At 39.4% G+C, this 72,089-nt stretch overlaps 1 protein-coding gene across 2 annotated transcripts; it reads right to left on the minus strand.

Moving 5' to 3' along the window:
* Positions 1–12,727: 12,727 nt before the first annotated feature.
* Positions 12,728–56,514, minus strand: Phf6 (PHD finger protein 6). 2 transcript variants are annotated; one of them, XM_060375659.1, is made up of 11 exons: positions 56,329–56,514; positions 52,494–52,677; positions 52,168–52,269; positions 39,655–39,788; positions 39,359–39,402; positions 29,000–29,166; positions 28,710–28,853; positions 26,697–26,801; positions 23,155–23,288; positions 16,122–16,248; positions 12,728–14,235 (listed from the first exon to the last, which is right to left on the minus strand). In XM_060375659.1, exons 2-10 carry the CDS (start codon positions 52,629–52,631, stop codon positions 16,122–16,124), a joined length of 1,095 nt encoding a protein of 364 aa, XP_060231642.1. In that variant the 5' UTR covers positions 52,632–52,677; positions 56,329–56,514; the 3' UTR covers positions 12,728–14,235. The 2 variants fall into 2 exon arrangements, with proteins under 2 accessions (XP_060231642.1, XP_021515784.1); XM_021660109.2 differs by having other exon boundaries at positions 12,728–15,804; positions 56,329–56,513.
* Between the last annotated feature and the right edge of the window lie 15,575 nt (positions 56,515–72,089).

Genomic DNA, 72,089 nt, shown 5'->3' on the forward strand with positions numbered 1-72,089 from the left:
ACATACATACACACAAAGAGACAGACATACAGAGTGAGAGAACACAAGAGAGCAGGACAGCACATGTGACAGAAAGAGACAGACAAAGAGAGAGCATAGCACAGTGCATGCATGGAGGCCAGAAGTCAGCTTTATCCTTCTACTATGTCGGTTTTAAGAATCAAACTTGGGCAGTCAAACTTGGCAGCAAGCCCCTTTGCTTGCTTAGTTGTCTTGCTAACCCCAATATTTTTAATTTTTACTGCCAGAGATGGATCCCAAAGTTTATCAATGCTAGGCAAGCATTCTACTACTTAGCTACATCCCCAGACCAAGGACACCCTCTTATATAACTACAGACCAATTAAGAAACTAACTTTGACACAGTATTACACAATATTCATTCCATATTTACCCTCAGCCTATACTTCCTTAAAATGTCCTTACAGTGAAAAGGCTAATTTTTTTAATTGGAGGATTCAGGATTCAGTATTCCATTTTTTGTTGTTGTTGTTATTTTTGTTTGTTTGGACACAAGGTTTTCTCTGTGTAGCCCTGCCTGTCCTGGAACTCACTATGTAGACCAGGCTGGCTCAAACTCACAGAGATCAAGATGGCTGAGAGCAGCGGAAATATAATACTGCCCATCTTCTAACTGGCAACACTCAAATTCAGTTCTAGGCTTTTTGGGTCATAAAACTTTTCTTTTTTATTTTTTATATTTACCTTACTGATTCTTTACCTGGGTAATTGTCTGAGTCCTTCCTCTATGGGGTGGAGGAAGAACAGGAGGTACAGTTTTCTTGCTCAGGTATGTACCACAGGTGGATTTCTGCTTTGACTGACAGGCTTGTTAGATCATGTAAGCCTTTGCTCCTAGTAACTGTTCCTATGGTGCATGTGATTTTACTCATATGCACACCCAATTATGCATAGGTACAAGCTGGTAAAAAATTTCTTCTCTAAAATTTCATTCTAGGACAGTTTACCTTACTGTGCATGCACCCCCAAAACAGTTCAGGTTAGCTCTGTCTCTCAGGCTCAAATAAATCTCAAAACACACTGGAGTAGGAACTGACTGCAAAGGGGGTATTTCAGCAGATAGTTAGAGGAGGAGAAACGAATTCCACTGTTTGGTGTATGCTGTACCTGCAGCTTGATGAAGGTGGGCATCTTGGGTTGCTAAAGAAGAGGTGTGGGTATAGGCCAAGTGCAGCCCCAGGGTGGGAAGCTACCGACCACCCTGTGAGTTTTGCCTACCGCTCAAGGGCTTCAGTTTTGCTCTCTGCTTGCTTTTGAGTCAGGGTTTCACACTGTAGCCACAGTGGGCTGGCACTAACTATATATTCCAGGCTGGCCTCAAACCCATGACAATCCCCTCAGCTTCCTCAGTGTTGGGATTATGGGCAGGAGCCACCTCACCTGGCTTCAAGTTTTGAGCTGGCTTTACCATGCAGCGTTTTCCATAAGTGAATCAGTTTTTTTAAAACCTCCATTTCTCCTGAAACACCTTGCTTCAGCTTCCATTACTCGCCCTTTTCTCCTGCCCCTTCATCTCCTTCATGCCTGTAGTTTGCCCACCCTTATATCTGGGCAGGGTTGCCTTTTCTTTGCCAACAAACTACCGAGATTAAATCTCTGCCAGCAAGCAACAGGTTAGGCCAAGAGTCTGTGTAGAATCACAGGCTTTTCTATCTCAGTGCTACCGTCTAACATAGGACTTCTGTTTTTGGGTTATTTGCAAAAGCAGTTTGATTAAAGCTTGTTTGCCAGGTAGCAGTATTGGGAGGCTGTGGAACCTTTGGGAGGCATGGCCTAGTGAGAGAACTTTAGGTTACTGAGGTGTGTCATTGTGTGAGATTGTGGAGAGCTAGTCTCATCCATATTGCTTCCTACCTGAGAAAAGCAGTTTTGCTCTGCTCTGTGCTCCTGTCGTGGAGAACCTTATTACAGATCCAAAGGAATGTGACACTCATCTTACCCTGGAATTTTCAAACCTGAGAGCACAAATAATTCCCTTTCCTTGGTGTGTGTTGGGGGCAGGAGGTACACATGCACCCATATATGTTCATGTATGTGCATGACGGGGCCAAAGGTCAATGTTGGGTGTCTTCCTCTATCACTCTCCAGCTTGTTTCTGGAAACATGTTCTCACACGGAGCATGGAGCTTATTGATTCAACTAGACTGCCTCGCCAGCAAACCCTAGAGATTTGTCTTGCTTTTCTGGAGCTGAGATTACCATACCTAGCTTTTTAAGTGGGTGCTGGAAAAACAAACAAACAAACATCTCAGACCCTCATGTTTACAGAAGCAGCACTTCTTCCCACCCCCTTTTTTTATGTGTGTTTGCATAGGTGTTTCTGTGTGCACTTAATCGTGCATTTGTTTGTGGAGTCTAGAGATCAATAAATGTCTGGTGTCTCTACTCTATTTCTCTCCAACTTATCTGAGACAAGGTTGCTGACTGAGCCTGCAGTTCTTTGCTTCAGCTAAACTGGCTGGCCAGCAACCCCCATGGATACTCTGTCTCTGTTCAGCATTAGGATTATCTGCATGTATCTTACACATGCATGCTGGGAATTGGAACTTAAGTCTTTAGTCTTACACATCATCCACTTTGCCCACTTACCTCCCCAGACTCCCTCCTTATATAAAGGGTTATATAGCCCAGGTTGACCTCCAACCCACTATGGAGCTGAGAATGACCTTGAGCCCCTGATTCTCTTCCCTCCAACTTCCAACACTTGGCAAATGCTAAGACTTACAAGTGTGCACTATTGTGCCAAGCTAAGCAGTGTCTCATAGTGGCAGAAGACTGAATAATACAACCGAGGGACATTAGCTTAGGGGTAAGGGACCAAAGTCAGAAAAGGAGTGGAATTAAAGGAGTGAAAATCAAAGTGAGAGTTCCCAGGAAAGACTTGAATAAATGAATAACATGTGACTATATCAGGTTTTGTGTTGATCTTTCCAGGAGGTGGCCTATGAGTTCTCAGTTACATTTTCAGTTCCTGGACTGGAATGACCCTGTTATTGAAGTGTTCCAAAGTCCACAGCACTAGTTGTCTGCAGACTCATTCTCCTAGCTGCCTCTTCCTAAGGGAGAAAGAAAGGAGTTATACTGAGCCTTCTTCCTAAGCAACAAGCTAAAAAAATTGTTTTTATCTTATGTGTGCATATGCCTGCTTGTCTGTTTGTGTACCATGTCTGTGCAGATGCCCACAGTGGACAGTAGAGGGGGACGGCTGCTCCCCTGGATCCCGAGTTACAGGTGGTGGTGCTGAGCTGCTTAATGTAGATTTTGGAACTGAATTCAGGTCCTCTGAAAGAGCATCAAATGATTTTACAGTCCTCTCTCCAGCCCCCAGCAACACGTTTCATTTAAAAAACTGTTTGTGAAGCCTGGCAGTAGTGGCACTTGCCTTAATCTCAGCACTGGGTGGATCTCTGCGTTTGAGGACAGCCTGGTCTACAAAGCAAGCTCAAGGATGGCCAGGGCTAAACTGAGAAACCCAGTCTCAATAAAAACAAAAACAACCAAGCAACCAACACAAACAAACAAACACAACTATTTTTGAGGCCACTTGCCATCACAGTCACTATAGCAGAGGATAATTTTGAACTTTTGATCTTCCTGCAATCGCCTTCTCAGTGCTGGGATTATGGGCACATAGTACCATGCCTGGTTTATGCAGTGCTGGGAATGAAACCTGAGACTTCATGCATGATAGGCAAGTACCCTACCAAATTAGCTATATCACCAGTTTCAAGTGTTAGCCGTTTTGTTCAGTGTTTTTGCATTTTATCCTTACATGCACAACATTCCGGATAGCTCCCCTAAGTCACTGGAGGTACATAGACTAGGTTGAAATGTTTAAGAACAATTCTTTTAAGACACACATAGGAAAAAAATGTTGTACTCAAAAATAACGTTAAGCCACAGGGTGCTGGTCACAAAGGCCTTTAATCCCAGCACTTGGGAGGCAGAGGCAGGTGGATCTCTGAGTTTGATGCCAGCCTGGTCTACACAGAGAGTCCAGGACAGCCAAGGATACACAGAGAAACCCCATCCTGAGAAACTTAAAGAAACAAACAAATAAATGAAAAAAGTTAAGTCTGTTTTGGGGATCCATGCCTTTAATTCCAGCTCTTAGAGAGGCAGAAGGAAGCAGATCTCTGAAAGTTTGAGACCAGCCTTCTCACAGGCAAAAAGCTATTTTCAAATGTTATTCCTATCTTTTGAATATCCCTCATTAGAAGCCCTAGACACTCGTGTCTTTATTTTCAGAAGGTTCAATTGAGTCATTACTCTATCTAAACGACATTGTCCTGGGAAAATCACCTCCTTTATTATGTAGGTTTCCCAGAGAGGCGATAATTATATCAAGCTAAATACAAGGAGAACACAATGGCACCAACCATGAGAAGCCCTAGCAGCTGGCACTCTAGGAACAATTGCCCCAGATCTTTGCCTCTCCGAGGTACACTCATAAGAGCCATGCTAACTGGTGAGCCATACTCCATAAGTGCCAGTGCTGGCTGCAGTTCCTCTGGCCTAGATACTGTCAACATTAGCAAGTTCCAGGACAGCCAGGACTACAGAGTGACACTTTGTCCCACTCCCCACCCCCCAAAAAAAAGGATGTTAAAATTCCAGTTTGGGGGCCCTAGGGAATTGCACAGTGGATAAAACACTTGGGTACAAGCACAAGGGCCAAAGTTCGAATTCCAGGAAGATAAAAACCCAGGATCACATGCTGCAATTCCAGTGCTCCAATGGTGAAATATGAAGTAAGGACAGGGGAGACCCTGCAAGCTCACAGGCCACCTATCCCGGTGTAAGCAGCAGCAAACAAGGTACAAGGTTAGGAATGACATCCAAGGTTGTCCTCTGACCTCCAGATATGTTGTCTTAGACAGCATGAATCCCTCCAACCAGACAGGACTCCTAGTGGAGAGAGGGGAACACCAACCCACCCACAAAACTTTAACCCAAAATTTACCCTCCTACAAGATGTGCAGAAATAAAGATAGAGCAGATACTGAGCAATGTCCAGCCAATGCCTGGCCCACCCTGAGACCCACCCCATGGGAGACAGCCAACCCCTGACACTATTAATGACACTCTGCTATGCTTGCTGATGAAAGCCTAGCATAGCTTTCTTCTGAGAGGCTCCACCCAGCAACAGATACAAACAGATGCTGAGACCCACAGGCAAACACTAGGTGGAGCTTGGGGAGGCTTAGGGAAGACTGAGAGGAAGGATAGAAAGACCAGGAGGAGACCAGAACTCCACAGGAAGACCAACAGAGCCAACTAACCTGGGACTGAGGGGTCTTACAGAGACTGAAGCACCAACCAAAGAGCTTGCATGGACTGGACCCAGGCCCCCTACACATATGTAGCTGATGGGCAGGTGTAAGGGGAGTGGGGTTGGGGGCTGTCTCTGACAAGGAGGACTCTGTTGCCTGCTTTTTGATCACTTCCCCCTGATGGGACTGCTTTACCAAACCACTGTGGAAGAGGTTGTGCTCAGTCCTGATGCGACTTGATGTGCTTGTGTGGGTTGTTGTTGGTGGGGCTCCCATTTTCTGAGGAATAGGGGAGGAGGGATGAAGGGAAGAGGGTGGGACCGGGAGGAGAGGATGGAGGGGGTATGAGTGGGATATAAAGTGAAGAATTAATTAATTAATTAAAAATGAAATAAAAAAGAAAGCATGAACCTATATGTGCCAGTGCGCACACATGCACGTGTGTGCACTCACACATACACGCAAACACTACTAATTCTCTCACACACACACACTTTTCTAAATCATGTATCTTCTGTGCTTGGTCTCTAACGAAAAACACATGAAACCAGGTTCCAAAGAATCATTGCTTCCAGGTGCAACTAAATCAATATGAAATACAGAACATAACCCTATTGGAGCTTAAGGATCAGGAGTATTTGAAAATATGCCTATGTAGTCAGTTGTCTAACCTACTTCTGAAAGGTAAATGACTTAAATGACTGTAGCCCTCATGACTATTGAAGCTGTATGCTACAAAAAGTGCTTTCATTAAGTCACTCTATTTTGTTGCCCCTACGTAATTATTTAACAAACTGATAAGGACCAAATAAATAGAAACATGATCAAAGGCTGGGTTAATAGTAAAACATCAAAACTTATTTGTGTAATGTTTAACATTTGGAAAAAAATGCTTAAATGTTAAAATACCAATTAGCATAAAATGTAATTTGGGGAATTTGAAAAAATTTCATGTGTTTATTCACCCTTGACTGCATTCATTTAGATACTTTCACGCTGACTAGTCCCTGTTCATTTGGTTTTTTTTTTAACTAATAATTTCTTTTCAGACATGTAGACATTGCTAAATTGAAATTGCACAGGAAAGGATCATTTTTAGCAAATTAAACAAAAGCTCATTTCCTGCTGAGTCTTAGGCTGTATTTATGCAAAGCCAAAACAAACAGCTGAAAAGTTAGTTCAAATGATGCTTTCCTTTTTCACAAAAGCGACCAGCTGTTAGACACAGTTATAACTGGAGCTAAGAGAAATCACACAGCAGAAAAAAGGCTCTGGGAGTTTTTCAGTAACATAGTATGACCTTGTCAAGTGCATGGAAGTGAAACAACATGATCCTGGATGTAGAGAAGCAAGCCTATCTGGAATTGCTAGACAATGATACCAAATCAGTTATTCCTCAGAAGTCAAGAGGCAAGAAAATGACTGGCCACTACCTCTGTTATATGTTAGTAAAACATATAAAATGAAACTGTGTGTTGGGGCTTCGGGGTAGTGGGGACAAGGTCTGGTGGTAGCCCAGGCTGGCCTTGAACAAACTATGTAGCTGAGAATGACCATAAACTCCTGATTCCCCTTGCTTCAGATTCCCAAATGCCCAGCCAAAATGAAGCCTTTTACATCCTTTGTGAATTAAACACTGTGCCTGGTTTCCCAAGATATAGTCTCTTTGGCTTCATGGCAAAATCCAAAACCCACATAATGTATTTTTGGAAAAAGAACCATACTATTCTTCTCCCCCTCTCAACCCCCAAAACTAATTTTAGCATTTTTTTTTTATACAGGGTCTTACATTATAGTCATGGCTGGCTGACTCAGGAGGTAACCCAGGCTAGCTTGACACTGATGACAATCCTCCTGTCTCAGCCTCCTAAGTGCTGGGATGAAATTATAGTTAGGTGTGAGCCGTCATGGCTGCCGGTACCCTTCTAAAGTGGAGAAGCAGACAAATTAACTTTCAAGTGGCATAACATTTTTGGGTGGGGATTCTTATTACAGCTTAAAACATACATAACCCCAAACACACACACACACGGGGGTGGGAGGCAACACAGTGTATTTTACATATGCATGAAAGCATGTACAAGGATAGATATGCAACACTTTGGGGGACCGGCTTGAGGAGAAGGAGATTTCACATTCTGCTTCATGTAAATTTCTATATTTTAAATCTGTGTAATGACTACATATTAGGTTAGTTTTCTTTTTGTTTTGTGTATTTGAGAGAAAGAGGGGGTTGGTTCATGTACCGTAGTTGTCCTCAAGCTCACTACGTAGTTGAGGATGATCCTGAAATTCCTAATCATCCTACTTCTTGAGGCCTGGGCTTACAGACAAGTGCTAGGGATTACAGACAGGTGACACCATTCCCAGCTTTAGTTTTGTAAAACGCTGAGGTAAAACTCACAACATGAAGTACTTTCTTTTTTAAAGTGTGTATTGGTATAATGTTCTTGTGGAATGTATACAATTTAACCTTGTTCATTCACATGCTGATTTCTCTACCCCACTATCTGGTTTCAATTCGGACATCACATAGTGATGCTTATTCTAAGCATTGCCTGTCTCAAGTTTGGGTAAAGATGCTAATATTTGTTTTCTGTATTGCCAATAAAAACAACTAGCCAATGCTGAGCAATGGAGAAAACAGGGTGGGACAACCTAGTCCCAAGGGGAGGAGAAAGAATCGAGTGGGAGGAAAGGCTGGAGACAGATCTGAGGGGAGAGGACCAGGAAACATCAGGAGAAATGAACTGGACCTAAGATATGACTAAAAAGCAAGTATAATGTGGGAAATCTGAATGGGAGGAAGCTATGCAGGATTGGAGTCTTAGGATGGAGTAGTAATTGCCCAGCATTGTGCTCTAGGTAATTAAATAAGTCCTAGTCTCTGTGTGGTAATTTGGGTTTATAGCTGGTTTAAGAATAGCTGCTGTTTAACTAAAAGATAAATCAGTATTAAATATTAATAATCGTCAACAAGTGTGTTAATTCATTCACAACTAAAGGTTCAGAGATCAGTTCAGAAGTGGGGGTGGAAAGATTCTAAGAGCCAAAGGATCAAGGAGTGTGAGACTGTGAGACTGTGTCTTCCTCTAGAAATGATACACCACACACACAAAGTTTCACCAACATAAGATGAGCTGAACAAGAACAAAAATAGACATGCTAACATGGAGAAGGGAAAGCCCATGAAGCTTCAACCCTACACAAAGAACCATAGGCAAATGAGGAATCTGATAGCAGGAGAAAGTCTTCCAAGGGAAAAACATATCAATCAGTTATCCTATACCAGATGGTCAACCCTGAAAACATACATACAATTAACATTATACAGACTGAATAGGTACATTAGGAGTATATATGTATACACATAATTCCATGTAACAACAATTAATGAAAAAAAAGAGGCCACGAGTTTGAAAGGAAGCAAGGTTACATAGGAAGGAAAGCAAAAGGGGAAATGATGCAATTATTACAATCTCAAAAAATAAAAAGTAATTTTAAAACATAAAGTGTGCAATTTCTAACTCCAGTATATTTGTATGATCATAAAACCACCAAATATTATCTTACTCCAGACACTTCTTCATTCGCAAAAGATAACCATACACCTACTGCTAGTCCTTCAGTACTTCATCTCTGTAGCCACTGATAACAAATAATCTGCCCCCTCTTTTTTACCTTTGACTCTCTGGGAATTTCATGCATATTGAGCCATACCATTCATGACCTATTGTGTCTGGTTTCTTTTCAAGGTTCATCACTACTACAGCACATATTGAGAATTTGCTCCATTTAAAGGCTATAGATTATTGTTTGTTTTTAATGATGTGTCTGCTTGTATGCATTCTTGTGTTTGTGGATGACTGCAGAGGTCAGACGAGGCCATCCAATTCCCTAGGACTGTATTTACAGGCAGTTGTGAGCCACATGATGTGGGTTCTGGGAACTGACCTGAGTTTGTCTGTAAGCCTCCTCTCCAGACCTAAATTACTTTAAAAAAAATATGTGTATGTGGGTATGTGCATGGGTGGGTACAAGTGCCTGTGGAGTCCCAAAGAGGACTGAAATTACCTTGAGCTCAACTTATAGGTGGTTGTGAGCTACCCAACATGGGTGCTGGGAACTGAACTCAGGTCCTCTGCAAGGGCAGCAAGCATTGACTCCTAAGCCATTTCTCTATCCCCCTACAGATTACTTTTATAAAAGCTCTATTTCTATTTTTAATTATATGGATATGTGTACATCTATATGTGGGTATGCATACATGAGTACAGATGCCCAAGGGGTCCAGAGCTCCTAGAACTAGAATTAGAGGTGGTCTTTACCTGCTCAGTGTACAGACTCAATTCCTGAGCCATCTCTTCACCCCCTAGATTACTTTTATAACTACAGAAAAAAAATCCTTAAATGGTTCTGATTTCTAAAATGTGCAGAAACACTTCACCCTTCTGTATAAATCACTTTATAGAAACCTAAAGAGAACATCTTGAAAACCAGCATCCATTTATAATACTATTTTTTTGCTTCAATAATACTCTATTTAGGTATGTATATGAGTGCTCTATCAGAATGTACACCTTCATGCCAGAAGAGGGCATCAGATCCCAGTGTAGATAGTTGTGAGCCACCATGTAGTTTCCAGGAATTGAACTCAGGACCTCTTGAAGAGCAGACAGTACTCTTAACTGCTGAGCCATCTCTCCAGCCCTATCAATAACAGTCTCAATATTTAGTAAGAGGTCTTGTTTCTAAGATTAACCCCCCCACACTCTAAACTTCTTTTTTCTTTCTTTTTTCATAATTTTTTATTTTATGTGCATTGGTGTCTTGCCTGCGTGTATAGTCTGTGTGAGGATCTCAGATTCCCTGTAACTGGAGTTGCAGACAGTTGTGAGCTGCTGTGTGGGTGCTGGGAATCAAATCCAGCTCCTCTGGAAGAATAGCCAGTGCTGTTAACCCCTGAGCCATCTTTCTTTCTTTCTTTTTCTTTCTTTCTTTCTTTCTTTCTTTCTTTCTTTCTTTCTTTCTTTCTTTCTTTCTCTCTCTCTCTCTCTCTCTCTCTCTCTCCTTCCTTCCTTCCTTCCTTCCTTCCTTCCTTCCTTCCTTCCTTCCTTCCTTCCTTCCTTCCTTCCTTTCTCTCAAGGACAGGTTCTAACAGGCTTCCAAAACATTACTTTTGTTTTCACATCGTTTTATTTAAGTATTGTCATTTATACAGTACACCTAGTTAGGGCCTTGTCCATCTGGCTTTTATTTTCCCTATCTCTCCACTAGCATCTTAAAAGAAACAGCCTCAGGGAGGTAGAGGCACGTCTTGAACCTACTAGGTAGGTGGTCTTAAACTAATCCCCCCAATGCTGGGATTACCGGAGTGCATGACTTTTGAGTGGGTCTCACCAGGTAGCCCAAAGTTGGCTTTAAATATGTGGTCCTCCTGCCTCTGTCTCCTGAGTGCTGGGAGTACTGTTATGAGCCACTTTGTCCCGGCCTCTCTCCCTCTCCTTCTCTACAGGTTACATCTCACTGTGTAGCTCTGTAGACTAGGCTGGCCTTGAACTCACAAAGAGGTCCACCTGTGTCTGCTTCCCAAGTGCTGGGATTAAAGGTGTTCTTCACCATGCCTTGTTCTCTGCTATCTTTTGGCAAAAAGTCAGGTATAATTGACTTCACCACACCGACCTCATGGACAACATGTCTTCCATAGTAACATTTTCAAGTGTAACTTTGCCTGTAATGATATCTGATAGTTTTCATCCTCTGAGTAAAGTCAACTGTTATGTTTTTGTTGGTGTTAACGCCCACTAGAATCCTCATCTAAACAGGTGAAGATAGTGGAACATAAACTAGCACTTTGCCTGCACAACTGAAGACAACAGACAAATGGGAGTTTTTTGTTTTGATATCTTTAAATCGTAGACCTAGAAGCCAGGCACAGTGGCGCACACCTGTATTCCCAGCACTCAGAAAGGCAGAGGCAGGCAGATCTCTGGGAGTTTGAGGTCAGCCTGGTGGCCTACACAGTGAGTCCAGTACAGCCAAAGCTATACAGAGAAACCTCGTCTCAAAAAAAGGTGTGTGTGGGGGGAGGTAGACCTGGGGCTCAGTGGTTTAGTTTGTTGCTTTTGCAGAGGACCCAAGAACGTATGTCAGGTGGCTCATTACATGTACCAGCAGTTCCAGGAGCTCTGAGAACTTCTGGCCTCCTTGGGAACTAGAACATTCTCTTGCTCTCTCCCTGTCACACACCCACACACTTCATTGTTGTGTTTTTTTTTTTCTTTCTTTTCTTTTTTTTTTAAGAAAGACCTGCTAAGTAAACTTGGCATGGCTGTGCAAACCTGTAATAGCAGCACCTAGGAAGAGGAGACAGAATCAGGAGACTATGGTCAATACTTGACTATGGCCTGTGCTAAATGACACCTTATCTCTAAATAAATAGCATAGGAGTAGGGCTTTGGTATATCTGGTAATTTTGCTAGGAAACAATAAAGCTCTGGTATGAATCTTAGCAACTGCTATGGACTGAAGATAGAAACAATAAGTGCCTGGGGTCCCGCCCTGGGTGAGGACATGGCCTGATGAATGGTGGATGCAAGAGTACGTTGTAATTAGCTAAAAAAAAACCTATATAACTCATTCCATATATTTACAGTTATTTGGTTGATACTTAATCATAAATCTCATATACATACACATATGTATCAGACAGCAGTCGTAGCATGTGTAGGAGAGCACACTACTGGATGTTCTAGCCATCTCTCCATAAGAATGCAGGGTTAGAAAATATGTATGGCTACGGACAGTACATGAATCAAAATGTTGGATTTCTGACCTGGGTAGGATCAAGCTTAACACAAGAGCAAAGTCCCAGCAGCAAGCAGTCTGTGGAAGAGGTGGTAACCTAAGTCTACGAGGTGGAATAGCTGAATGACCTGTTACCTGTCAGATAATCTGTACTAGGCATTTTGATGTATTCATTTTCAGAGTTATATACCGATTTGGTGTCAATGGACTTGATTTAAGGTGTGGGGATCTGAACCGTGTTTTAGAAAGACCAAGATACAAGGCAACTCTACTGCTTTTAAAAGGTTGTCATTTCTTTCTATGATGACATCTTTAAATTGTGAAACTCTGAACTGATCATATTCATTTTTGTTCAACCAGACCCCTCCAGTCCATCTGCATTTTGAGTATGTGCTTTGTTTTGTCAAACCAGGGGACTAATCACAGGGCTAAGAGTATGCTGGTCAATACATATACCTGAACCTGTCTGTCTAGCCTGTCTCCCGTATTTGTTTACTGTCAAGCTAGTAAACATAGCATGTATTTGTTTTTCACCTTGAAGTACAGCAGGAGTGAAAGGAACGCAGAGCTATTTCTGTTACCAAATAAACCCGATACATGCTTTTACAAAAAAAGACACACAGATCTGAAATTCAGAACTCATTTATTGAACGAATAGTATATGCAAGAATACCATTAAAAGGAAACTAATACTACAAACTACAGTTTTGAAAATAAAGCCAATATAACAGGAACAAAATATACATAATGTGAGGAATGTTTGATTTTTGACCCATGACGCATTCCTTATCTTTACAATTAACTTAAATGTCTGTTAAAACAAAACTGTGCCTTGGTCTAACTTCAGTGCTTTTTCAAAAAGCAACAACACTCTACAACACTTATGCTTTGAGATATTTGAGATTCACACATTTGTTCAAGTACATAGATTCGATCCAATAGCAGATCTCCAGGTCATGTTACTCCGTTAGTATCTTGAGTAGTGTACACTAAGCAAGTACCACCTCGAGTTTGAAAACTGCTGATCCTTGAAATGAAAATTATTTCAGCTGTGGGTTTTTAAAACAATGAGATGAAAGTAAAACTCCCCCCTCCCCCCAGGAACAAAGAGCTCTTATTAAAGTATAGAAACTCAAGTCTACCCTTCTACTCTACAGAACATTTCTTACTAACATTTCTAGTAAGGCAAGAAATGTTCCAGAATGATCTTCAATATATGCTTGCAAAGATTACATGGTTTAATATTAATAATGACAAAAAGGAACAAAACAATTAAAGAAAAAAAAAACAAGAAAAAAGACAAATCAAAATTTCAGGCTAAAATACGCAGTAGACAGTAATGGCAGTATTTTTGGAAATGATGTAAATGCCATATATTTTCCAAATAATATCATGCTTATTAAAACTACAGTTAAGGACTTAAGAGATGTACAGTAAATACACTACTGAGGTCCATTTATCTAAATATTAATACCACAATGTGATTACTAGCCAGATGATGAAGATGCTACGTGGGAATGTAAGTACTGTACAATTTTTACATTGTAAGGCACTTTTACTCAGCGTAGAATGAAAACAGGAACAAAGAATCAAAATATTGGAAGTTTACACCTAAACATGAGTTCTTAATGTGACTTCAGTTTACACTTCAACTTTAAATGGTTATTTAGCCAATCACACCACAGTAAGAAAAACAGGTAGTCAGCCACTTATCTAACCAACCGAAAGGTAAAGTGCTTTTCTGGTTGCTAGTGGCAGAGAAAGGGCTGAAGAAACCCATACAAAGTCACGCATTTACAACAATATCAAATCCATCAATTGACAACTATAGTATTTGAAGTCCTTTATATAATTATTGACTGGCCATAATTACCCCTGGCACCTTCCATTTTTCTTAAAAAAAAAAAAAAAAATCGTTACAGTAGTTGTCCAAAAATGAAGGAGCTCTATTTCTCCGTAGGTAAGTTCTATGGCACACAATGTAAAAATTACCTAGACATTAAGTGATTTAAAGATTTAAAAAATAATGTTTTTCAAGCGGTTATAAGGAAATAAAGTACAGATACTTTGGAAAAAGTCACATCGCTTGGTAAACAAACTGAGATCTGTCCTTGCACTTCAAGTCATGGTGAACCTTGAAAATGAAATCACATACACATCATGGCATATTAAGAGCAAAAGGAGAAGACGTACAAGGCAATCCACTACTAAAGCTAGTTTCCTTCTAAAATAACAATTAAAATGGTTAAACTAAATCAAGCATTGAGTCCCTCGATTTAAGGAAATGTGTAAATACACACCTTAACAAACATGATCTTAAGGGACTAGTAGTTTAAAAACCCAGTCAATAAGCACAGTGTAATTTTCCACCTGTTACATTTAAAACTGCTGTTCTACCAGCTGCAGAGTAGATCAATGTTCAGTCAAAAGTTAGTATGTTAATTCTTGCAAATATGATTAATTGTGGTAGGTTAACTAATAATTCAGAACTCAGAATCTCTACCTTTCATACTGAGGCAGACCACAACTAAATTTTTTGGTTTTACCATAAAGAAATATATAAATGTGCTTCAGCAGGTAAGAAGAAGTGTGTCACTAGCAAGAGATGCCTGCCAGTGGAAATCCTTTCTAAAAATCTGGTGATTAAGAAAACACTTTTGAGCCCTAGAAGAAAGCAGGGCACAAAAACCTATTCAATATGTAAGCAAACTGATGACTGAAATCATTAAATAAAGTTTCTAAAATAGTGGTCACAAAATCAAAAATAAATACTGTTTTACACAAAGATGGTTTCTTAAAAAAAAAAAAAAACTCTGTTAGCACATAAGACCTTCTTAAATATATTGGGCCAATATGTGAAGCATTCCTCACCACAGGGCACTTGAGAGAAACTGGTTTCAGACATGAGGTCCAAAGTCCTTAGCTCGTTGGTAACCTCTTTAATCTCAAAAGAGTTGAATCTGATGTTGCCAAAGGTTATTTTGATCTTGATAGGATTCCATTATTTTGCCAGAAGTTCTTTGTACAGCACAGAAATGTGTACTGTCAAGAGAATTTTGGCAGATTCACTGGAGCTCAGAGCTTGTCATCACCAGTTGCCTAGAGTCCAGGCTGGTCAGTGAAAACAACGCTAAAAAGGACCAAAAGATGGCTTCAGCACACTTCTTGGAAAAAAAATGTTTAAGATGTGCTGTTGAAGCCAAGATAAAAAGGTTCTCTTCATTTTTAATTTCCATTGCTTGATTGAATACAGGAAAAAAAAAAAGCCCACAAATTACCAGGTGTTGCCACCAGGGGCGTGATTGCATGGTGAAGTAAAACTTGCTTCCGGTTTCCTTTGAGCATGGATCCACTACATAAACTTAAAACACTCTAAACAGTAGAACTTTGTTCAGTCCAGCAATACAGTTTACTTCATTCAAGGTCTGCTTTAACTGCTGACAGTATACACAAGGTTAATAGTGTTTCGATTGCTTCCCAGAAACTAGACACTACAGCTACGTACTATCAATATGTCAAATTCAGCCGTCTGGTGAAGGCTCAGAAAACAAACAGGGTGTTTTTAGGCAGTTCAATGAAGGATCTAAGAGTCGGGCAGTAAAAAGTTACAAACCCTTTTTATTTGAGAAAAGAGTGGAAAAAAAAGCATGGGAGTTTTAGATGTTCTTATTCTCAGTTCTCTAACTGTCTCTGTCCCACGAACCTGTTTAAAAGATGATAAAAAAAAAACATAAAATATGAAGCATAAGGTGATATAATCAACATAACATTATTGAAAAACAGGGATATCTTATTGATTCCACATTCTAACTATATTTACTGATGAAGTAGATAGCTTGTTTTTATGGCTCTAAAACTGACCAGCTAAAGAAAAACAAATACAACTGTGACAGTCCTCAGCATTCTGGCACTACACTCGTAACTCAATACAATAGGATTAAAATTCTTGCTGAATGTTGTCATTCTGTTTCAGCGTGCATGGTATTCTGACAACAGAACTCATTAAATCAACTTCCATACCTAGTTTCCATTAAGCTGCTGCTGGGTTAGTTGCTGATCAATCATTACTCTTCCTCGGCTCTTATTCTCTCGTTCCTCATCTTCTTCATCTCGTTCATCATTTCCACTATGGTTTTTACAATACAGTCTACAATGATGAAAGACAAGCATCTCAAAATCTTTCTTTCTAATGTTGATGAGAATATAATTACATTATCATTAGCAGAGGAGGTTGGTTTCCTTATAGGACATGGGTTTCTTCATTCAGACTTAGTACCATGAGGTAGAGCATCTGGTAAAGGCACCTGATAATAAGCTCACATGGTGGAAGGAGACAACAGACGCCCAAAAGTTGTCCTCAGATCTCTACTTGTACGCTGTGTCACACATGTGCCCCGGCTCAGCAAATAAAATTTCTTTAAAAATCAATTTTTATAGACAAGTTTTATACACAAGTTTAAGGCCAGCCTGGGCTCCAGAGTGATACTGTATCTTAAAATAATACAAAACAAAATCTAAAAATCAACTTTCAGGTAAACAAATAAGCTAATCAAATGTCACAAATTTACTTCATGTACATAATTTGCAATTATTCTTTGAGAAATACGGTTTTTAAAATATTTACTTTGTATTTGTGTGTGTGTGTGTGTGTGTGTGTGTGTGTATGTACACCCAGAAAATGGCCCTGGATCTCCTCAAAGTGTAAAAAGTGTTCTTAACCACTGAGCCATCTCTGGCCAAAGAATATATTAAAGGTGCTTGCCACCAACCCCAATGGTCTGTGTTCAACACCCAGGACCTACATGATAGAAGAACACAAACAAACAAATAAATGAACACACACACACAGAGAAGGACAGAGAGATCTGTTCTCTATACATTGTTACTTTCTGCTTGTATTTTATGACACAGCCTTCCTCAATCTCTTCAGATGATTTTGCATCATGAGCTTCCTTGCCTTCCAATTTCTTCATGAATCGGTTGCTTTCCCTGCATTGCATTTGGTTGTATCTCTCTTCCTCTATACTGGTCCTTCCAATTTCCTTTCATCATATAACATTTACCTTCTAAAGATGGGACTGAAACAGACAGCTTATCAGCTGCACCATACTGTGGATTTGTCTAGGTCCATTTCATTTGATTCTCTCTTATTCCATTTCATATAAAATGGGCAACCAAATTAGAGTTTGGTCAGCCTCAGGTCCAGCTTTAGTCTACCAATCAGGACACTCTGTAACTGCCTTTTGAAGGCTTTCCAATTTCCAATTTCCCCTATCAATGATGCTATACTTAAATCACATTAAGGTAGCAGCAACCAAGGTAGAGTTCTTCCTTATATATGTAGGTGCCTCCTTAAATACAAGCAAGTGGTTGCCAGAGTCAAGTTTTTTTTTTTTTTTTTCAAATTGTGCTGTTCCAACAAATTTTTATTTGGGCAGATATACTGTCTATTTGAAATTCATAAAGTTTTTAAGATAAAATGATGTAGGCGGAATTCACGAAGTTTTAAAGGCCTGACTAGAAAACCTAGTGAGACCCTGGCTCAAAAAAAAAAAAAAAAAGTAAGTCAGTCCCAGTGGCCCACCCCTTTAATCCCAGCACCCAGGGAAACAGAGGCAGGTGGATCTCTGTGAGTTCCAGGCCAGCCTGGTCTATAAAGTGAGTCCCGAACGGCTAAGACTACATAGAGAAACCCTGTCTCAGAAAACAAAACAACAACGAAATGTGTGCAGTGATGCCCTGTCTTTTGCTGGGTGATGGTAGCACAGTTCTGTAATCCCAAAATTTGGGAAGAAGAGGCAGGCAGACAGACCTCTGTGAGTTCAAGGCCAGCCTGGTTTACAAAGCGAGTACAGGAGAACCAGGGCTACATAGAAAAACCCTATTAAAAAAAAAAAAAAACCCAAAACACTAAAACCAAACAAAACCAAAACAAGCAAACAAAAACAACCCAAAAGGATTATTAAGAATGGGGAATAGGGGAACAGAAGAAAGTAACAGGGCTGAGAATGATTGAAGTACGTTATTTTTATGCATACAGTAACAAAACCCCTTTATACAGTTAGTATACAGTAACAAGAAGAAAGAAAAAGAGAAAGGAAGGAAGGAAGGAAGGAAGGAAGGAAGGAAGGAAGAAAGAAAGAAAGAAAGAAAGAAAGAAAGAAAGAAAGAAAGAAAGAAAGAAAGAAAGAAAGAAAGAAAGAAAGAAAGAGAAAAAGATAAAGTTGATAAATCAAAACTAGTTTTCAGTAATTTTTACACTAGACAAAGATGGAACAGTACCCTACTGTGGTCAGTAGTGAATAAAAATATGCATTTATTTCTCACAAGGTTTACAACCACCATTTGAGAAAAACAGACGGCAAGGATGGGCTTGAGTATGATAATAACTGAATACAAGTTTTGTGGGGTTTTTGTTTTGTTTTTAAGAAAAGGTCTTATGAAGACAATGAGAACAGGCAGTCCTAGAGGCAGACCTAGAACTCATAATGGAGCCTAGTTAACACTCAAATTTATGGTACAAGTGACACCAATGAGCTACGTCTCCTGCCATCCTTAATTGAGGACCTTTTTTATTCTGTTTCACTGAGACAGTCTTATACAGCCAAGGCTGGCGTCAAACTCACTTGTAACTAAGGTTGACTTTCAACTCCCAGTCCTCCAGCCTCTGTGTCCTAAGTGCTGGGGTTACAAGCATGCACCAACCCATCTTGCCTGGATTTTCAATCTACTGTTGTTCATTATTTTCCTTATGTTGTAAAATATTTAACAGCTTTATGAAGAATCCGTACTCTGCAAATACTGCACATCAGGACTGCATCATGCATCTTAATCATTTTTACACCATGAGTTCATATATCAAGAGTGAGCACTCTAGGCAGTGCCATCACCTGCTACGCACCTTCTCCCAAACATAGCCCCAGTCTAACTTAAACCTTTGAACCAACCTAAAGTTTACAGGAAAGGTGGACCGAGAAGAGGAAACATAAGTAATGAGAATCAGGACAGCAAACATACAAGTCTAGAACTAGGGATTTTTGCAAGGCAGCTTACAAGGGTCTTTAGGTAGGAAGGAGAGGTGAAAGTGAAGTGGGGGAGGGGTTGCCTTGATTGTTAACTGTTCTAAGTAAGAATCATTCTGTCATTTCCCTTCAGCAGGGTCTCAGCCCCTCCTCCCATGCCCACCCAGGGCATTTACTACCATGTGCACCCATTTGGCTATTCTTCTCTGTAATCTGCATTCCCAAAGACCCTCATGTGAATTCCTATCTGCAACCGGCATTTCAGGGAGTTAAGAAGGACATTTCACGGTGAGAAGTACAAAGAATGACTTAAATCATCATGGCCAAGTTTTTTTTAGAGACGGCCACTGACACATGATTTTCTATCTTTGCTCTTTTGAGATAACGAGCTCTCATATGACCTCGGACTGTTAAACTCCTATCTCTACACCCGAGTGCTATATACCTGTTTATATATGCTATGACAGGGGTTGAACTTGGGGCTTCATGCATGCTAGGCAGTGTCTCCACTGACTAAGCCAAACCCGGCCTTGAAATATGATTTTTCTGACAGCTAAAAAGTAAATCTAAATGTCTAAAACAGAAACAAATAAAAGTTATTAACCTATACAACAGACAACCACACAACCATTAAAATAGAAGTATTAAATGTTCTAGATACAACACATACAAAACAGATTGTAACCAAACTGCCTCCCACATCTGACATCTTTCTTGTGAGCCTTTTAGATGAGGAACAACTCTTGATGTTGTTTAATCTGGGATTTTTCCCTGTTATGTAAGTTACACCAAATCATTACAGACAGAAATTATGCTGATTAACACTTAGATAAAATTGTTAACATTTTTTTATTTGCTTAACATTATATTGGTTTTTTATATTAATCTTATGATTAGGTAGCTTTTAATGGTAAGTCCTTCCATTGAGGAATACAATATACTTTACTTGAGTGCTTATCAAAATACAATTGTGATTTATTTATTATTTATATATTATTCTGCCTGCATGTAAGTCAGCAGGCCAGAAGAGGGCACCAAATCTCATTATAGATGGTTATGAGCCACCATGTCTTCAGGACCTTTGAAAGAACAGCCAGCCAGTGCTCTTAACCTCTGAGCCATCTTTCCAGCCCTGCAATTGTTTTTAAAGTTAGATGAAGTGTATGTCCATGTATAGGGAGAAGGGAAAGAAACATTTTTCCTTTACATTTTCTTTGTTTGTTTGCTTGCTTGTTTGTTTTGTTTTTCGAGGCAGGCTTTCTCTGTGTATCATCTTTGGCTATTCTGGACAGCCAGGCTGGCCTGGAACTCAGAGAGATATACTTGGGATGAAAGGCATATTTCCACCACCACCCCCCTTTACTTTTTTTTTTTTTTTTCAAGACAAGGTTTCACTGTGTAGCTTGGGCTGTCCTGGAACTCACTCTGTAGATCAGGCTGGCCTTGAACTCAGAGATCTACGAAGATCTCTCCTGAGACTACAGGCACCACTACCGCCCAGCTGCTCCTTTACATTTTCATACCAACTATTATTGGAATGGCCTTTTAAAAGGTATCTCATTGTATGTTAGTGTATTTTCATTAATTTTCCAGTTTAGACTTGATTCCTTTCTATTTCCTTGTTAGACAATATCAGTCACAAGTAACCATTGTATTTATTATATATTTGCCTTTCTTTTTTGTGGTTCCGGGAATGAACCTTGGGGCCTCTTGAATGTTCTAGTACCTCTTTCTCTTCAAGCTAACCCTTCAGAGCATGTCAAAGATAATGCTGGTTGTTGGCACCTCTGTCTTGCTCCTAATCAGAATGTGTGCTCAGTCTAATTGTTCTATTACGGATGAGCATGAGCATCACATGAAGTTTGACCCTCACTGCAGAGCTACTGAACTGAAACAACTGTGGTAGGACACAGGCATGGACCATCCAAAAAGGCCCAGTCTAATTCTGGTGATTCTAGGACCAACCCTGGACTGGGACCATTGTTCTTTTACTGCAACACCAAACACACTATTTGTTGTTATCTCCTCAACACCCTATTATGATTCCTAACTTAGCAAAGTGCCCTTGATATAATACTTTTAAGATTAAGAAATCGACACTCAAAGTTATAAAGTGGCCTTTTATCATTTACCCTAGAAGGTGGTGACATGATTTTTCTTTACTAATTTTCAATACATCAAATGAACACTTAATTTCCAATTTTAAACATCAGATTACAAAGCTGGGTTTGATGTTTATATTTTATACTAACTCTACACAAATGCATGCACACACACACACACACACTGAGACAGGTGCATTTTGCTGATTTGAATGGTTTGCCATTAGAGTTAAGCATGCCTTACACAATCAAATAGAAGTCTTTTATTTCTTCTTATGTGTTAGATCTCTGTATAATATTCACACTGTCTGTTGCTTAAGGGCCTGACAGCATTAGCAAGTTATGTGGACACCCAAAGGGCTTGAGGACTCAATGTGCAACTGCTTTTTTCACAAATGGAAGACCCTGAAGAAATTGTTTCACTACATATTAGTTATTGTTCTACTGCATATTAAGCCTGTGGAAGTGTTTCACAACTCTCAAAGGCACATAAAGTTCAGGGATTCCTATCAAATTATTCTCCATCTGATGAAAAGAATGATACACCAGTAAGTGCAAAACCCATTACAAAGAGTGATGTGCAGTCCAAAATTTCAGAATACATTCTTTCTCTCACGCTGTGTGAGGATTAAATGCAGACCTTTACACACAGCAAACAACCACTTTAATCTGAATACACCTGTTGGAGCAGAAGCAAAATGGAGACAAGATGAACAGGCTATTGATGATCTAGGTGAAAACTGTTAGACTAGGGTATATGATGAAGTATAAGGTATGAAGGCTGGACAAGGTGTACGCACCTTCAATCCCCCAGCACTAAGGAGACTGAACTCAAGGCCAGAAGGGGCTACATAGTGAGACCTTGTCAAAACAATAAGAACAACAATAAAAAAAAACCAACTATACTTTGGCATGGAGCTCAGGGAGTTTTGTGAAAGTCAGAGCAACAACTAAGGGAGCTAGAGGACTCAAGGACTCTACAAGAAGACCTACAGAGTAAATTAACCTGGGCCCATGGGAGCTCACAGAGACTGAAGCACCAACCAAAGAGCATGCATGTATTGAACTTAGGCCCCCTAGAGCAGCTTGGTCATCATGTGGGTCCACTAACAATGGGAGTATGGGCTGTCTCTGACTCTGTTGCCTGTATTTAGATCCCTTCCCCTAACTGGGCTGCCTTGTCTGGCTCAGTAGAAGATGTGCTTAGTCCTGCTATGACTTGATGTGCCAAGTTGGGTTGGTACCCATGGGACGGTGCCTCCCCTTCTCAGAGGAGAAAGGGGAATGAAGAAAAGGGAGTTTGAGAGTGGGACTGAGAGGGGGGCTGGGATCAGACTGTAAAGTGAATAATAAAAATAAAATACTAGAATTTGTCTCAGTGCTACAGTGCTTACTTGTCCTGTGTACACCAGAACACCTGTGCCATGTTTACCTTTGCCCTTTATATCTCAGCTCCAGCAATTTTTTTTAAAGCAAACTCAAACACTACTTGTCACAGGTTAGGTTAGCTCTTTCAACACCAATATCGTAGCTGTTTATAACTACTTCTAGATATTTATATAATTTATAATTGAGCACTGACTTGTCTGGCCATTTAATTAAAAGGTAGAGTTGGGAGAGCCCAGCAAACTGTGAGCTTCCTGAGGACAGTCTTGTGACTGAGTGATCACTAATGAATGACCAGCTCCCAGTACAATGCCTACCAAATGGTTGACAGGTGGATGAATGAATGCTAAACCAGGGGCATATAGTCAGAAAAAATGCTAACTGTAGTTCTCATTCCTTATACAATGTTGGGACAGTATTCTAAAATTGCCTGAGACATCATCAAAGAATAGAGATAAAAGAAAAAAAAAACCCACTAGTGTTATCTTTTTAACGGTACTGACTTACTGACATGTTAAAGAAAACAGACAGTTGTTGTCTTACTTGTAAATTCCTCGGGACATATTTTCAATGTATTTTGCTTTGTCCTGTACTCCACAGTGGTAATGGTAGGTTTTAACACAGGCTTTAATTTCACATCCAATAGTAGCACCAGGCTGACTGCAAAGTGTACATTTCTGTTAAAAGGAAAAGAATAATCAGAAGCAGTACTTCAAGGCTTAGGCAACCTTTTTTTTTAAAGATTTATTTATTTATTATGTATACATTATTCTGCGAGCATGTACACCTGCACAACAGAAGAGAGCACCAGATCTCATTATAGATGATTGTGAGCCACCATATGGTTGCTGGGAATTGAACTTAGGACCTTTAGAAGAGCAGCCAGTGCTTTTAGCCTCTGAGCCATCTCTCCAGCCCTTAGGCAATCTTATCTATTCTATTTCTAGCATATTTAGCAAACTACTTCAATTTAAACAGAAAAGAACAGTCAGGAGCTGGTTCCATTACTCAGTAGTTATGAGTACCTGCCACTCTTAAAGAGGACCAGAGTCTAGTTCCCAGCAACCATGTTGTAAGGCTCACAAATTCCTATAGCTTCAACTACCTGGTTCTCACAGGTTGCAGGCAGCTTGCAACTGCCTGTAACTCTATGTATCTGATGCTTTCATCTGGATTCCGTGGGTACCCATATACATGTGACCACACAGGCAGACACACATACACATAAACAAAAATAAATATTAAGAAAATAAGGAAATAGCAGCCATTTTCTACTGAAAACTACGCCAATAAACTAAACTTACATAGCTGTGACACCATGTAAGACTGGGTTGTAAATATGCAGATGACACTTAATTTTGCCAAGCACAAAAGGAATAATATTGTGTATTTTAGTGGTTTGACTCCCTTTCCTTCCTGAAATCAGAACCTTTCCTTTTATGATTGGAACAAATGAGAAAAACGGGAAGCAATCCCTCCATCAAGAGGCTCACTAATGTTTATGGAATGGCACAGGGTGGCTGATAGGGCTGAGATCATTTCAAAACATCTCACTTTGGCCTATAAGCTTCTCCTAAATAATGCTGAGATTGGCAGGTGCCCACTGCAAAAGACCGTTCACAATGCACTAAGTCCAATAAACAAGAGGTAAAGAGAACTTGAATTTTTGTCCCACTTACATTAGACTTTTGCTAAACAAAATAGCACTGTGTGCTGCATAAGAAGATAAGGTAATGATTTTCCTACAATTTTAGCAATAAAAGTACAAAGTTTTATCAGTAAAGATTTCAGCTTCAAAGTGATCAAAATTAAAAACCAGGCAAAAACCAGACAGCCTGAACCTAAAGAACAGGTAATTTTCACACTATAGGACCCTCCACAAAGAAAAGGTCATTTCTTATGGAGTTGGACAAGGACCATACACATCTGAATCTATTGCATGAAAGACTGAAGGAGAACTTCACAACAGGGGGAATAGACAGACCACCCCATCCAGTATCAGCTATTATGTGACTGATAGCTAAAACATGGGATGATACAGTCCTTCCTCTGTAATATTATTTTGGCTCCAAGAGTTGGAACTGCATCTATTCATGCCCTTATGTATAATTCCTGGTTTATTTCATCTTAAAAATTACTTGATGTGCTATATGAGTATTTAGACTGCATATGGGTCTGTCACTACATGAATGTCTAGATCCCTCAGAACTGCAGTTACACACTGTTGAGCCCTGTGTAGGTGCTGGACTGGACCAGGGTCACCTGTAAGGGCAGCCAGTACTCTTAACTACTGAGCCATCTCTCTAGCCCCTTATTTCATTTTTCGAGTTTATTTTTTAATCTTTTTAATGATTATTTGTATTTTATGTATATGTGTATTTAGTCTGCATGCCTGTCTATTCTATGCCTGCAGTACCTACAGATGACAGAAGAGGGTGTAGGACCTCTGAAATAGTTAAAGATGAGCCATCATGTGGATGCTAAGAATTGAACCTGGTTCTCTGGAAGAGTGATGAGTGCTCATAATCACTGAGCCATCTCTCCAGCACTTATTTAATTTTTCAAAATATTTCTTTGATTTTTAAATATGTATTTTGTGTGTATGTGTGTGTGGAAATGTGCACACATGAGTAGAGAGTGTTGAATCTGGAGCTACAGTTACAGGGAGTTGTGACCTGGGTGCTGGTAACCCAACTCAAAAACTAGCACGTTCTCTTAACCCTGAACCATCTCTTCAGCCTCTGTAATTCCCAATTTAAATATAAATATGGACAATGGACAAACAAGTTTAAAAAGAAAACAAATGTAATTTGTGTTCTTTAATAAGTCAGAGAAAATGAGACCAGGGGCTGGAGAGGTGGCTCAGCAGTTAAGAGCACTAGTTTTTCTTCTAGACGACCAAGGTTCAATTCCTAGCAATCACATGGTGGATTACAACTATCTTTAGCTCCAGTTCCAGAGTACCCAAAGCCATCTTCTGACCTCCCTGGGCACTGCATGCACAAGAATACATGCAGACAAAACACTTATACACATGAATATATATATGTATGTATATTGCACAATTGTAGGGGCTGGAGAAATGGCTCAGTGGTAAATAACATATATCACTCTTGCAGAGGACTGGAGTTTGGTTCAAGCATCCACACTGTGGCCTACAACGTCCTTGCTACTCCAGCTGCAGGGAGTCTACTGCTGTTTTCTGGCTTCTACAGATATATGCATAAATATGTGTACATAGACACACACACACACACCTAAAAATAAAATAAAATCTAAAAAAAGAAAAGAAGCACAAATAATGCTTCATAGAAAGACTATGGGGCTTATCGTCCACCAGCAGCACCAGGTTCAGAGAAGAATTCCATCCCAAAAGAACAAGGTGGAGAGGACAGGGCAGGACACCTGACAGCTGTCTGACGCTTGTTTTTAATCACACTCACATAGGCATGAGCAACCCGAACACACACACACACACACACACACACACACACACACACACACAACACACACTATAAACAAGTAGCAATAATAAAACAGTTTAAGCAATAAGAATTAAAGGCACAGGTGAAACAAGTGCCACAACTGGTAACTGTCGAGCATTTGTTATGAGCCTTTGTTATGAGCCTGTCTGAAAATTTTCACAACCAAACTTGAAAAAGGATTTGCCTTTCACTGACCCTCCACAATCATCAACTCCAAGGCTGTACTCTTTCTTTTTTTAAAGATTTTTATTTATTTATTATGTATACAATGTTCTGACTACATGTATATCTGCATGCCGGAAGAGGGCACTAGTTATCATCATAGATGGTTGTGAGCCACCATGTGGTTGCTGGGAATTGAACTCAGGACCTCAGGAAGAGCAGCCAGTGCTCCTAACCTCTGAGCCATCTCTCCAGGACCCCAAGGCTGTACTCTTAAAGCTACTGACCAGTGACCAGGTTATATTCAAAACTAGAAAGTACTTTATATTCAGTTTCTCGATAACTGGAGAAATATGGAAGATGCCCTAAATTTAAAGCAGAATCAAGAGTATTATGGTATAACACAAATATGTACATTAAAAAAAAAAAAACACAGACCATCCTTTTTCCTCGCTTAATCTCTTGAAGTACAGTTTTAATATCAAAATCTCCAAATTCTGCTCTTGAGGTTGTTGTGAGCTGGACAGTGCCGGAAGAAAACAACTACAAAAGAAAACCACAGAACATCACCACTGAACAGCTCTAATGAGAAAAGACTAAATAGCACAGTAAGAAATTATTAAATGTCTGTAACTCCCAGAGCAAAAGACCATGCCTAAATAATCAGTATCAACTCAAGTATTTTAAATATTTTTCTGTCTCACTACAATATAAACCAAAATAAAAACAATTAAAAACCCAAGTAAGACGGGAGTTAAGATTGAATACGCTGCTTAAGTAAGAAAGATCTCAATAATATCATCCCTTTTGCCCAATCATTTAGTAGTCCCAGAAATTCTTGAAAAAGTTTCAATTGGCAAATTTCAACTGACAATCCAGATTAGAATCCTTTCTGATTCTTCTATTTCTAAAACAAATATATAATTAAAATCTGTTCTATTGAGGTCCTTAGGACACATATTCTAAAAAAGAAAATTCTGAGTAAATCTAGTATGCACTCTAGTCCAGAACTTCTGTTTATTTGGAGCTTTTGGGTGGTATTGTCTTAAATTTATTACACTTACATATTTCTATATGTGCCACTGCATGTGGGTGGAGTTCAAAGAACTTGTAGGAGTGAGTTCTCTCTCTCCTACATTACAAGTCCTGGGGGTAGCACATGCCTTGGCTTGCTGGGCCATTTCACAGACCCAATTTATTTGGATTTTGAGACAGTGTCTAACTATGTGCTGTGGGTTGGCCTTGAACTCAAACTTGAGATGCTCTTTCTGTTTCAGCTTCCCAAGTGATGGTTTCAATGGCTTGTGATTTCACACCTAAGTAACAACTTCTTAAATAAATAACTTCTCATAATCATAATAAGTGAGATAAGTAGTTCAATAGAATCTAGCTCAAGTGATCAATCAGGACAGGATCTAAGGATGTAAAGACAGAATCTCTCCAAGTAATTTGAGAGTCTTTTAAGACTGCCATGGAAGTCGATCAGGCTGGCCTTTAACTTGAATATCCACCTGTCTCTGCCTCCCAAGTGCTGAGATTAAAGGCATGCATAACCACCTCGTGGCCCCAAATCTTAATATACTTCAAACTTAAAAAAAAAAAACAAAAAACAGGATTTAAAGTAATATGAATTATAGTTACCATACTGAAATACTCTATAATTACTTTATAAGAATTTCATAAAAACCTTTAAGAATGTTTATAATCGTCTTGAGCTTCAACTTAAAACCTCATAAATATCACTGTTATGGTACTTAATACACTAGCTACAAAGAGAAATCCTGTCTTGAAAAAACAAAAACAAAAACAAAAAACAGGTCTGGAAACATAACATATTACTTTTGGTCGTTTATATTAATTGTCAACTTGACACAATCCACAATCACCTTGCAGACAAGTCTCTAGATTAGCCTTAGGTGGAGAGACATACCCTAAATGTAAATGACACCATTCCATGTGGGCTGGGTCCCAAACTGAATAGGGGAGAAGAAAGCCGAATACACACATTCGTGTCCTCTGCTTTTTGACTGTGGATATAATGTGACCAGTTGCCTCATGCACCTGCCATAACAGCACTTCCCCACAATGGACCTTCCATTTGCAGTATAATCTGAACTAAATAAACTCACCTTTCCCCTTCTTCCCTCCCTTCCTTTTTCTTTCTTTTTGTCTTTTGAGACTCAGTCTCATTATATAGTTCTGGCTGGCCTGGAGAACTCCGAGAACTGCCTACCTCTGCCTCCCTAGTGGTGGGATTAAAGGCATGAGCAACTACACCCAGCCCACATCCATCCTTTCTTAACTTGCTCTAGTCAGTATTTTGTCAAAGCAATGAGTCAGGTAACTAATACTTTACTATGCAAAGCTCTAAAACAATGTTTGAAGCAAAAGTGCTATATGAAATTTCCAGCTAAATGAGTTTTGAAAACCATGTTACAAAACCATGCCTACCATGCACTTGTAATGTGCAGCTGCCTTCTTGGCATTAAAGATGTGCAACTTCCCTCTCGCTTCATTTTCTTCCTCCCCTACATGGCAGAATCCACATTTAGGCCTGGTGTCATTAGGACTGCTCCTGTGTGGAGACCTATCCCGCTGTAAATATAGAAGGGGGAAACATACGTAAAAATGGATTCAAAACTTTTTAAAGACCTCAAACAATAAAACTTACCTGTAAACACAGCTTCAATGAAACTCTTCATGTTGCACAAATAGGAGGAATGGACTAGTTTTCTACTTACGTAGGAACTACTTTCCATCTCATCTGTTCCATGGGAAGATGTGGATCTGGTATCTTCTGCCAGCCCTTTAAAATTGGTTTTTCGTGGTCTTCCTTTGCGACTTTTCTTCTTAGTCTTTGGAGAGGAGGGCTCCAGTTCATGCTCATTAAAACTCTCTTCTAAATCACCTGTTTAAAAGGAAACAAAAAGCTTTACACGGATCGGTCTTAACAGCCAGCACTAGCTCCATGAGTCTCCAGGAGCTATGCTCTTCATTAGCATGAAGCAAGGACACCTGGTCAGTGGTATATTCAACAGAGCTCAATCCAGTGTTTTAGATTTTAGATAACTGAATACAAAACTTTTGATTGTAATCACTATAACCTTATTTCCTTTGACTCTGTAGTTTTCTATAAAAATGAGTTCTGTGATGCTGGTTGTAGGGCTTTTGTTTTTATTTTATTTTTAAATAATTGTATACATTCACTTGTATCCCAGCTGTAGCCCTCTCCCTCTTTCCCTCCCAATCCTCCCCTCCCTCCCTCATCTCCTCCCTGCCCCCTCCCGAGTCCACTGAGAGGGGGTGTCCTCCTCTCCTTCCGTCAGGTTGTAGGGCTTTTAAACACCATTAGGTCAGCTATAATAATCTCACTTTTCAGTCACACCGGCCACATGTCAAGGACTAATTAGGCACACCAGGCATGTGGCAGCAGTGTGAGCAGAGACTTGAACTGTGTCTATCACTGCAGTTCTACTGGAGAGCAGTGATGTAGATAGTTCACCCATTATGAAAACTAAATGAACAACTTCAACTTTAAAGCTACGTATGACCAAGCTAATTGATCAAATAATTAAACATGTCCTAAGTACAAAAAGAAGCTCTAACAAAAGCAATATAAAACCATTTTGTGAGTTAGCTGCATACACTTTCATTAAAAATTTTCTTACAAATTTTAGAAATTTTATAACTACTTTTCCCTTAAATTAAGAAATGATTTCTACCATTAACAGAAATTTTTTTCACTCAGTTATACACTATAAATATTTATTTATTAAAGGTCCATTGTATGTGCCTCTGAGATGGCTTGGGGGGTGAAGGTGCTTGCTGCTTAAGCTTAGCAACCTGAGTTTGATCCCTAGGACTGACATAAAGGCGGAAGAGAGAAACAACTCCATAAAGTTGTCCTCTGACCTCCACATATGTTCTCTGGCACATACAGGCATCATACATACACACAGTAAGCATTTTTAATTTTGCTATATATAATGTATTTAATATTCAAAAATGGTATAAAAACAAATATTAATTTGCCTTGGGACCAAACTATACAAGTTTTAGGCAATGCTCTAATACATTCATTGGTTTTCCTTTAGCATGTTACAGACTTTAATTCTAGAAACCCATTTCTTAGTGAGAAATTGTATCTGCTCCTATTCTCAAATGCCAAGCTCTATCTTAGGACATACATTCACGATGGGGAAAAAAAGGACCACTCAATTACTATATCTGAATACAGGTAAACTGAGGGACAACAAGTATTAGATTATAAAAGTTATACCCATGAGCCCCAGACGGTGAGGAGAACTATGTAAAACCAATTTTAGGGGCAGTGAAATGGCTCGGCAGGTAAAAGTGCTTGGTGCCAAGCCTGAAGACCTGAGTTCAGTACCTAGATTCACACAATAAAAGGATGTACACTGTGCACTGACCCCAAGAGACACTGAAACACACACGCACAAACACACACGTGTAATTGTAATAAACATTTGAAAATTAATTTTAATAAGCACCTTTGTACTAGTGTTTTAAATAAGCAATGTGCTGCTTTCTAATCATAAGAATGGAGATTGTTCATCCATCACTGATGAGAATATAAGCTAGCACACTTTTTATTCTATTTCATTGCTTTTACATTTTAAGAAAGATTTGCCTATTTTCATTTTATATGTGGATGTGCCAGCATGAATGTATGCTTACTACCTATGTGCCTGTACCCAAGGAAGCCAGAAGAGAGTACTGGAGCCCTCAGAACTGGAGTTAAAAGCAGTTAAGAGCCACCACATGCGTACTTGGCCCTCTGCAACTGCAGTATCTCTCCAAACCCTTTTTAAACTTTTTTTTCTGAGACAGATCTGTACTCTGAAGTCTGGGCTGGCCTTGAACTTATAACATTCCCCCTAGCTTGACATCCTGAGTGCTGGAGTCATAGGTTTGAGTGACCATATTCACAGCCTAAAAATTATCTTAAATAAATCAACTTTCATAATCATAGTTCCTTGTAGATACTCAAATATTTAGTGATTATAAAGGTCTTATTAATATACTTCTACAAGCACAGACTAGTAGTCAGAGTTATAAGCTAGAGCTCCTTGCTATCACCAATACCTTTTCAAAAAATTGGCTTTTCTCTTTGTGTATTTACATGCACATTCATGCTGGCCTCCGCTGAAGCCAGAAAGGGAGGATGGACCCACAGGAGCTGAAGTTATAGGAGTAGGTACCTGATAGGATGAGGGACTGAACTCTGTGGTCCTCTGAAAGAGCAGACCCATCTCTCTATCCCCACATTTATTAACTGAAAACTTCTTTTGAAGTTGTATTTCTTTTTATTGTATGTGTATGGGTATTTTGCAGGAATATGTCTGTGCATCATATTCTGCAGTCCCTAGAGGCTAGAAGCAAGTGTCAGGACTTCTGGAACTGGAGTTACAGACTGTTGCTAGTTGCCATGTAGGTGATGGGAACCAAACCAAGGTTCTCTGTAAGAGTACCCAAATCTCTGAATTGCTGAGCTGTCTCTCCGGCTCCATCCTCTTATTTTTAAAATGTTGTTTTTAAAAAGAATAAAGAAGGACCAGAGAGATGGCTCAATGGGTAAAAATGCTTGCCACCAAGCCTGAAAATTTGACATTAGTTTCTGCATGTACATGTGCATACAGAAACATACACAAAAATAACTGCAAAATGCATATAAATAATGTGAATAATTTAAAAATTAAAGAAATAAGCAATATAGATCCTATTCAGACACACATACCAGGGCTACACAGAGAAACCCTGTCTCAAAAAGCAAACAAAAAAAATTCTAAATTCGAAAATTCTACCAGTATCATCAAGTCGCTAGATCTCTGTTGCTCTGTAAAAAGCCAAGTACCTTTGCCATCCACACCACTTAGCTAAATCATAACTTCTCAAGCTTTAAAGATATAACCAGCTAGGGATCTTGTTAAAGGTTGGTCCTTTTGAGAAAGTCAGCAAAAGGCCTGAGATTAGAGGTTTCTAACAAGTTCTTGGACAAAAGCTCACCCTGCCGATCTACACTACATTCTGTATGGAAAGGAGCTATGACACTCACTTCTCTCTGTTGCTGACAACCGCCAGTTCCTGGTCATGTTCCCTCACACAGCAGGCTTTCTTTAGCACATGGCTCTTCTCCGCTCCAACCTGTCTTCGTTCTGACCAATGTCAACTCTCCATGTGGGCCATCCAGTGAACACCTAGCTACTCAGTTCCCTTACCTTCAAGGATGTCCTCCATCAAGCAGCCGGCTGCTAAAGTCACACCCAGATACCTCATTATCACCTACAATGCCTTTACCTCTGAAATCCCTTTATGTGACTTTGGGAGCATACCTACTTGCTTTCCCAAGCATTTGCAGTTTCAGTGTTCTTCATCCTTACCTCCAAGTCCACTCCTTTCTGTTTTTTCTTCTTTCCTGACTTCACTTCCTCCTCATCCAGCCCAGATTTTACTCTTACAAATATTCTTAACTCTTTCATACCTCTTTGTTGAAGCCACATGACAAAACCTCAAGTATTTTATGTTTCTGATTTATTAAGAGGGAGTTTTACACTGAAGCCTAGGCTAGCCTCAAATTCTTTCCAATCTTCCCTCTTTTGGTTCCCAAATTCTGGTACTACAGGCATAGTTTTTTTTTGATACTGGGTTTCTCTATTCTGGAACTTACTCTGTAGACCAGGCTGGCCTCGGCTTCTGCTTCCTGAGTGCTGGGATTAAAGGCGTGTACCACCATGTCCAACTGAATTGCCAATTCTTAATTAAGCAACTTTCTCTATGTTGTATCCAGGACTGAGAAGTGACATGACCATAACTGTGTGTGTGTGTGTGTGTGTGTGTGTGTGTAAGTAAACATGGATACACATAATTACATACATGTGAAAATCCACAGAATGCTTCTTATCACCTCAGATAAATTGAGGAATTCAGGTGATAATGATGTGACAATGTTGTATCACAGATTGAAACAAGTGCACTGCTCTACTCTTAGTTGAGAGCTAAGGGGATTCTGTATGTTCACAGGAAAAGACTCATTCAATCTTTTTGCTATTAACTTAGAACTGCCCTAAACAGGGCCTAGAAGGATGCCTCAGCATTTTAGAGCACCTCTTGCAGAGGATCTGTGTTCAATTCCCAGCATCCATGTGGAGATTCACAACCATCCATAACTTCAGCTCCAGGGGCTCCAATGACCTCTTTGGAGTGGTGGTCTAGTGGCTAGGATCCAAGGGTTCCAGTGACCTCTTCTGGCTTCCATGGGAAACACACACACACACACTTTTTCCATGGGCAATACACACACACACACGTACACATACTTACATGCAGGTAAAACACCCATACACATAAAATAAGTCTAAAATTGTAAACGCTGCTGTGAATAGTAAAAGACTTAGGGTGTAGCTGTAAAGCACTTGACTGGCATGCATGGACCCTGGGCTCAGTATCTAGCACCATAAGAAAAGAGCCTATTAGGGGACAAGCCCCCTTGAACTCCCATTGAGTGTTCCCATGCTTCTTTACACACAAACTTATTAGAGACTTGCCTCCAAGTCACTACTCAGTGGCTTATATCTCGACTTCTCTACCTAAAACATTCCATAAAGTCACAAATGGCTCTCCTGTCACTGAACCAGTGGATGTTTTCTCAAGAACAATATTAACCATTTAGTTCCCTGTGGAGCTACACTCTACATTTCTTGGATCCTATAACTTTAATACTAACCTGATTTTCCTCCTACCTCTCTAGCCATTTCCCCTCTGCCTTTAAAAGCCCATCCATCTATATCTATCTTTCAACGATTAATATTCTTCAAGACTAAGTCTTAGGCCTTCACCTCTTCTGAGCTTTCTCCTCTTTATCCTTAGGCACCTTTTCCTCCAGTGTCAGACAGACTGAGCAACAGTGGCAAATTCTTATCTTTAGCCAAGGCCTCTATTCAGAACACTAGAGTGTTATTAATCCACCCATCTACTTAGCTAATACCCCTACATGGATAGCACATAATAAATTTCAAACTTGTTAACTCATTAACATTCTCCATAGGCTTCTTCCAACTCTACCACTACCTAAATAAATAGCATCATTCAGTAACTGATCTACTTATAAAACCTTGGTGTTACCTGTGACACCTCTGTCTTAACCTGGATTTAACCCCCATGTTCTATTTCCAAAACAGATGACATGGGTTTCCAGCATTTAATATGAAATACTATTTTACTTGCTTTATTATAAGATATTCTTGGTTTTAATGCTTCATAATACTTTATACTATATAAGGCTAACATGACAGATTCATACAGCATTTGCCATATACTAAGTATCAGAAATATTGAGCTACAGACAGTAAATGTTAAAGAAACAGTCATAGGTATCGAGTCCTTTGCTCTAGAGATCAATGAAGAATAGTTCCCAGAGAAGGCCTGAAATAAATGTACATTGTTGCTGACAAAGTACTCAATATAAAATAAATTGGAGGGCTGGAAAGATGGCTCAGAGGTTAAGAGCATTGGCTACTGTTCCAAAGGTCCTGAGTTTAATTTCCAGCAACCACATGGTGGCTCACAACCATCTAAGGTGAGATCTGGTACCCACTTCTGGCAAGCAGGTGTATATACAGGAAGAACACTGTATACACAATAAATAAATCTTTAAAACAATTTTTTTGAACTAAAAAGCCAAATTTTCTAAATATAAAATTTGCCAGTACTGGGGTCTAGAGAAGTAGCTCATTGGTTCAAAGCCTTGACTGCTCTTCCCAGCATCCACACAGCAACTTGCAACTGTCCTTGCATCTATCCTGCTCCAGGGGATCTAGAGCCACCTTCTGGCCTTCTCCATGGACAGTAGGTATGCATGTGGTGCAGAGATGTACACACAGGTACATAAAAGAAAAATGTATCTTAAAAAACTGCAATACATTGAGATTCTGCCTCGGAATGGAGAGATGGCTCAGTGGTTAAGAGCACTGGCTGCTCTTCCAGAGGTCCTGAGTTCAATTCCCAGCAACCACACCATAGTTCAAAACCATCTATAATGGGATCTGATGCCCTCTTCTGTTATATAAGTGGATACATGCATATGCATAAATTACATACATAAATACATTTTAAAAGAAAGATTATACCCCCAGTTCCAGAGCATTAAGTATAAAATATACAGTATATCACAAGAAAATAAAAGGACCTAATAGTCTATATAAGTATACCGTGAACCCAAAATGAAGCCAATTTGAAGTTGTTCATAAAGTATAACCTAGAATTAGGACTCTATCACTTAGCAAAAGGCACTCAAAATCATGCTAGTGGGGTCTTTCAGAAGTTTCAGGCAGTAAGGACACTTGCTGCTAAGGCTAAAGACGAGTTCAATCCTGGATGACATGATAGAAGGAGACAACCAACTCCTACAGGTTGGTTTCTGTCACACATGACACAGATATACATACACACGCACACACACATGTGCATGCACAGGCACAAACACACACTTCCACTAAATCATCTTTCTTTATACAGTCTGCACTGTAGTAGCTCTTCCCTACCACTAGAGGGCAATATTGGTTTAGAAGTCCACAAAATAAAATGGGAGCCAGCTATGTTAATCAGTATACATTAATCATCTTTAATTATCTCAAGTATCCTGTCCCAGTATATTCATATACTTGTATTAATCAGATCATGAATCTTAATCCTCAGCTCTTAACATAGATGGCCACTCTAATCATAAAAGGGCACTTCCTGAAACACTGTTAAAATCTTGAAGAAATGGAATGATAGGAAAGCTTCCTTAACACTGGTTCTTTCTTTCTTTCTTTCTTTTAGTGTTTGGGATAAACTCCAGAGCATCATACACACCAAGCAAGCCGCTTACCACTGAGCTACACTGCCAGTCCCTACTTAAAACTTCCCACAAAAGATTTTTGATTCATTTCTAGACTTGAGTGAAAAAACTTGGTAAAATTGTTATACAGGCTTTTTAATCACACTTTATCACCTCAAAGTATTTTATTCTTATTGTTTATTCAGTCTGTTTCCAAAAAGGTCAGAAAAGGACACTAGATTCCTGGAGTTGGAGTCGCAGGCAGATGTGAAGTGCCTGATGGGGATGCTAAGAACCAAATATTAGATATCTAGATTATTATCAAATGCTCTTAACCTCTAAGCCAGCTCCCTAGCCCTCTACTCTCCTTTGTAAACAACCAAAAAAAAAGTTTTAGAGAAAATTCATTTATTTTTATTTATGTATGTGTATGCCTGCTTATCTATATTCAATGTGGAATTTATATCTAACCACTAATCTAATTATATATATTTGTGGAATATAGCCTAATAACTAAATACATGTATACAGTATGTTATGGCCAATTATGGTTGGCATGTATATCTACTAAACCATTTCTTCTAAATATTTATTTATTTGTTTGTTTGGTTTTTTTGTTTTTGTTTTTGTTTTTTTTTTTTTTGAGACATGGTTTCTCTGTGTAGCCTTGGCTGTCCTGGAACTCGCTTTGTATATCAGGCTGACCTCAACCTCACAGAGATCCTCCAGCCTCTGCCTCTCTGAGTACTGGGATTAAATGCATGCGCCACCACCACCAATACCCAGCTTTCCTTAAAATATTTTAATTAGCATATAATAATTATAATAAATATACAGTACATGGCTATTTTAATGCATGTATATAATGACTGTATTTCTAACTAGCAGTTTAAAGCATTTTTATTAATGTGGAATTCAGATATAAAAATAGTACGGTTTACTATTAGGGAAGCAAAGTACTAAAGAACAGAAAGGGTCAGTGCCCAGCTCTTTGATCACCTCCCCATGAGGGGCGGTACAGCCTTGCCAGGTCACAGAAGAAGACAATGCAGCCACTCCTGAGGAGACCTGATAGGCTAGGATCAGAAGGAAAGAGAGGAGGACTTCCCTATCAATGGACAAGGGGAGGGGCATGGGGAAAAGAGGGAGGGTGGAATTAGGAAGGAATGAGGGAGGGAGCTACAGCTGGGATACAAAGTGTAAATTGTAATAAATAAGAAATAAATTTGTAAAAAGATCAGAAAGGGAACCAGTTTTAATAATTATGCCAGTAATTAGGTAAGTTAATTTTCTAAAGATTTATTTATTTTTCTTAAGGTGTGTGTGTATGTATTTAGGTGTATGTGAGTACAGGTACCCATAGATGCCATCAGACCCCAGGAGCTACCCAGCATGGCAATTGGAAACTCAGATCTCAGATCCCCTAACAAGATGGCTTCTATTTCTCCAGTCCCTACATAAGTCTTTTAAAATGATCAATTTCCAAAGCCCAGCATGGTGGCGAATGCCTTTAATCCCAACATTTTTGGGAGACAAAAGCAAATGACTCTCTGTGAGTTCAAGCCTAGCCTGGTTTACATAGTTAAGTTCCAGGACAGCCCAGGTTACATAATGGAGACCATAGGGCTGGAGAGATGGCTCAATGGTTAAGACTACTAGCTGCTCTTCCAGAAGTCCTGAGTTCGACTCCCAGTATCCACATGGCAGCTCACATAATGAAGTTCCTGTTGTAAAAGGATCAACTTTCTAAAATATCAGTATTTAGTCCATTTTAGTATTTAGTCCATTTGAACAGAAGAGTCTTAGAAGCTAACAAAAATTTAAAGATTGAGTCTAAGCTAAATGAAAACATGGGATAATCTGAAATTGAACCAAATATACTTTATACTGCTAGTCAATTTATCAAAACCATCTATTTGAAAAGGTTTGGCCCAAGAGTTGGAGAGGTGGCTCAACAGTTAAATACACAAGCTGCTTTCCCTGAGGACCTAAGATTCAATTCTCAGCACCCACATGGCAGCTCACCACCCTCTGCAACTCCAGTTCCAGTATATCTGACACCCTCTTCTGACCTCTACTGTCACCAGACACACTCATAGTATACAGACATACCTGCAGGCAAAACACCTACACACTTAGAATAAAATTTAAAAAGAAATAGAAAAGGGTTGATTCAAGTCAGAATTCAGCTTGAGAACCAACTTCCCCATATCTTTTGAAGACCAAATGCAACCTGGCTAACAATGTAACGTAACTTTAAATGTCACTAATGGGCGTGGAGAGATGGCTCAGAGGTTAAGAGCACTGGCTGCTCTACCAAAGGTCCTGAATTCAACTCCTAGCAACCACATGGTGGCTCACAGCCATCTATGAGATCCTGTGCCCTCTTCTGGCATGTAGGTGTACATGCAGGCAGAATAATGTATAAATAACACATAAATCTTTTAAAAAATAACTAATGTAACCTAACTAAACTAGTTTTGTAACTTTAAGTGGAAACAAACTATAAAATAACTTGATAGGCTCCTACTTCAAATTTAGTTACTTATAAAGATGTCTATTTTTTTTTCTAGAAAAAAGCATAGTATGTCTCCCCTTATTTCCCAGTGTAGGATGTGTTTTTAAATTCCCAGTGGATACACAAAATCAGGAATAATACTAAATGTGGTTTTCTGTACACATGCCTATTCATGATAAAGCCTGATTTATAGAGTTGGACACAGCAAAACATTAACAACAACTATTTATAAACAATATATTGTACTCAGAGCCGATTAATTTATATGTTACTCAAACTGATTTAAAACTTGTTTATTTTTGGAAACTTCCACTTAATAATTTTGGACGATGATAGCCCAGAAGGTTGAAACCATGGAAAGCAAAATCATGGATAAAGCTAGCACAATGTGTTGAAATTTTACAAGCAGGAATGCTGATCCAAAGCACATTAGTATTCCTGGGTTCACACTGTGATAGCTAAGGGGAGCAAGAATCCCAATGACCACCTGCACGGGGACATGTTACCCTTACATCCCTTCCTAATGTGGCTCACATTTTCAATGTATACTTCATAAGTTTTCTGGGGTAAATTTTTTCTTTGAAAATTTAGCTCTTCATCACATTGGCTTGATCTAATGGCATCCCAAATTATTATAAAGATATTTAATAAGTCCTAACTTAAGGAAAAACTTAGTAGAGGACCACTGACTCATGTTTTATTCTGATTTCTTCTTGAAACATAAAACTGGCTAATGAAACATACCTTCAGAGTTATGTGCAGTCTCCTTGTGTTTTCGACAATAAACGCTGAGGGGGGAAAACACAAAATTATGAACTATGCAAACTAAATTCAAAAAATGAGCAGTACAGTCCACCCCATTCATTAACTGAATTCATTTTTTTTTAATCTCACTGTTACACTTCCTAAATAATTTCTGTAACCATTACATATTCAAAACAGCCTTTATAGTGATGATGAAATGCTTTGAATGGGGGGGGACTTTTAAAGCCTGAAGGAAAGTATGACTGCTTTAAAACAAAGCAAAGTGAAAGAGTTACATGTAAATTCCCTGTGAAGGTTTCTCTCGGATCTGAGCTTTGTCATGCAATGCACAGTGGTAGTGGTATGTCCTGTGGCAGGTTTTCACATCACAGCCAATCGTTGCTCCAGGACAATGGCACAAAGAACACATCTAGAGAAAAACAACAAAACAATATTCAAATGTGATTTTGCTAATGGTCACAAACAGGCTAGGGACATTCCAATTTCTGCAAGGAAAAACAAGCTGCTTATTGAAAAACTTCTAATTCATGTTATTTTCTTATTTTGTCTCCTAAAAATAATTTGAATATTCTGGTAGTACTCTTTTTTTTTTTTTTTTAACTGACAAAATGTACAGGATGTTATGTCTCGTATTTCACTGTGGTCAAGATAACATTGGAAATACTGTAAATCATGGATCTGAGCTATATATAAGTAACAGTATAAAAGAGATAGACCTCTTTTGCAATCCAGAACTTACTGTATACAAGCAATTAGGAAAAATATCTCATGAGAATTTTTTTCCTTACAATTTCTATTTAAATCAGTCAGAGGGCTAATGATAAAGCTCAGTGGTATACTGCTGTCCCAGTCACAATGCTGAAATTTTTTTGAAATCAGATTTAAATGAAGATTTATTAAACAAATGAGGAAGATTATTACAGATTTAAATGAAAAGCTTCTGAGAAGAACTCCCCTATACTATTTGAGAACCTGGTAAAATCAAATCCATGTTAGGCCAGTAGAGAAGATAATAGAATTATATAGTAGTTTTAAAACCTTGAGTTGAGGATATTTTGTGATATCTAATTGATTATATATACTGTGAAAATATGCCTGTCTGCTTCAATTTAATCTTACTTAACTTCTGCATTATGAATTCAAGCCAACAGAAAAAGATTCTTTCAACTCAATATATCTTACATTCTAAACTTATTATATTATAAATAACCAGCTCACGCTCTAAATTTAGAAAACAATTCTTTTCTAAATGTACATAAGAATCATTATTAATAATTTTGGTTTACAAAACACAGTGTACTGTACCCAGTGGGCGTTTAATGAGCCATCTCCTAAGCCATAAATGCCATATCAAATGAATCATAGTAAGGTAAACCTAAATCTTAATTTTGTTTCCTGGTTGCCAGATACCTTGCTTTAAATTCTGATTTCAATACTCAGGAGACCAAGGCAGGACGATCAAGTTTCAGACCAGCCTGGGCTACATTACTGAGGTTCTAGCTCCAAAAACTAAAAACATGATCAAATAACAAGCAAACAAACAAAAGATACTTATGATTGTAATGTTTGGGCTACTTGGTCCCTGAGCAACATTGATGTACTAAGGGGCTAATATAAATTCCAATAACATTTCTCCTATTTCTCTATGGAAATCAAACACTCAATCTCATTCATACTACCATTTTTAAAAATACAGGTAAGTAAAAAAAAATACTCTCAATGTAGGTACTTCCCAGAAAACAGCAGGGCTACTATCTACTATTAATACACAAGAAATAAGCTACTTCTTCAAATGAGTACTGAAACTCGAAGTAAATTACCATAAAAAGAAACACTGTGCTGATGGGGAATAGCAAGATCACAGAGCATTTGCCCACCAGGTGTGAGGCCCTAGGTTCAACTTCCAGCTGAACCAAAATGAAAAAGTTATTTTTGAAAGTATCAGGGTTAGCGTAGCCAGTGCACTCAATGGCTGTCTCTCAACTGAGAAGGGAAAGAAAACCAAAATATTCAAGTATTTTTTTGTGGGGATTATAAACTCAGATCTGTCCAAAGAAAGTTGTTTAAGCAGCTATGGTAATAGAAACCAATTTCATAAACAGTAAGAGAAAACACACAGGAAGAGCATGTTTCTAAAGTTAAAAGCTTATTTTGTTGTCAGTTCTAGTCAATGAAAAATATGACAAAATATCAGTAAAAATATTTTCGACTTTACCTAATTACTTTCAGGTATTTCTAAAAATGATGGCAACTTGAGTTCAGGGTTAGAATAAGCTGCACTGAGACCCTTACTTGGAAACAGTAACTATAGAGATGTTTTTGTGGATAAGAATACTGAACTCAGGTTCAGGCCTCAGGATCCACAAGGTGGGGATCCAACATTCTTTTCTGACCTCCAAGGGAACTGCACAACACAGGCTCAACACTCACACACATCAAAACAGAGCAGATACACACAGAATAACTTACAAGCTGTATGACCCAGGACTCGGAAAAGTAAACTTGAGGATAATTCAGTTCAAAGAACACAATGCAGAGTATAACAGATTAACTCTTCTAGAAACAAAATTGAGAGCTTAGAGATAAATATCAGAATTAAAGAAGGTGGGAAAGAAGATAGGTGGGTAGACCCATTTCTGAAATGCTGTGGCAAATTCAAATAAAAGGTCTTTTCTTAAAAAAAAAAAAAAAAGAAAGGAAAATAAGAAAAAGGAAGGAAGGAAGAAAGGAAAGAAGAAAGAAAGAAAGAAAGAAAGAAAGAAAGAAAGAAAGAAAGAAAGAAAGAAAGAAAGAAAGAAAGAGAAGGAAGGAAAAAACTTAGAAAGAAAGGGAGAATCATTATTCTTTGGGGACTTGGCTGCTGGGTAGGTTCCCCATACCCCAGTGGATGGCCTCACACATATGCACATATGGGCAGCAATAATTGGACTCAGGGGGCTAGTAATAGCAAAAGAAAGTCCAAAAAGTTAGCAGGGCAACAAGGTGAGGGCCATTAGGAGGAACTGGAGGGAGGTAATGGTCGATGCATATGATAGAAAAAAAATTGCATAAATGTATGAAATGTTCGATGACTGAAAAAAATTAATTTAGAAGAGAGTTGGACTCAGTGGCACATGCCTTTAATCTCAGCACCAGGGAGGTAGAAACAGGGGCAGGCAGATGTCTTTGAGTTCCAAGCCAGCTGGGGCTACAAAGTGAGACCCTGTCTCAAAAAAAAAAAACAACAAAAATAATCACACAAAAAGAGACGAAAAGAGAACCAATCGTTACCACCACCATCATCATCACAGCAAGGCATGCCAGATGGACCCTAGTACTGGTACCGAGTGCCTGCCTTTACAGGAAACATTTGCGCTGCCACTTTCATCATGCTTTCACTGTATCCCTGGTGCCTTCCAATGTGGGAAAATAAAACTAATGTGAGAGGAACATGTTTTTCAAGAACAATGGTGTCCTTTCTCTGCTCAAAAAGGGGGGAGGGCTGACCAACCTACCAAATATTCTCCTGAGAGCTAATTTCCTTTCCCCTAATGTAGGTATAAATGTTAATTCTCAGCTTACTCTGCTTGTATCCTATTCCATATTCTTGCTTTAAAGACACAAAGACATCGTTACTGATAATGCCTTTTCTTTTACCCCAATCCCTCTCCAGCTTGCTCCTGGAAGACGCGAGCAACCTCAGTTATGAATCTCCAGCTCCGAAGTTGGAGACTTTGGGAAAGGAGGTCCTGTCACAGGGAATTGCACAGCATTTCCACTGTATGCTCAGAAGCCGTGGTAACAGCCAGAAGTTCTGCTATGCTAACGTGGGTTAAGCTGCACCACAGACATAAGTCTCAAGGAGCTGACCCCAAGATGAAAGAGGAACCAAGTCACGCATGAGAGGACATGCAGGGAACTCAAAAGTGTAAGACTTAGCTAAACTATTGTAGGAAGCGGACAGCAAAGCATACCTGTGCTCCAGTCAAGTGAACAGGGCCAAGGACAAAACTGAGTCTCCACAGCGTCTTAAGGATCAAAAGGAAAAATACTATTTTCTCAGTAATTGTGGGGAGGAAAAGGAAAATGAGGTTGCCAAGTTCATGAATAAGCAGAAAAAGAAAGTATTTGTGGAAAAGCTAGAATCCAGTGGCTACACAGAAACCCATATTGCACCGTTCCATACAGCTGAGCTGGAACAGACATAGTCTCAAAGCTGAACAATGTGGTTAACTGCTTTGGAGACGCTCAGAAAATTGCTTTGACTGCAGAAAATGCAAAGGAAGATAGGGAAAGAAGCCATGGTCATAAGCCTATAAGGCAAAGACAAAAGTTGTCCAAAGACCTAAAGAAAGGGACACCAGTATCTAGGAGCCATGGTCATAAGCCTATAAGGCAAAGACAAAAGTTGTCCAAAGACCTAAAGAAAGGGACACCAGTATCTAGGATAGTTTTCACAAGAGCCAAGCTTGCATTACAGTGGTCTGGATCCTTCTTTTATCTGTAATTATATTATCTTCCAAAAGAAAAAAAAATCAGGGCAGAACAGTAAGGCAAATAGTCAGACACACCTTAATAATGCTGTACAACTCCAGGGTCATACAGTAACATCTCATGTATCCAACACAGACAAGGTAGCTTCTGGCTCACCAAGCTAGTGGACAGTAACCAAATTACTTATTATAATTGTCTAAAAGAACGCCACTGCCAGAGAGGGTACAGCATGAATCCAAAACTGTTTCTATATGAATTTATAGCTATACTTTTTTTTTATAAAAACTATTTTTTGAAGGAGGCTGCACATTAAAAAAAAAAAACTTGCTTAGGAGGTCTAAAAAGATTAAAAAAACATCAAAATCTGAACAATGTCAAATCCTTGAAAAATGCAAAGTTGCTTACAAAACAGATTTGGACCTCTTAAAAAATGGGGCCAAGGAGAAGCACTTGTTATGTTTTTACCAGAGTAACAGACCTTGAGGACTGAAAGACAATAAACTCAGACTATGAAGTTCCTGTCTAACCTAACCCTCTGACCTTCTGCTGAGTACTCACATATTACAACTCTATATAATTACCCAAATCATGTCTGATAAGAAAAACAGTTTCTCCCTCTGGTGCACAAGTTTCTTTTTTCCTTTTATTCAACTGAAAAATTCAGGTATTTTGTAAGTACAAACCTTTTTGTTTAGATTCTTTTCAGCTACGGGTCTTTGCAGCTGAGAACATTATAAAGTGCCAGGCTGCTTGCTATATTTAATCTGTGAAGAATGCCAAAAACAAGCCATGCTCATGTAAACGCCAAGTTAGTCCCCCCAAACTGCACAGAAATTATTTGACATTACTGGTCAGTTGCTTTTGCAGTTCTGAGGATTGAACCCAAGGCCTTGAAGAATCTGTGAAGAATCTATCACTGAGCCATACCTCCTAAATCTCTGATTTTGTATTATATTATCGGTTTTGGTTCTCCTCCATTAGCAAACACAAATGAAATTTATGTAATATAAAATTACAGTGTTCCCAATTAAAAAAGAAAAAAGAAAAAACTAAATGAAGGCAAAGATAAAAAAAAAAAGACTCCATTTAAATAAATGCATTTTGATATTAGCCAAACACACAGTTTTCTCCATCACTGCTTATTCTACTTAGTCACCGCAAAAGTAAAGTTCTCTTTAATATAAATTTCTGTTAAAATACCTACAGACATTAAAATTAACCTGCATGCTATAACTGTCTTTTTAAAAGAATTCCCACTTCCATGAATGTATTCATAATGCATGTGAATATAGGTACAGAGATGAAGAGAAAAATATTCTTGGTGGAAACTTACCTCTTTTCCTCCCCAAACACACCTATGGTAAATGTCTTGTAAGCCCAACATGGCCTACTTTTTGTTAACTGCAGCACAGCAATAACCTTTTTTTTTTTTTGCTTTATTGCCTTTGATTACAATTAAGTCCAAATGGCTGGGGGAAAGACTTACAAATGTATTTATTATCTGGTCTTTTACAGAAAAAGTTGGTCTTGTGGCAGATACTAGCACTCAGAAGGTTGGGGCAGGAGAACTGCAAATGCAAAGCCAGCCTAGACTATACAGTGAGACCCTATCTTATAAAAACAAAAGTGTGTCTGTCTGAAAAGCACCCCTTTCGTGATTTACTGAAGCTGAAAAATCACTGTTACAAGAACTTGGGTAGCATCAACAGTCACCCAACACCTGCTGTTTCCATATGCAAAAACCAAATGGGGCATCTTAACCCCATTCAGCCCTTACTAAATAAATGCTAAACAAGACACACAAGCAACTTAAGTATCACTGGCATGTTGGAATCATTCATTATTTTCAACCACTTCTTCAAACTCTTCCTTCTACTTTTGACTTCCATTTTATCACTCTCCTGGTAGGACCCACTTGCAGAAACCACTTTTTTTATGGTTTTCACTCTGTAGCCCAAGCTTGTCTAGAACTCACATCTTCCCCCTGCCTCAGCCTCCTTGGTGCTGAAATTACAGATGTGAGTCACCACATGAGGCTCAGATGTCATTTTCCACAAAGCCTTCTGACTTCCCTGATAGATCAGCTGTGGTCTTCTTTCCCAGCTCTCCCGTGTCGTTCTTCAGTTCTAATGCTAATTTATTTCATGTCTATATCCAAAGAATCTAGCACTGTGCTTGGCACAAAGTAAGTACTGGAATATTTGATAAACACATATAAAGGTAAAATCTAAGGCTTACCTGGCAAATATAATGCCCAAGAATAACACCACAGTGGGTGAGATAAGGTTGAGGAGATACAGGAAAATCCTCATGTTTGAGGTATACACATAGTTCTCAACCATACTGAAGAAATAAGCAGGCTAATTTTTTAAATGTAGTTCATTCTACTCCTCTTTCAAGTGGCAAAAGCCTCAAACAACACTACAATACTGATTAACCAAATCAAGAATTTTTATATTATTCCAGAACTTACAGTTTAAACCTGGTTCATTATTAAAGGCTTCCCACTTTCTCCTCTCCAAACCCATTCCTCTTTGAGATGCAAAGGCTAATCAGTGCTCACTTACTTATTGGAACAGTACTGAGCACAAAGAAGACTTAAAGCACAGTGCCAAATGCTCCCATGTGCTGTGCCCTTGTGAATGCTACACTAGGCAATGAGAACATAGTCTCAACTCTCTTGTAGACCACAGTGCGTCATGGAAGAAAAAGCTTGCCCATGTGTTCTGACTACAAAGCATGTAGTGCTGTGCTATATAGCATACACAAGCATGAATTTAAGCTAGGCCACACAAAAAGAACTTGTGAAGCAGCAGCAAAGGAAAGCATGGAGGGGACTCTCTGAAAACTCTAGAAAGGAAATGAGGCTGGGAAAAGTATATTAAGAGATAATTTTTCAGTGTCATGCTGAGGTCTCTGGATACTTTGGAGAGTAACATTAGCTTTTTTTTTTTTTTTTAAAAAGTGTGTGTGTGTGTGTGTGTATACAGGGCAATGTCAGAGGACAACTTGCAGGACTAATTTGTTCTCACCTTCCACCATGGGGTTCCTAGGGCTCGAACTCAGGTTGTCAGGCTTGGTGGCAAGCACCTTTACCAGAGCTGAACCATCTCACAAGCCTTGCAGGAGCTGTTCAAAGTAGTTAAGAAAGTACCAGAGAAAAGCTTGATACAGGATAGCATTAAGAAAAAAGACAAAGTGTGCTCAGAAATGGAACCCACACAACAGAAAGAAGAAAGAAAGAAGTAGAAAGAAGGGTTGAAGGTAAGGGATTCAGAAAGAGAATCAAATTTCAGGGCAGAAGGTTATAAATACTGGTTTAGACAGGTCGAGTTTAGTTTAAGATGCCTGCAGGACTTCGACACAGAGCAGGCAAGGAAACTGCAATCACTAAGCTTCCTTCTCCACAGTTCTTTTTATATACAATTTCTCTTCAGAAAATTCCAGTTTGCCTTTCCTTATTTTGAATTGAAATTCTTGTCTGATATTTAAAAATCCCTGTAACAATTCTTACTCAACTTTAATCTGGTAAAACTCACAACATTTCCTATTCATGTTCCTATTCAGGTACATTCATGTACCTGACTATCTCTAAGAGGAAATCTTGATCTTTTAGATAGTGAACATTCCTCCCCCAAAAGAAGGAACACATACATCAGTTGTTTATTTAGATCATAAATACAGACTACCTCTGCAGTGCCACACACACTCTGAGTAAAGGCTATGGAGAATGAGTTGTCTTATGGTCAGAGACTACCAAAAAATATTTATGGTAAGAACAAACCATTACTACCTAGGATATGTATAGGGTTCTATCCTAACACTTAGCAAGACAGACGAGCGTGTCCTGAACTCAGCAATCTGTATTAGAAAACTAGCGTAGTTTTTAAAAATGTGATTGGGTTAGAGCAGCTTAAAAAGACATCTAGTATAAGCTGCTGATTAGGAGCTCTGGCCCTGGGTTCAAATTGAGAGCTGCCACGTGTTAGCCATATGGCCACAGACACTCAGGTGGTTATTTTACCTCTCTGAGCCCATTTCCTTATGTGGAAAACAAGAGTGACTACTTTCCTTTCTTGCACTATGATTGTGAGGATTAATTAGGATCCTGTATTCAAAAATACTTAGCCTTTGGCTCTTTGATCACCTTCCCCTGTGGGGGGAGCAGCCTTACCAGGCCACAGAGGAGGACACTGCAGCCACTCTTGATGAGACCTGATAGGCTAGAGTCAGATGGAAGGGGAGGAGGACCTCCCCTATCAGTGAACTTGGGGAGGGGCATAGGGAGGAGAAGAAGAGAGGGTGGGATTGGAAGGGAATGAGGGAGGGGGGTACAGCGGGGATACAGAGTGAATAAACTGTAATTAATATAAAAAATTAGTAATATATATAAATAATTATATATAATTAATATGTAATTAATATAAAAGTAAAAAAAAATTAGTTAGCCTAGTCTTTAGCACATACTGAGCATTTAATGAGTTGTCAGCTAGTTCTACTACCAGAAAAAGTATAAAACATTTAGGAGAGTTTTTGTTTCGTGTGACTTGGAAGAATCACAACTCCTAACACCAGAGCAGGGCAGGAGTCTTAGGTGACTTAGGTAATCTTGCCTAGGGGTAAGAAAGCTGAACTCCATGACCTCCTGAATTCTTTTGACATCTGTGATCTATCTGACACAGGTACCAATTAGTAAAAGTAACTATCAGTGTAGATCTTAGTGATCTCACCAAGTAGCTTCAGAGAGGATACATTCTTCAAATACCACGCTCAAGTGACGACTCCTCGAGACAAAAAAAAAAAAAAAACAGAAAAAAAAAACACAGTGGTAACATAACTTTGCTGGGAAATTACATTTTTTTTCTATATGGCTGGACAATAAATATAGATTTTACAGGTGGGTATAGCACATACCTGTAATATCCCAACACTTGGAAAGAGGAGTCAGGGGGATTAGGAATCAAGGTCATCCTCAGCTACACAGTGAGTTCAGAGCCCGCCTGAGACACATAAGACCCTGACTCAAAAACAAAAGCAAAAACAAAAAAATAAAATATAGCTGGCATAGAGTATAAGTGTGGTGTCTTCGGTAAGGAATGTAAGTCGCTATGGAAAAATAAATAACTAAAAACTGCAAAAATAGTTCTTCTCTTCTTCCTACATCTTGGGCCTATATATTTAAGATAGTGGAAGAGAGATAAGCATGTTCGTTACAAAATAGCTTCTCCCCTTTGATCCTTGAAGCTGATACGGATATGAAAAAGTGCCTACAGCTACAGGAACCGCACACCTGCATTTCTTGCACTACCGAACATTACACTTCCCGTTGTGTAAGATTCCTATCCAGCCGCCTGCACTGACTCAGCTCAAGCCCTCAGTCTACCCCTCTTCTATGAAGCAAATGAACACCCCCTGAAGCAATACCAGGTCCTGACTGAAACCTGCCATGACTGCCGGGGCACCTGCTTCTGCTTGTTTTCAGGGAGTGTCCAGGACCCTTTTCATCTCAAGATGTATCTGAACTGGAGCCAGGACAAAAAGGCTCAGAATAACATGCCTTAAAAAGCTGACCAGGGAAGCCAGTTACTTGGCTTATATGTAGTTTAGATATATAAAACTATTGTTTTATTCTTTCCTATTTGATTTGTGGTTCTTTTATCGCTTAGACAAATGTATACTGGAAGTTAAAAAAAAAAAAAAACAACCTAAAATCAAGAATTGTGGTTAAATTAAAAAGAAAACAATATAATGTAAGCAAGAAAATTGAAAGCTAAGTTATATCAGAGCCAGAAGAGAAAGTTCAGCAGTGAGGAGAATATGAAGACTCAATTCTGCTTCCAGCATGCATTTTAGGCAACTCATAACTAACTGCCTATAATTCCTGCCCCAGACAAACCAATGCCTTTTTCTGGCCTCCATGGGTAACTGCAGTCATATAAATATAATCACACTGCCAGCTGTGTACCCCCCTCACACACAATGCAAACATATACATAAGTAAAATAAAAATAAATCCTAGGGGACAATTTAAGTAGCTAATGAGAATGAGAGGGCTCACTTGTTGCTCGTTCAGAGGGTCCAGGTTCCCAGAACCTACATGGCATCTCCAATATTGGTGGGGGATGCTACACCCACTTCTGGCCTCTATGGGCCGCAGTACACATGCATACATATAAGCAGGCAAACACTCATGCACATAAAATAAGAACATTTTTTTAAAAAATTTTAAGTAGTCATTTCAAAATGAAACACATAAATGCTGCTCTCCAATTCACTATATAAGGAATTTAAGGTCCAGCAATTTTGATACAGAATAAAGAAGGAAACAGTCCACAATTCAAGGTGGCCATGGTGTCGAGTCGCTTCTGAAATAAGTCCTATCTCTTAGTGAGTTATTGCCTGGCATAAAGGTGCAAGCTGGAGAAGTGTTCTATCAGTGAGCCGTTCCACAGCCTATCATAAATCTTTCTACCTTCCCTAACAATTTTTTTTTTTAGTTTGTTTAGTATGTGATGATAAAATAGTATCTACAGATAGGTGGCCAAAAACACAAGTGAGTTAATGACTTGTCTAAGATAACATTAAGTGTCTGTGGGAATTGTGTGTGAGGGGGGTACACAGCCGGCGGTGTAGTTTGGTAGTAGAGCACATACTTAGCAAGCCTTAGAGGCCATGGGTTCAATCTCAAGCACCCCAAAATATTTGATCTCATGACTTGTCTGCCTAGCATGCTTTCATTAGTCTTCAATGACATTAGCAGGAACTTATTTTTATCTACACAGAACAACCTCAGAGTCAGCTACCATTTCTTAAGTTTTCAACTATGTGCTGAGCACCATACTTGGTCCTATATAGTCTCTTTTAACCCTAGTCAGAACTCTGTGAGGCTAGTGTGCTCATTATCCCTTGTGGAAGAGTACGTGGACTAGGGAAGTAAATGACTTACTCAGGGTCACCCAGTTAGTGACAGAGCTCGGATTCAAGCCCAAGTCGATTACTATTTCTGGGCTTTTAACCCTCAATATTATTCCATTCACTAGATCATGGAGCAATTTGAGTTCTTTATAGCACACTACACCTGAGCAGGAGAGAAATTACGACCCCAGTTTATAATATTCAAAACAAAAATCGTTCCTAATAGTAAAACTTATATCAAGTTCTGGTGTTCTCTTTACAAATAGATTCAAATGAATTAAATCTCAACTGACTATACCAACACTGACATGTGTGTACTTCTGCTTCATATAACATGCAAAAAGAAGGCATTGAGTTTCTTTAAGACTCTTTCAGCATCAGGGGCCAATAACATCCCTGGTCTGACCACAGGAGGCATGTCAAGTGGTGCAGGTTCCAACACATCAAGAAAAGGAAGGCTTTTTACTTATAATGACAAACAACGAAGCAAGGTTTACAACATTACTTTCAGGTAAAGAGCATTCTGTTACTGTATCTGAATTTGCTTTAAGGACTGGGAAATAAAAATGTGGGATTCTGGTTTCTTTAAAAAAAACATAGGCATATTACAGTTACATGAAGCAATGTAAAGCCACCAAAGGAAAAATAAATACATAAAAATACCAGATTCTTTTCTATTATTACATATAGTTTAAAGCTGGGATGATATGTTCACAGCTAAGATCACACCACAACAATGGAAGAACTCAAGCAAGAAAAACAGTCAAATGAAAGGAAATCTTTCAATGAATTAAAAAAAACTGTGCAGTAAGTCATGTCTAGTAAATATCAACGGAGATGACCCTACTTTTCCCAAGGAGCAATATAACATCTTGCCAATCTGGTTACTAGCAGTGAAGATAACTACAGGAACATAACTCTAGTGCAGCTTTGGAAAACTCCTGGAAAATTCACCAAAAGTTATCCAAAATCATACATGCCATGTCATAGAGCCAAACCAGAGAACAATAGCAGGAGTTATTATTTTCCTGCTGACGGGACACTGTCATCTTACTTTGTGATGACCCACACTAAATGTATGGAGAAAAGGGAAGACGTACCAGAATTATCAAAACTACATTTGAATGCATATTGTAAATGTGATACGTGAAAATTAAGTAAACTGCTTATTTTGTAAGAGATCACAACCTTTAAGAAGATTTTCCTTTTGAGACGAAATATTTTAATTGTTGAGCTGTAAACAAATCAAGCTTTGGATTTTATTGAAAATCCAAAAAAAAAAAGAGCTCATAATTTGAAATTACGTGAAATTTATAAAGTAGTACACTTTAAAATAAGTAATTTCCTTCTTTGTGAATTTAAAACAATTTTATGCTAAAGAGGCTGAAACACCAACTTACCAGCTTTGTGCCTCTTTTAATTTCCTTTTGGACATCTTCAATAGAAAATCCACCAAGGCTTTCATTATCGGAATGTGATGACACCAAAGCAGAAGAAAAAAGCTATAAATAACATTTGAGAAGAATCAAGGTTTATATATAATTACATCAAGGCCACGAATAAGACACTATAAAATAAATTTTCTATTAAAATGACACTGCGCAGTGTTAAACCATGTCTTAAAAATGTAATAGCTTTTTTGCTTTCACATTCGGTAAAATTAATGTTATTAGGGTTCTCTCCCAAGAATGGTTTTGAGGTCTCTGATTGATAGAAACATACTCACCATGCACTTATGGTGTGCTGCCACCTTCTGGTTTTCAGATATTAGTAACTGTCCGCACTCCTTGTCTCTATTTGACTTACAAAAGCCACATTTGCGCTGTCTTGCGGACCCTTTTTTCTGTTCAACTGAGCTTGACATGATTTTTAAATTGTTTATAGAATGCCACTGTAAGCCTCAAGAAATGCTACAGAGAACAAGAATGGCAACAAAATGGTTAATTTCATTTAAAAAAAAATAGCTTATACATCTCCACACAAGTAGTTTAATGTCTGACCTAGGTTTTAATAGTTACTTAAATGTTAGTATAAATATTTAAAACCCAAGATGCCTTCCATATATAATACAGGAAAGGGAAGGAGAGAAGAAGAGAAAGAAATCAAGTCTAGAATAATTGAGAGAAATCAAAATAAATTCAAATTAGAAAATATGTGAAATAAATTACTTTTCTGTGTCAAGACTACATAACATAGCTACTATGTAAATGATGCATGGCTATAATCTCAGTACTAGGAGGTTCAGGCAAAAGATCATGAGTATGAGGCCAATTTTGGTCTCAAATTGAGTCTGAGATCCCTATGGATTACAAAATGATAACCCATCTGAAAAAATATACAGAAAACAAAAAAAAAAATCACAAAATTAAATCAACTAGTATAGTTAAAAATAAAAAAATATTTTTCAAGTGATAAAGATCTAAGAACAATTTGAAACTACAAAGAAAACTACAAAATATTGAGAGAACTGAATTCTTTAATTGCTTAATTTCTTCCAGTTCACATATTGATAAAGCATTAAAAGTAAAATTAAACATAACTTTGCAACAGTTTTTAAAACGTGAAATAGTTCAAATTTAATAAAATCATATTTATGACCTCACATTCATGTAACGAAATAATAAAGCTTCTAATACTGTGCTATATAATACAGTCTTTAGGATCCCCAATATTTATTAAACCATTTTTATTTGACTGGGATGTATCCCAAGTCCACTTATTAAAAGCCAAAACGACAGCGGTCTTTTCTATGCAATAACATCCATATGTAAGCTAGTAACAGTGTGCAGTGGAAGGGAAATTCTTCTGAATGAGCCTTGCATTTGATCAGATTATAATTATAGGTTGTACAGTCAAACCAAAAAGGGAAGAAAAGATGTAACACAGAAGCCTACAGATTTGGATCATCGTTCTCAACACAGATCGTTTCAAGCCATCACTAAACAAATTTCAAATCAGTGTTTTGATCTGTATAATTCTCCCAATTACTGGGAATAAACAGCTCAGATCCAGGTTTCCCTAACACGCAGCACAATCAAAAGAATCTCAAACTTCGGTCTTTATTAAATTATTGCCATTTATATATATTGAACCATTTTCACGACATTGTGTTTAGAGACTTGGCTCCATAACTCAGTTGGTAGCTCTCTGAGAAGCGTCTCTTCACCAGCAGCAGCAGCAGCAGCAGCAGCAGCAGCAGGATCTACGACCACTCAGAGCTATTCAACGTGGATCACCGCCATGTGATATAATAGGAAACCACAAAGAAAACATTTCTTCTCATTAATTTCTATCCAGGATTCGCTTTTGAAGGAGACTTCAAAGGTCTTGCGTCTCTGCGTTGATGGTTGTTAAACCAAACTCTTAATGTTATCTATACTTTTAAATACCTCAGTGCCCCCAAGTGCCACCGGGTACTTCTCAATAGTACTGATTTCCGAACACTGGCTATAAAACTGTGAAACTGACTGAAAACAGGCAGCAAAAATTTTAGCATTAAAAAAAAAAAAAAAAAAAAAAGACAGCAGAGAAACAAAAGAAACAAAAGGGGAAGTGTGTTTGCATTTGCTCGGGCAAGTATGTGTCCAGTTGCTTTATGAAAAATATAGCTGCTCCAGTTTTTAGAGCTATGCAAAAAACACCAAGATTCATAAATAGCACCCAGATCTGCTACTGGCTTTCTAAATGAGTTTTCTTTACTACCATGCAATGAATAATAGGCACTGTGAAGTCACCATAATGTACTCAGCATTTCTCCAGGTCATCCAGGCCAGCTGAAACTATGGTATGTTACAAATCTAATCTTCATGTCTTTAATATGCTGTTTCTATACAGTCCTAGCACTGGCTTAAAAAGAAAAGGCTTAAGATAAGCGAAATTCCTAGAGGGGAAAAAAAATCACTCTTTATTCCCAAAATTGATTCTGAAATGGTAACCCCTCCCAATTCTATCCTTATTAAATATTGCCTCTTTTCACTAATAAACAGTACATTTTAATCTCAATTTTTAGAACCTGCTTTTCTAGATATTAAAGATTTCAAAATCTAAAACAACAAAAAAGATATACTTAATTTTGCTTTGTAAAATATTCATATCTTTCTTGGTAATTTATATTTTATTTGCAAAGTGAACAGAAACACACAAATGTGCAATAAACGATTAAAATTTTGCCATGCTATGGAATGACTTATTGGATTTTTCCACTAAAAATTCAAATAATGCATGAGTGCATAGCGTGCTGGGTTTTTTTTTTTTTTTGTTTTTTTTTTTTTTTTTTTTTTTTTTGCATCTGCCTTATAAAACATGCAGCAGCGGAGACCATCATGGAAACAATGACGCCTAGCAAAAGTGTCTATCATAAAAATACAGATTTTTATCTACTGCTGTCACATTTGTGGTCTCAGGTTAAGCAGAATGAGGACATTCAAGCATCATTACTGTGGGGTTCAAAATCATCTACATATACTTAGCACTTTCATTTTAATTTAAAGGTTTTCAAGAGCAGGCAAAGCTCAAAGTTTAATGCTGAATTTGGTTGCATGATATTATTACAGGCTTCACACTGCTTTTTTTTTGCGGTTATTCAAAAGGAAACTAAAGGAATTTTCCAGTTGTTTCAAGCTAAAGGGTAGTGAAAAAAAAATTAACTGCATGAAGGAGACCTGATATTATGTAGAAACTGAGGAACATTGAAGGCTTTTCAAGGATCAAAAGATTTGTTTTTCACTTTCCCGAAGAATACGAAACGAATAGAAATCGCAAAAGAACGCCGGGCTGTTCGCCCATGTAATAAAGGACCAGACACGTAACAGAGCGGATCCTTCCGTTATGTATTCCCCAGCCACACACTGGACTCCTAGACCCCCTCTAACCAAGGCGCTGGATAAACTCGAAAAAGTATCTTCCTTTCCAACAGTTCAGCAGGTTCCTTTCAGACAGAAAGTCGGGGTTCCTCCCCTCCCGATTGTCCTTGGCCAAGTCTCTGGAATTCAGGAAAATATCATCGTACCACTTTTTTCACACCCCTCCCTCCCACAGGAGTTCGTCCTCTAAAGACCTTAGTCCAAAGCATCCCCTTATCCATCACTTTCACCCGATTCCCCTCACCCGGGAGTTTTTTCTTTTTCTCCCCCTCATTCCTTAGGGCTCACCCTCACGCCATCCTAACCATTTTTGTCTCTTACACTTCGAAACTAGGAGTCACCCTCCTTACCCCTAAGATGATCGACGCCACAGAACAGAGTTCAAACAAACAAACAAACAACAACAAAAAACAGCCCAGCGAATTTCCCTCCTCCGATGTGACGCCCCCTCCCCCGAAGACCAGGCTGCCGCCTCGAGTATCGCACAGCGCCCCCCGAGACACTAGGTCGCCAGCCTCTGCAGCGAGCACCAACAATGCGCGGTGTCTCTGGGGGTCCCTGACAATGAAGGAGACCACCGCGAGTCGCCCCCCCACCCCCAAACAACGGGCAGGGGCGGCGGCCTGGCCACCGCCATCCTCCCCGTCTTCTCCCGCCAGATAGAGAATGGGGGGGCCCTGGCTCCCGCGGGGAACTCACCGGCGGGGACAACGGGCAGACGAAGGGAGGGCAGCGCCCACGAGGGGAAACAAGGAAGGCGGGCCTCGGTTCTTCGGCACTGCCAAAGAGCGGGGCTCTGTCGCCGGGGGTTGTTTCCTTTCATTCGAGGAGAGTCGGGCTCGCCGAGCGCCCTTACGTTGCCTCCCTCCGTACGCACACGACCCACAGAACGTTAAGACGTCTCCAGCGCGCCGGGCATTCTGATTGGCCACCGAGCCTGGGCGGTTGAAGCCGCCAAAGTAAGGCGCAAGCGCGTGGACCAGCCCCTCGAAAGGCTCGGGGCGACGGCCCCGCCTCCTGCTCGCGTGCGTACCTTCTATTCTCCACTCTGCAGCTCGCTGAGGCTGTGCGGGCAGGATCGGAGACCTAGAAAGAGATTTGAAGAGAAAGCTGAGCACTGGAAGGAGAAGGCTCTGGGTTGGGGCCAGAAAGCCTGGGACTAGGTCCTGGGGAACCGGTTTTCCAGTGCCTCAAACGCATAGGCCTTAGCCCTTGCACTTGTTCATCGAGGCCTTTTTACATCCATTATTTCATTGTACTCTCCTGGCATCCCTGTTAGTCCTCCTTTCGCCCGATTTCACTGCCAGTAAAGACAGAGCTCCCAGTGCAATCTGCCCAATTGCATGGCAGTCTTGTGGCTAATCATTTTAATCACTCAACCTTATATTTCTTGGGGGAAGGGTGTCTTGGAAATGAGGATGAAATACCTCACAAGTTTATTGTGAAGAAGAATACGGATGCAAATGAAGAAGCATGTATTACCGACTCTGGTGTAAATGCTGAAGTTGTCATTATCAAAAAAGATGAACGATTGTCTTTATAAACCACACAGTTAAGCCAAATACCGAAACCAGTGCTCTTTATTTAGCATGTGGGAGCCATACTTACGACTGTGAATCTCAGCTCTCTCATCTCTAGCTCTACGACCTTGATCCCATTGTTATTACATCTTGTCCCTCAGACTTGCTAATTCTAAAATGGAGAACGTAATGGTAACCCTCTCAAAAGGGTGTGAGAAATTAGTTAATATAAGCAAATCACATTAGAATTATGCCTGGGGACATAGTATACCTTATGTGAGGGTGAGGGGTCAACTTTTGTTATTCTGGCCCCAACAAGGGAAAACCATTCTTTTAAAAAAGAAAAGAAAATATAACTAACAAGTAAGCATGCAAAGCTGCCTTTTATCTAGCTGCTTTTCCTGCAATGGGAGTGGATTTACATTCTGGACCTAATGTTTTTGACACACCATTTCATCAATCTTTACATTTTCTTCCTTTTCAAGTTCAGCCTTAAATTTCACCACAGAAGAAAACAGTAACCATAGTAGTGTAACACTGATTCATTGAAAGGGAACTCAACTGGTTGTGGTGGTGCACACCGGTAGGATTTGCTGGAGGAGGCAGAGGCAGGAGGATCATGAGTTTGAGGTCAGCCTGGGCTACACAGTTTTTGCTTTCCCTCTGAACCTCCTTCTGCCTTGCTCCACTTTTCCAACTCACTGCCTGCCACCTTTTGCTTCTGCCCCTTCTCCAGGCCTGAAAGGGAACTCAGTGAGGACCTACAAATCTATCGTTTAGCTACAAGGAATTTTTCTTTAGTGCAGGCGCTGAGATAGCTGTCTGTCCCAATTTCAGTAACTAGAACTGTGCTTTTTATCACATCTCTCCCGTGCAAAGGAAGCTCTGGACCACTCCCTCAGCTTTGGGGCATCAGTTGGTTTGCTCTAGCTTGCCTTCACACTTAAAAGACCCATCCACTAGCACTGTCCTTTGCCTCCAGTTACTCTCTAAGGAGTGACTAGAGATTTGCATAAGAAGATCCGCAATGTGTTTTCCATTTAAACTGTATGTAAATCATAGGTCATTCACCATCATTTTCTGAGTTTTACAGGCTAATTGAAGCCATAATGACACTGATAAATATGTAAGAGAAAACATAGTGCCTGACCAGTATATAGTCTTTATTTGACCCCCTATTTTCACATTTTACCACCTTTAATTCATTCTTCCATCCATGCACTCATTTGAATCCAATTTAATTCAACACATGTTTTCAAAACTAAGTTTAATCCAACACAAGCCCATTGAGTTCATCGTCTAAGTACTGAGAGCATCAAGTAAACCAATACAGGGCGATGTGATAAAGGTACATGCCTGAGGCAGAGACATCCACTGCCTGATGTGTACAAAGCACTGTGGTAAGGTACAGCACAATAATGAAAAAGACACAGCATTTCCTTTCAACTGATTATAGCCTAGTAAGAAAAAGACAAATGGCTACAACAGGAGATGTTAGCAGTAAGTAACTTATAGACAGTGAGAAGGAAATGCAGAGTTCCAAAGACAGTTATCAGTCGATTCATCTTTCAGGTCCAGGTCTGGTAGCCAGTCCCTATTGGCATGGCTGATGGATGCAGCCTGTTCCTTCATGATTGGGGGTATAGCATAGGCCACACTGATCTCATATTAACAGACCAGTGCATTCCCACCAATACTCCTCTGTTCTCCTTCAGGCTCCAGTTACTGTTTCATTTTCATACTTCATACTCAGCAAAGGTCCCAACTTCATGACTCATTTTAAAAAGGACTGTCTGAGCTAAGATCTTGTACACCCATCCTCTTATGCTTCCACAAAGACTGACAGTTGTCTGTCCTGATTTCGGCAACTAGGGCTGCACTTTGCACCACATCTCCTGTGTTCTGGAAGCTCTGATCCACTCTCATCTTCTCAGGGCTTTCTTTGCTCTAGCTTACCTTCACATCCCTCTACTTCCATTGCCCTTTGCCTCTAGTTACTCTCCAGTTATATATTCAACAGGCGTTAAGGAGCATTCCTCTATGGCAAATAGTATGGCAGATTCTAGAGATGTAAAAACGGATACTACCTAGCTCCTTACTAACAGAGCAAGCTGATAGAGGGGGTGATGGCACTCACCTGTAATCCTTGATCTCAGAAATTGGAGACAGAAAGACTGTGAGATTTCCAAGCTAGCATGGGCTACATAGCAAGACCTTGGATCAAAGACAAATAAATACGCAGCTAAAGAGATGGCTCAGAGTTTGAGAGCACTGGCTGCTCCGACAGAAGACCTGGGTTCAGTTCCTAGCACCCACGCAGTGGCTCAACAACCACCTGTAGCTCCAGTTCCAAGGGGTCCAGTACTGTCTTCTCACTTCCACAGGCACTAGGCATGCTCATGGTGCATGTGGTCCAGCCTAAACACTAACACACAAAGAATAAGTGAGGAATAAATTTTAAAAAGAAAGAAAAAGCCCACAAACTCATCATGTATTTTATTTATTTATTTTTTTAGGTATATCTCAATAAAACCGAGGGAATAAAAGAGCTGGAAATAACGAAAAAGACACAGGTCCTGCCATCAAGGAATTTTCAGCTTAAAAGATGAAGTAAGTTCTTTCACTAGGTTTCAGGGCAATAAGTAATCACACACACAAAGGATTTTTGGACATAGCCCAGAAAAACCGCGAAGCACATCCCTGAGAGGCATTCCTTTGATCTGGATTTTCAAGGACAGTTTAAGCACCCCGAAAAATCTGAATTCTGTTTTCATGTGTTTACTAAAAATATGCTGAAAGCCCATGACAAATCTCCCCTGTTTCTTGACTTGGTTCGTTCTTTCTTTCTTTCTTTCTTTCTTTCTTTCTTTCTTTCTTTCTTTCTTCCTTCCTTCCTTCCTTCCTTCCTTCCTTCCTTTCTTTCTTTCTCTCTTTCTCTCTCTCTCTTTCTTTCTCTTTCTTTCTTTCCATATCAGTTACATTGTAGACTTTGGGCTATCTAATTGACTTGAAACTTCCATCTTTTGCTATTTTTAAAAGATTTGTTTATTTTGATTGTATGCATATGGATGTTTTGCCTGGTTGTATGCTTTATGCACTACATGTGGGCCTGGTGTTTACAGAGGCTAGACTCCCTGAAACTGGACTTACAGGTGTTTGTGAGCTGCCATGTGGGTTCTGCAATCTGAACACTTGTCTCTGCAAGGGCAGCACATGCTCTTAACCACTGAGCCATCTCTCCAGCCCCCAATCTTCCATCTCCCTTGGCTCAAAGCAACAGTTCCCTAGATCTGGCACTCTGACTGCTGTGTTGATTTCTTCTAGAGTTTCCTTTTTCGTTTCACTTTATGATATAAAGCAGAATATTCCTGAGACAGAATCACATCTTGTGCTGGTCTGTTGCTCTTCCATGTCCAGAAGTTCTTTTTGTTTTTAATTTATCTATTTTTTATTTTATGTGCACTGGTGTTTTGCCTGCATGTATGTCTGTGTAAGGCTGTCAGATCTTGGAGTTACAGACAGTTGTGAGCTAGCACGTGGCTGACAGGAATTAAATGCCAGCCCTCTGGAAGAGCAGTCAGTGTTCTTAACCACTGGGCCCTACAGAGCATTCGTAAGCCATGGAAATGAGATCTTGTGAGCCTGCTGTAAAGACAGTGTTTTTTGTTTTGTTTTGATTTGATTATTTTCACGTGTTTGTTTTGTGCCAACTCATGGGGGTTCTGAAAGTCTGGGTCTAGACACATACCTCTTTAAACTTCTTAGGTCTTCTGCCCTACATCTGCCTAGGCTCACAAGGAAGAACTTCACAGTTAAGAAAACAGTCCATTCTTTTCAGGAGAATTGGTATAATGGTTTGACTGTAATGTAAATGTGGCTATGTGACTACGAGCTTCTGGCTAGATCAACCCTGGCGGATCACTCATTCATTCACCAAAGGCACACCAACTGCCTCCTCTATAAAAAGGAGCTCCATAGGTACATCCTGGTTCAGTGGAGGAGGTGATGTTGAGGAAGCACATAAATAAATGAGAACTTCTCCCCTTAACAGAAGCGGCACCTCTTTTATTTAGGTTTAATTTAAAGAGAACTTGAAAAAAAAAGTGAAAACTAAGGTAAAACTAACATCTATTTGTATTTTTTTTTTTGTAGTGCCAGAGATCGAACCCATGTCCTTGGTTGTTCTCCCACTGAGCTCCACTTCCTGTTCCTAGTTGTGGTTTTATACCAAACATTTTCATAGTTCCTTCTCTCTTTCTCTTTCTCTCTTTCTCTCTCTCTCTCTTCTCTCTCTCTCTCTCTCTCTCTCTCTCTTTCTCTCTCTCTCTCTTTCTCTCTCTCTCTCTTTCTCTCTTTCTCTCTCTTTCTAATTTTAAAATTTCTGGCTGGAGAGATGGCTCAGTGGTTAAAAGCACTGACTGCTTCTGCAGAGGACTCAGGTTCAAATCCCAGCATCCCAGCACCCACATGACAGCTCACAACTGTCTGTAACTCCAAGATCTAACACTCTTACATAGACATATATGCAGTCAAAACACCAGTGTGCATTAAATTAAATTTTTGAATATTGAATAAATAAATAAAGTGCCTGGGTTAAATATTGTTAATGTTTCTGTGAGCAAACATGCAGTTTCTCTCTATGAGATATTGTATAAGAGAAAAAGGGCCTGAATGTGAATCATTGTTGTGAAGCTTACCAAAGTAAGCTTGGGCATTTTTTTTTTCCATCCTGAGTCTTAATTTCTACATCAGTCAAAAGAAAAGTATCATTTACAAGGTTTCTATGGAGGTACAAAGACAGATAATGATTTAGGTGATATCTCTTTCCCAACAAATATGATACATTTTAATGCCCCACTGGCTGTCATAGCATTTAGTAACTACATTCTAATTCAGCTCCCTACTAGCGTTAGCTCCCAACATTCGGCACCTGTGATTGCCTTAGCTTTTGTTGTTCGTTTTTAGTCTTCTGTATAGTTTATCATCAAGGCTTTGCAACATTTCTAACTCTGTCCAGCCTAGGAGGCTCTTCAGATACCTGACTGGGAGCTAGGTTTTCTAATGGACATGGTTGTTAATACACCTTCCTTGCTTGGCAATTTGAGGCTTAGTCTGATATAGCCACTTTCCAGGAAACTAGCCACTGTGGCCAGAGGAATGATTTAGGGTCCCATGGGCACCCCGTAAAGTACTGTTGAATAAACACAGAAGCTGAACTTACTGTATTTATGATGAACTATATATATTGATGAAGATACTATGGAAGTAACTGAAAATCTCAGTATTGATGTCTGAGAAAAAATGAGGAGGTAACTGTCCATAACAATGTAATAGGCATGTGCTAAATGGTTTCTGCACATACCTCCTTTCTTCTTTCCCACAGCCTTGAAGGGACTTCGGGAGTGTTGTTTGTCCCATTTTACAGAGGAAGAGATTGTTGAGCAATTAAGTAACTCTTCCAAGGTTACATAGACAACAAAAGAGAGAAGCTGCTTCAAAGGCTACAAAACTTGTCTCCAGGGTCAAGCTGGTAGGAGGGATGTAGCCCCCATAAAAGTGGTTCTCTGACTTTCAGCTATACACACACACATACAGGCATACTGAAAAGAAAAAATAAATTATTATTTTTAAAAACCTTTACATAAAAAAAATCTTTGACATGTTTTCTGGCCAATAGAACGCCATAAATATTAGCTACAAGAGATAACTTTTGGGGCCAACCAGATGGGTAAAGCACTTATCCCCGAGCCTGTTGAATTGAGCTCAATCACCAGGACCCATCCAGTAAAGGGAGGTTACTGTATAAACTGATGACATGACCACTCCATGGTATGGTTAAGGGGAAGGTTTTTATTGTAGATATAGGACAGAGGACAGCCAGGGATGTTTGGAAGTGTCCAGAGCAGAAAAAGAAGTAGACTGAAGATTGGTGGCAGACTGGACGTGGCCAGGGCTGTCTGAGAGAGAGGAAAGATAGCAGGAGCTAAAGAACAGAGAAAACATAGTGAGGTCACAAAGAGAACGAGTAGCTGGAGGGAAGGAAGCCCAGGAGCTGGAGGAAGTTTCAGGTAGGGGAGGAGATGAGAAGGGCTAGGATGCTAGCATGGACTTTGAAATGTGTAACAGGTACTTGTGATCCCATCATGTGCTTTTATATGCTAATAGGTGCCACAGACAACCAGATGTCCCTTCAGCTAGAGATAAGGGAAATGACTCCTTTGGACAAATGGGAACCAAAAGTTCCGGGGGGGGGGAATACTGGCTTTTATCTAATCTCCAGAAATCGTCCTATGGTTCAGGCTGAGCTCATTTTTAGATGTTTGGACTGCCTTTTGGATTTGGGGAATTACAGTTCCCTTCGGACTGACCTGACAGGTACTAATTCCCACAAGTTGATTTCTGACTTCCATTCGGGAGAATACACCTGTACACTTGGACACACACACACTGAATGAATTTTAAAAGTGTTAGCTTTGCAGTTGCTGACTAAAATCATTTTTTTCCTTATTCTATATACAAGTAACTGGATGTTCTGGTAAATGAAATAAAGAGACAAAGGCCTTTGTTTGATCAGGTATCACTTCTTCCTAAGGCCCCCGTTTTTTTACAATTTTTCTTGCACTAATTAACACCTATAAGTCCTTAAGTTTCAGTTTAAATGCCAGCCATCTCTTACCCTTTGACTAGGTGAGGCTTCCTTCCAGTTTGTTCCCATCCCAGACCTTTATCTTAAAATTATCTGTATTCTACTAAACTTACATGTGCGTCCTTGCTGCCACTTCCACAAGACAGTTGGCTGTTTGAGAAAAGGGACCACATCCTAACAGCTTTTTGTGTCACAAACACCTAGCACACTGCTGGTCAAATGTTCTCCAAAAAACTATATGACAGCCATTGTGTTTGAAAAACTTTCTGCTCAAACTGCTGCCTTTTACTCCGGGCTTTGAATCCTGTACCTCCATATTGTATTTAACAGTCATACAAAGCAATTTAGTACTTAATTGTATACAGCATGCACACAGCATATTATTTTCTAATTACTTCATATGTTAATCCACCACTTATATTGTCTTCCTTCAGGCTCTAAAAGAAGAAATTGTTATGGAAAGTGGATGATCCAGATGTAAGCCACACCCAGCTGTCCATCAACTCTGCCTACTGAATGAATTGCCCAGGGCATTAGGAATGCTTTTGTTAGTCGATAGAAGTGAATACTGTTCTGCGGCTATTTCCTCTGAATTCAAACATTCCATTCTGGAGGGAAGAAGGAGGCTCATTAAGACTCTAGAGCTAACAAAACTTAAAAGGCTCATGAAGCTCAGAAAGGTAAGTCAGGAGACTACACCTAGAGGGTTGGACTGAGGAGGAGAGACTGAAAGTTTGTCCGGGAGTTCCAGAAATATAACGTTTGTGAGTCATCACCCATGCTGGGGTGGGCTTTTCAATGATGCAGCTGCCATTGAGTCACTCATGCTCCTTCGCAGACCTTAAAACTCATTTTAACACGCTTTACTTGATTGGAATCATTTCGTTGTTGTTCTGTCCTTAATGTCTTATCTGGGGTGGAGGGATATTTGTTCACAACAAATGCCAATACAAAAGCAAAATCATTTGGATTATTTATCACATGTGCCTAGAAGAATGCCTTCTGTGAACAGAGTAGGCAATCAAGAAATAGTCTTTGAGGGGCTGAAGAGCTAGCTCAGTGACTGAGTTCATATACTAGGTTTCAGGAGACTGGAGCTCAATTTCTAGCACCCATACCAGGCCATTTACAACCACTTGAAACTCCAGCTCCAGGAACACACCAACACCCATGGCCTCTAGGGGCGCCCCTCTTCCCACTATGTCTCTCTCTCTCTCTCCTTCCCTCTCTCCATCTCCATCTCCATTCAATAAGCCTCATTGGATTAAAGATCAGTTGTGTGCATGGCATTTTTATCTAAATACTAACAGTAGCACATGCCTTTTATCTCAGCACTGGAGAAGGAGAAGGCAGATCACTGTGAGTTCTAAGCCAGCACCATGTGTATAAAAAGCTAAATGTCAACCAGGGCTACATAGTAAAATCCCTTCTCAAAAAGAAAAAAAGAAAAGAAAAATTCCTCATTGAGGAGTTGGAAAAATGGCTGGAAGGTTAGGAGCACTAGCTTTTCAAGCACACTATTCTGCTTTGTAAAACAACACAAAAACAAGACAAGGTAATTATTAAAATGTCTTTGTCTTTTTAAAATAATTTTATTCCATCTAATTATTTATTGGAAGGATGTGTGTGCTTGCTATCATGAACTTGGTGAGGTCAGAAGAAAACTTATAGGTGTTGGTTCTTACATTCTACTACCATGTGGGGCCTGGACATTGTACTGAGGTCATTAGGCTTGATGGCAGGTGCCTTCACTGGCCTGTGTCTTCTAATTTTTATAGATGATTCTTCCATCAAATAGTTAAAATATCCTCAAGAAAAAGCATAAGACATATGTAAATACACACACATATATATGTATATATGTACACATATAGATATATATAGATACACACACACACACAAAATTCAAAACGAAACCAAACAACCGATAGAAACAAACTTTATCATAAAAAATACCTTGGTAGAACTGGAGAGATGGCTCAGCAGTGAAAGGCACTTGCTGCTCTTGTAGAAGGCATTCAGTTCCCAGTAACTACTTGACAGCTGACAATCATCTATAAGTCTGTGTCCAGGGGGTCTGACTCCTTCTCCTAGTGTTTTTGGGTACCAGTTGAGTGCTCTCTCTCTCTGTCTGTCTGCCTCTGTCTCTCTCTTTCTCACTTACACACACACACACACACACACAGTGCACATACATGCAGGGAAACAGTCACAAAAAACTAAAAAGAAACAAATATCTTTTTTTAAAGATTTCCTCCTTTTCGAAAACAAAAACAAAATTAGTACAAAACTTGCAAATCTATTCTGTTTCTCTTCGGTCCGTAAATTTCTGGATTTAAAATCCTAACTCAGCTTTCAGTTTACTTTCATTTGTTTGAGTGAATAACAACTACAGCGGCATCTTAGGCTGTTCTCCTTCCTTGGCAGTCATCTACTCCCATTGTATTACATAACATCTGTCGGAACTGGTGGCATATTTTTCTCTCCAGCCGCTGTGTCTACAAGCCGTCCTTCTCTTCTTTGAATTTTAGGTCCGTGCACCTTTGGGTTTGTTTTCAACTGCCTATTTGAAACTTTGCTTCATCAACTCAAAGGCTTCTCAGTTTTAATATGCCAAAAAAAAAAAAAAAAAAAAAAAAAAAACTCATGATCTCCCTATCAAAGTGGTACTGTTCCATGGTTTCCCTGCTTGCCGAGTGGGACCTTTATCCACCCGGTTCTGCAGGTTTCAGAGCACAGGGTCTTCTTGAGATGAGCCTCCACTCTCTCCACTCTTTCATTAAAGAAGGTGAAATCTCTTCCTAACTGTCCCTTGAATAAGCACGCTTCTCAAGCTTGTGAACATCTCTATCATCCCTGGTGTGGGGCTTGCCATGAACTCACTGTCAGTGATTAAGGTAGGCACCTTCCAGAGTATGTGCCTGTACCGTGGCAACTTCAAAATACCCTTTTCTTTATTTTCAGCTAAAAAATTCTTGCTGAGAACTGGGCAGGTACAGGAACATACCCTCCCCAAAGTGCCTCCCTGATATGAAAATGCATAGGCCTCTCTCAAAGATTCCCCAGTCTTCTTCTAAGAGCATCTCCTTAGAAAAGATTACCTAGCTCTCCCAGTGCTCCTGCTCCCCCTCTCCACCCCCCACCCCCACCCCATGTTCCTTTTTGCTGGCTGTGCTTATTTTAGTTTTGGAGTTCAGCTACATTACTAACCAACCCTGTTGCCATGAAGTTTACATTTTTGTGAGACATAGAGGTATCATTCAAATAATAAAAATATATTAGAGGATGGCTTCTGGCATGATGAATTAACAAAGGTTAGTTAACAAAGGTTAGTTCTCCAAGGGCAACTACAAATCTCCAGCAAATTGTCAAACTGACAAATTGTTAGTACAATAAGTACCTTTCAGTGCTCTGGCAGCCACCAAGGTTCTAAGAACTTGACCAGTCAGTCAATATGGTTTCCTTTGGATTTGTTGGAATGAGAAATGTCCACTAGCCCTAGGTCCATTTCTGGTGTTGTTGTTTGGGAGGGGAGGTTATGGAATCTTAGGAGTGCAGCCTTGCTGGAAGAAGTATGTCACCACGGGGGTGGGGTGGGGTGGATGAGTAGCCCAAGTGGGAGTGCAATCTGTGAGGGAGGGGATGGGTGGGCTTTGAAAGTTCATTGCTTTGGCCCACTTCCAGTTTGCTCTCTCTGCTTCCTGCTTTCTTAGGAAGATGTGAGCTCCCAGGTTCCTGAATCTGCCACCATCCCTGCTGCTTGCTGCCACATCTCCCTTCCGGAACGCTGTCTTTGTTCTCTGTAAAACTTTCTTCTGTGAATCAGTGTTGACCATGGTGTTTTATTATCACAGCAACGAAATGTAACTAATCCAGGGCTCTTCCAATTTGTTTTTGTTTTTCAAGAAAGGGTTTATCTGTGTAGCCCTGGCTGTGCAGACCAGGCTGGCCTCGAGATCCATCTGCCTCTGCTTCCCAAGTGCTGGGATTAAAGGTGTGCACCACCACCAAAAGTTTCAGAATGGTCCACTTTTACTGCTGAAAAGTCCTGCACCTCAAGAAACCCTTTCCTGGACACAAAACTTCTCATTTTTCAAAAATTATGTAAGTTTTAAAGGAAAGATAGCAAATCCATATTATATCCACTTCAACAGAATCTGAAATCAAATGAGCAAGGGAAACATGATGTACATCATTCAGTTTTTGGGCTGTTAGTTAACCTTGACTACTAGTAGTAGTCTAATGAAAAGGCATCCATTGTTGGATCACTCCCACATTTGCAACTTACCTGTTCAGTTAAACTGTCCCTCAGTCATGAATTTTAACTTTTTAACTTTGACTTTGCCTGTAGATGGACTACTTGTATTTGGAGATAGTGCTACTTTCTTTTATTTTGTGAGAATTGAACCCAGACTGTCATCCATGCTAGGCAAGGGCTCCAACCACCATGCCAAGCTCTCTCTTTTCTTTAACACTATGAATATAACCATGTGCTCAGCTAAAGAAAAAGAACCTCATTGCCACGCTAGCCTCAGATTGCCACAGAAATCACGTAGAAAAGGAAATGGACCACATCGTTTTCATAGCAGGTGAAAGGACATATACAACTCGATGAGGGAGTTCAACCATCAAACTAGAGCATGCTGAACACTGTAATTTTACCAAGGATAAGGAGGATGTGAAAGCACACATGGACCACACGGAAACTGCATTTCAAATTCCATAATGGTTGACAAATACTTGCAAATCAATTAAATTTCTCTTAAATTTGTTTAATGTCTGAAATGAAAACTTTCAAAACCACTAATGTTCTGTGGAAATGGGTAGCCAGGCACACCATATCAACGAACCTGTTCCCTCGGTTACCTATGAATGTCGGTTACCTATGAATGGAATAAGGTTACATTTCTTGATGTAAACTTTACAACCAAAAATTCTTGTGGGTAAACAAAGGGAAGTTAGAGTATTAGATGTGCTGCTTTATTCCACTGTAGAGCTGGTTCTGTCAAATCTTACGAAAGATCATGCTTTCAACTGTATGAGAAGTTATGTGTCAAATTACTGTTTCTCTGACCTTTTAGGTACTTTTAAATTTTGAAAGGGTGAGTTCCATTAAAAAAATGTAAGTTCCAAATCATCCTGATTTCTATGAAGATCGTAAAGGGCCTGTCAAATATATAATGCAAAAAAGATTGTTGACATCTTGTCCAAGTACAAACTAAACTTTGTTCTTCTATTTGCATATCCAGCAGATGGTGAAAATGTAAATTTTGGAAATCAGACAGCTTTAGAACTGAAAATAAAATGTCACCAGAAAAGGGCAGTCAAGTTAAACAGGACTTTTAAAAACCCTTTACAAGTCTAAATTAATTGAAATCCAGTTTTGATTTTACAATTTCATGTTAGCTCTATACTTTGACATGGTTTCTCTAATTGAAAGAGAAAGTTCACTTACATTTCCATAGGAAGTAATTTGTGGTCTTTAAAAATGATGGGATTCAATAAATGAATAAAACTGTATGATGAATTTTACAGATTCAGAGGAGCTATTACACAAATAACTAATCCTACCAAAAGCAATGCACAAGACCCCTAAGCAAAGACTCTTTTGAAAACCTGTAAAATAATCCCTCTAAGTATGAAAACCTTATATGGCCAATACTGATTGGGAACTCGATAGCATCTAGGATCTCCGAGGGCACAAAAGTCTTGGCGAGCTCTGAGGGTGTTTAGACCTTGAGGTGGGAAGACATTAACTGTGGGAAGCTCTATGCCATGGGCTGAGGTCCCAAGCTGAATTAAAAGGAGAAAGCAGCTGGGTTTGGTGGTGCGTGCTTTTAATCCCAGCTCTGAGGAGGCAGAAGCAGGCAGATGTCCATGACTTCAAGACCAGCCCTGTCTTCAGAGAGAATTCCAGGCTAGCCAGGGATCCACAGTGAGATCCCTGCCAGAGAAGGAGGTGAACAGCCTGTCACAATGCCTTCCCTGTGTTGATAACCTGTAACCTCAAAGTGAACCAACATAAACTCTTCCTTAAGTTGCTTTGTCAGGTATTATATTGCAGCAAGGACAAAACTGACACTTTTAATGCTGGGTATCAAAGCCAGGACCCCCAGACACATTAGGTACGCGTACTATCACTGAATCACACCCCAGGCACCCAGAACCTGATGCTTTTCCTTTGTAAAATCTTTTTATCCTATATTCAAGTACTTTTAGACTAGTGCTCAATTTGGGGTGAATTTTTGCACAGGAGGGGAGGTAGAAGGTCCAACTGTACTCGTTCACTTGGGGACATCTAGTTGTCTCAGTATCATGTGTGTAAATACATTTTTTTTCATTCACTGATTTGATTTGGCAACATTTGAGAGAATCAATTGTTCATAAATGTGAGGGTTGATTTCTGAACTCCCAATGATATTATATTGATTCATGCATGAAACTTATGTCAGTATGACTAAATATAATGTGTATATTTTTGATACAGGGTTTCATGTAGCATATGACAATTTTAAACTAATTGTATAGCCCAGAATGACCTTGAACTTTTAATTCTTCTCCCTGCCTATCTGTCTATCTATCTACCTACTTACCTACCTATCTATTTATGTGTAGATCACAGGGCAACCTATGGAGAATCGATTCTCTCCTTCCATCACATGGGTTCTAGAGATCTACCTCAGGTCACTAAGCTTGCAGGGAAGAGCATTTCATCTGCTGCTACATCTTGCTAGCCCAGCCTGGTTACAAAACTAGTTTCATAGTAAGACCAGGTCTCAACAAAAAAATGTATAGAACTCTTTGTGGGTTTTATATGTTTCTGTGTCGATTAATCTTTGGATGTCCAACAACTCTCTTTTCTAAGGACAAAATCCACTGGGTTATGTGTATTCCTTTTAACAGGTTCTTGGCCTCAGTTGGAAGGTAATATTGTTGAGGGCTGTTTTTTTCCCCCTTTTTTTTCTAGGGGTTATTGATTTTTAGTGTTGGCTTCCTGATATGTCTTTGTCTGGTTCTGATGTCAGAGTGGCACTAGCATCATAAAATGAGCCTCTAAACTTTGGAGGAATGTGTGAAGTCCTCTCTCAAGTGCATCTTTCTTTGCAATATCTTTAAAATGGATTCAACCTCTAATCACCGTGTCTACTTAGAATTGTCTGTATGCTTTCTTCTTATGAGTTATGATTTTCTATTAATTTTTCCATTTCATCTAAGTGATCAAACCTGTTGGCTTTTTAGATGTCCAAATTATATCCTTAAACTTCTTTGTATATCTGCCAGATTTGTACCAATTTTATCTCTCTCATTCCTGCTTTTGGTATATTGAGTTTTCTCACCTTTTTCAGTGCTTTCATTTTCAGTTTTTCATTTTTTTTAAACACTGCAAAAAGTTGTTTTTCCATCTCCATTGATTTTTTTCTCCATCCTTTTTCTATTCTGAATTTCATTAATTTCTACTCTTTTTCTATTCTTGATTTCGTTTATTTCCAGTCTACAGTACCCATTTCTACTTGCTTTGTGTTTGGTTTGTTCCTGTTTCTAGTTTCTAGTTGAAGGAGAGATTATTTATTTTGACTCTTTAGTTTTGTTTTTACTTTTTGCTGTATCTTAAACCAAGGGCACCGCAAGGGCCAAACCCTCTTGTACCGAGTTGTAGCGTCACCTGAACCCTTTTTAAAAATTACATTTATCTATTTTATGTTAGTGAGTGCATGTGGGTGCACATGTGCCATAGTGGTGCTGTATGGAGGTTAGAGGACAACATTCAGGAGTTGATGCTTTCCTTCTACCACGTGTGTCTGGGGATCAAATTCAGGGTGTCAGCTTTGGAGGTGAATGCCTTTACCCACTGAGCCATCTTACCAGCCCTGAATATTGTTTTTTGTTGTGGTGGTTGTGGTTTTGTTTTGCTTTTAGACAGTCTTGCTGTAGAGCCCAGCTTGGCTTGGAACTCACTCTGTAGACCAGGCTGGCCTCAAACTCATAGAGACCCACCTGCCTCTGCCTCCTGAGTGCTGGAATTATAGGTGAGCACTACTTTGTCTGGTCCCTAAATCTTTTATTTATTTTATACATATGAGTATTTTGCTTACACGTATGTATGCGCACCATGTGTGCACCTGATGCTCTCAGGGGTCAAAACATATGTTTAGAACTCCTGAAAATATAGTTACAGATGGGTTGTGAACCATTGTGTGGGTGCTAGGAACTGAACCCACGTCCTCTGCAAGAGCAGCAAGTACTCTTAACCACTGAGCCATCTTGTTTTTCTTAAATGTATGTGTTCATACCTT

The sequence above is a fragment of the Meriones unguiculatus genome, chromosome X (genome assembly GCF_030254825.1).
Source record: "Meriones unguiculatus strain TT.TT164.6M chromosome X, Bangor_MerUng_6.1, whole genome shotgun sequence".
Classification (NCBI taxonomy): Eukaryota; Metazoa; Chordata; class Mammalia; order Rodentia; family Muridae; genus Meriones; species Meriones unguiculatus.

Bases quoted from the DNA above. Each gene is read 5' to 3' on its own strand.
- Phf6 (XM_060375659.1), bottom strand. From the start codon at position 52,631: ATGTCAAGCTCAGTTGAACAGAAAAAAGGGTCCGCAAGACAGCGCAAA. The intron at 39,789-52,167 runs GTAAGTTGGTGT...GTTTTTCTCTAG, and splicing joins TTAAAAGAGGCACAAAGCTG to ATGTGTTCTTTGTGCCATTG. The intron at 26,802-28,709 runs GTAGGCATGGTT...TTTCTTTTGTAG, and splicing joins CTGCACATTACAAGTGCATG to TTGTTTTCTTCCGGCACTGT.